General features: G+C 39.3%; 2 protein-coding genes across 3 annotated transcripts; one reads left to right on the top strand and one right to left on the bottom strand.

The window, feature by feature from the left end:
* The first annotated feature begins 11,687 nt into the window (after positions 1–11,687).
* On the top strand, positions 11,688–21,758 carry misp3 (MISP family member 3). Of its 2 annotated transcripts, none has more exons than XM_080881004.1 (4): positions 11,688–11,820; positions 15,333–17,784; positions 19,612–19,685; positions 21,158–21,758. In XM_080881004.1, exons 2-4 carry the CDS (start codon positions 15,399–15,401, stop codon positions 21,254–21,256), a joined length of 2,559 nt encoding a protein of 852 aa, XP_080737130.1. In that variant the 5' UTR covers positions 11,688–11,820; positions 15,333–15,398; the 3' UTR covers positions 21,257–21,758. The 2 variants fall into 2 exon arrangements, with proteins under 2 accessions (XP_080737130.1, XP_080737131.1); XM_080881005.1 differs by having other exon boundaries at positions 11,691–11,807.
* Positions 21,759–29,581: 7,823 nt separating this feature from the next.
* LOC308395780 (uncharacterized protein) lies at positions 29,582–36,332 on the bottom strand. Its single transcript, XM_080880766.1, has 11 exons — positions 36,203–36,332; positions 35,625–35,773; positions 35,354–35,516; positions 34,363–34,710; positions 33,822–34,103; positions 33,711–33,737; positions 33,095–33,196; positions 32,929–32,959; positions 32,745–32,794; positions 32,519–32,553; positions 29,582–29,987 (listed from the first exon to the last, which is right to left on the bottom strand). The coding sequence occupies exons 1-11, from the start codon at positions 36,270–36,272 to the stop codon at positions 29,904–29,906; spliced, it is 1,341 nt and encodes a 446-aa protein (XP_080736892.1). The 5' UTR covers positions 36,273–36,332; the 3' UTR covers positions 29,582–29,903.
* Between the last annotated feature and the right edge of the window lie 14,791 nt (positions 36,333–51,123).

Below are 51,123 nucleotides of genomic sequence, written 5' to 3'. Positions count from 1 at the left end.
ACGAATCCTTAAATCACCCTTCAGACTGCAAACACATGACTGACTGGATAACGTTAGGTAGAGGGTTTTATGGTTTCATTGGTTGCCATTGAAAACAGCGTAAAACATCCTAAGATTAGAAAGACAAAGTGTAAGAAAATGAATTGCATCACTCTGTGCTCTTGAATAATAAAAAAAATGTTAATGTCTCGATATTTTTCAATTACTTCCTCAAAAGAAAACGTAACCAACCATCAAACAACTGAAATGATGTGCAGTGGGAATCGTCCATTTAAAAGCACATGTTTGAACTTGATTTGCTCATTCTGTAAAAATAATGAACCACTTAAATAAAATTTAAAAAACAACTCTGTGAAATCTGGCCTAATATTTGCATTTGCTAAATGATTTTTAAGTGTCTTTTATTTGGCTTTTTTTTTTTTGTCTCATTATGATGTGCCTGGCTCTATTTCTCTTCCACCATTATTTATTTGAATGGCACAGAGACGCAGCTATGGAGAAAACTCGGATTTCTTTAATCCCTGAATGTCTGCCAATAGTTTCCAAATCCACATCCCCTCACAGTTCAAGTTTACTTAGGGAAGAGTAACGAAATACAGCTGTCAAAACTGTATTTTTAAAGCATATTACCAATAAATACCAACTTTTTTATTTACACAAGTATATAAAGGAAACTTTGAATAACTGTTATTTTTCAAACCACACATTTTGTACCCTTTTGGCTATATATATATATATACATGTACATAATTTTATACTGTGAGAAACCTTTGGCAATATTCGTTATTTCAGGACAACCAACAGATTTTTTTAATCAAGGCACAGTAATGACAAAACAACAGAGGGGTTTTTGTGTTATCCGCGTCTTTATCTTTATTGTATGAGTCCATGAGTGGGCTGATTTTATTTTATTTTTAAAAAAAAGGAAATTTCATAAAATAAAAGAGGACTCTGCTCTCTTACATTTCCAGTATTATGTCACTTGCGGTTAATTATAAACTAAGACAGGCTTTTTTACTGTTGGTCGCATACAAGATTGAAACTCAAGTCTGTGACCACTAAAGGTGTCTACAAAGATAACCATGCTTGCTGCATGTGCCGTTGTTCTCCTGTGGTTGATGCCTGTGAGCTATTCGACTCTTCTCACCTGCGAAGAATTGGTCAGGCCTTTAAATGACCTGGATCCTCGTCATCTGGAGGGCAGATGGGCTCTACTTGCAGGCAGTTTCAGCGACCCAGCACACCTGAAGTTCTTCAAACTCAGAGACAGCAGCAGCATTCACTTCTCAAATACTAATGTCACCTCGAACGTTTCCTATACACCCAGCGTTTATTACGGTGGAGAGTGTCATCATAAGACTTATAGCGTCTCACTGGACGGCAGCACGTTGAACTTTGATGAAAGAGAGCAGGTGAACCTCACCCTGACCTTCCTCTTCACATCCTGTTCAGACTGTCTGGTGATGCGATTTGACAATGAGTCAAAGAAAATAGAGCGCTTGCTTCTGTTCAGCAAGAGAAGGGCGGCCGAGCCAGAAGAGCTGGAGGAATACAGAGTTCAGGCGAGGTGCCTGAATCTGCTTCCAACTGCTGTGATGGACCCTACCAAGCAGCTTTGTCAAGGCCAGAGCGCTCAGACTGAACGTGAACAACAAGCTTGAGACGACATCAATTTGTGGATAAATAATTACTGAAAATATGCATAAATCTCCAATGCAGTTTTTGATATCTTTAATTAGTTATCCTATTTTCGTTCTCAAATTTGAGATTGTCAAGATAAAATTGATGGTGCACTGTATGAATATGTTTTTAAATTTCTCTTTATCTGTGTTTCTGTATAGCATTAAATTTAAACTCTTTAAAGGTTCAAGGTTCAAGGTTCTTTATTTGTCACATAACACACAGTGAAATGTAGCCTGACACGCTCCTCGACATGTGCAAAAATTGGGGGGGGGGGGGGGTGTAGAGGAAGAACATTATATATATATATATATATATATATATATATATATATATATATATATATATATATATATATATATATATATATATATATATATATATTCACCCAGTGTATATATAGTATATACACTGGGTGAATGTGCAGTAGTAGCAGCAAGCAGGTGAATTCTGTACATTAATATGAATAGACATCTGACTATTTTACAGGATAGACAATATAAACATATTTAAAATTAAAGGAATTGAAATGTACATTGTGCCTTGGTTTAGTGTCTGGAAGAGAGTCCTGTCTCAGTCAATTATAGATGATGTGAGAGGGCGGGTGTGTGTGTTTAGGGCACGGATGGCTTGGGGATAGAAGCTCCTCTTGAGTCTCTCTGTCCTTGCCCGGAAGATGCGGAACCTTGCAAACAGGTTCGAGTTTTACAGTAAAAATCAGCATTTTCAATGATTTAATTTCTATGGTGATGTTTTTATTTCTTATTGTTTTTAAATTTCGATTGGAAGACAAAATCATTTGTAGATTTAATTTAATTAAACACAAAATATAACCTGCAGCAACAGTGTTGTACTGATAATCAGACAAATTAAATCTGAATAAAACACACAGACATTATGTTTTTTCTCCTATTTCCCCCTTTTAATAGGCCTTTATAAATGATGTAGGGCTAATTGTTGGATTTTAAAATAATTATAAAGTCTACTTTCTGAGAGCCAAAAAGATACAAAAACAATGCATAACAGATGCATTTTACTCAAATACAATAATAAATTAGGTAAAATGTCAATTTTAATCTCTTACCCAGTTTTAGAGTTTTCCTGTTTTCTAAAAGTTTAAGTTTTATTTAACTGTCTTGTACTCTGTACAAAAGTGTTTGGCCATATTAACAGTGGGGTTGGTCTGTGCCTCTTGGTTTCTGTCCATAAAAGCATGGTTGGATGTGTTTGGTGTGGAAGAATGTGTGTGGTGCACAAATAACTCTCAAATCAAACCCCTAACCAACAACACTGTCTAGATTTTCTGCTCTTCTAGATGAACTGGCAAAAAATATCCAAACTCCAAAATCTTATAGAAGGCCATCTTGGTAAAGAGGAAGTAGCTTAGCTGCATTTAGCTGCATTTAGCTGTAATGTGCAGGTGGCCCAGTATTTTTGCATATATAGTGTATATCAACAGCATGACGGTGCCGTGCCGCAGAACCTTTTAAGGACTTTTGTTCTCCTCTTGCTTGATGGGCTTGCTCGGGTGCTCCGATTTCTTCTCACAATGCAAAAACATCCATGTGAGGTGAATATGTGATTTTAAATTAGCCTTAGGCACAGATATGAATTAGGTGAAGCTTTTAGTAAGACTACAAAAAGTGCTTAATTAATGCCAGTCCATTTCCAGTAGCACGAAAAAATAATCTTAATAATATAAAATATAAAGTAAATTAATGGGTACCCACTGTCCTTCTTGAAAGAATATTATGTTATATGAAGGTACAAAAAGTTTCCAGAGGTTCAAAGATTGGTGTCCACAGTTTATAATAATTATACATCATCAAGGATATAAGATTAATAAGAGGAGACAGCTCCACTGGCAAGGTGTTACTTTATTACGTTACTTTATTTTCTGAAAGTCTATGTTAATTTATCCATTTGTAACCCCAACCCTTCTGAGAAAACCCACAGTTGCTGCACTTCCACCCGAGATTCCAAGAACACATGAAAATTATTGACTTTGTCAATCTGTAGCTGTACTTACTTAAATCCAGGATAAACAAGGCAGTGTGACGGGACATGGCAGTGCAAATATTGATCAAACTGAAAAAAACCCCAGTGGCATTATTAGTAAAGCTAAAAATTAAAGGCAACAATAAAGCAGTTCAATGAGAAATTGTCACCTAAAAGTATGATTTCTGCACACACAGACATGTTACCTCTGTTTTCCATCACTCTGTTTGATGTCTGTGAGCATCTCAGCTCCTCTGTCCTCGGAAGTCTTGGAATAGTCTTTGGATCAGCTGGATTCTCATCATCTGCCAGGAAGATGGGCTTTAACCGCAGCTAGCATGGCTCTCCCACATGACCTGCAAGACCTGAAACACAGAAGCAGCACGATTGTGTACTTCTCCAACTCTAGTGAAACTTCACTCTATACCTACACCCATGTCAGTCATTTAGATGACAAGTGCTATTATCTGTCTTACAGCTTCACAGCAGAAAGTAGCACTTCTGTCTCTGATTTAGACTGGTACTTCAGTTTGACCTGGTCCTTCCACTACACAGCCTGTCAAGACTTGATTTGCTCTTTCCTGGAGAGGGAAAAACTTGACTTAATGCTATTTTGTCAAATGTAGTATTTTTGCATTTGCAAGATAAAAAATCCTCTTTTGCTCCTCATAATTCTGCTGCTATAACAGAAACCCCACTCCTAAATCATTCTTTGGACTGTTTATTTAGTTTGTTTGACTACTCTTTTGTACTTTCTTCTAATAATGCTGACGTATCCCAAATAAAAGAAGAAATGAGTTTAAAAAGTCAGTTTTAAGGTCTTTATAAAAACATGTCAGGACTTGCAGCCTTAACTGGTGCCTTCTTGCATGCAAGGTGGACTATAACAATATTTCAAGAGTATTTATTTGTTTTTTACCCTCTGACCCTAAGGATAAGAAGCTATAACTAGTGATACTTGACTCTCTTGACAAGAATTAAAAAGAGAAGAAAACAAGGGAACAAGGTTTACCTTGCTTGTCTCTTCAGAAAGTTTAAACTTTTATCAGTTGTTTTTTTTTTTTTTTCAATTTGAATGCCCATCATTTTCCAGAGTCTTTTAAGCTGCTCACAGAGATTCACACATATTATACAAAACACTCTAAGGACCTTCAACTTCCATCTTGTTGGACTTCACTTAATCATACACATTGACAGACAGACATCAATCTCACTACAATCAACATTTCACAATTTCTTCTTTTCAATAACTTCACAGGTTATTACTGGTAAAACAACATATGTGACCTTGATAGCGAACACATCTTGGGTCAAGACATATGGACAGATGATGGATGCTCACCATAGTATAACCTCATTAATTGCTTGCTCTATGTAATTTTTTCCTGTATCTTTTTTTTTTTTTTTTTTACTAATTTAAATACAGGCTTTATGCAACAGTTGTTATTTAGATTGGCGGTATTGAGAGCTTCATAGTACGGTGACCCTGAGAGGCCAAATAGACTGCAACTTAAGAAAACACCAGCAATAAGAAAAACGCTGCAAAAGCACACAAAACACAAGGGAAATAGGAAGAAAAAAAAACGGAAATAGGAAAAACTGATTTCCAAAAGCACAAAGGAAGTGTTTCTGGGGAGACAATAACCTGACAGACCAGTTGCAGGAACCCAAAACATGGTAGGTGTGTTTGATCATGATTCATACAATACTGATGACAGATTTTTAGGCTAATAGTTAGGCTAGCACACTTGCTTCTCATCTTTTCTTTCCCCACAAATCCTCCACTTCTTTTAAGTGTCTCCCAGCGCAATTCTTAGCATATTTTGGTTCCTGCAACTGATCCCCTAAAACATTTCCGTTGTGCTTTGTGTGCTTTTGCAGCGTTTTTCTTATTGCTGGTGTTTTCTTAAGTTGCAGTCCATTTGGCCTGCAGGGCCACCGTACTAACCTCCACGGCACAATATAATCTCCATTGCCTTTCAAAAAAACTAAAACTAAAACTAAACTAAACTATATAAATATGAAACAGTAGTATAGCTCAGCATGAAAAAAACAGAAGAAACCCACTAGCTAGCATAGCTCTGTTTAGTAGCTTAATAAGGAACTGTGCAAACCAGAATAATAAATAACTTAGTTTGTTAATCGAATCTGTACCAAAAAAAATGACATGTTTTAAAAAATACGTGTTTAAATTGGGATTATGTGGCTGGGGTTTTGTTTCTACCCAACTGACAAAGACTCCATATATTAATACCTGCTAATAAGTAATCAGATCATTCCAACTTCATTCAAACTGTTGCTGTTTTTAAAGTTGCATTGCAGATTCAACCAAGTAGAAATATAATAAGCACTAGAAGAGCTGTTATGTGGATTTGTAACCTTTGGACAGAGTTAAGCTAACTGGCCCTGCCTCTTAAGCTAAGCTAAGCTAACAGGCTACAAGTTGAAGTAAGCATGTCAAACTATTACAAACTAGTTTAATAATCATAGTTATTTTCATGTCAGATGTATTTACTTAGGCTCTATAAGTATAGTGTTGAGGTATTTCTACTTTACCTAACTTTCGTCAAACGGTATTTTATGCTTGTACTTAAAAAATATACTTGTACATTTTGGGGCTATTGAATTAACATTGTATTTGTATACTTATCTGACTTTTGGAAATTTCTTCTTCTTCTTAAGTTTTAACGTCAAAAACATTTTAACATCATGAAGATCTGAGAATCCCTCACATGCTGCATGGTTAAGACTGAACCAGTGACAAAAACGTGACGTATTACATGAGCATATTAGAGTCTCTAATGGCCTCTGCTGAAAAGAAAAGTTAAATCTACTCCAAGTGTTTGAATAATCTTTGAAGGAGCTTTTTAACTTTGATTTAGAAAAGGCAAAGAAAATAAGACAGGAAAGCTGGGAGAAAGAGCAGGGGAAGGCATGCAGTAAATAGCCTCAGGCAGATTTAAAACCAGGTCTCTGCAATAGCCTTATGGCTATCGATCGTCTGCCCAATCTGTTCAGCTACACTGAAACCATCTGATTTTTAACCAAACTTTTTGTGTGGCAATATGTAATATTTCTAAAAATAGAAAAAAAATTGATTTGATCACATGCAAGTCACAGACATGAGCAGAGGATATAATATTTAACTTTGTTGGTAACAATTTGTGCCTCTTGCACTACTGTCAAATTAATGAAGTGATCACCAACGTCAGTACTTCCTACAGTACATCCTGTTAATAAACATCTTCTCCATCTGGTGCATTTGTTCATTCATTAGCATGGTGCAATAATTAAAACACTGTTCATCACAATAATCTAGTTAATAATAAATGTAAAACAACAACCACCAAGAAGAAGTGGAACATTCAGATTTTGGTAGACAAGATTTACTGTGATAACAACAAAAATATATGCAATATTTAAAGTGTCATTTGAATATGTGCTGCTCACACATGTGTTTCTAAAATCTTCTGCAATGGTGAAGACAGAAAGGACGATTTTACTAAAAAAAAACTTTCAGTTCAGTGCCAACAGTTGTGCCCTTTTTATCTTAAGTTCCAACCAATGATTGCATGCATTGCTGCTGTTAATGTGTATTTATAGAATTTTAAAATTGGTGAAAGAGTGCGTCAGCACCGACAGTCTGGCGTATATTGCTTTTAATGTTTAGCCTCAGCTCAATATCTACAGCAAACAAAGACAAAGTTCAAGTCTGGACATGATGTTCCAAGATAAATAGCCACTCAAAATTCAATTTAATGTGGATAAGAATCACAAAACTTTCCACTATTTCAAAATGTCTTTGATGTCACAATAATGGAATCCACATTTAGATAACAGATAATGAACCTATCCTGTGTTGAAAAGGTGGATTTTTTTGATGCAGGTTTTTGTTATAAAAAGACAAGCCTGCTAATTGAATTCCAGTCTTGGTGAGAAAATAAAATAAATGAAAGGTTGGAGAATAAAAGGCAAACATTTAACCACAGAATGGGAAAACCTTCAAGAAACAGCTTGGTTGCTGTGTGTGCAGTCACTCTCATTTATTTGATGTGTGGGAGTCAGGCAGCTCCTCTAGTCTGTGAAAGATTGGTTCACCCACTGGATCAGCTGGTTCCTCATCATTTCGAGGGCAGCTGGGCTCTAGTCGCAGGCAGTCTCAATCACTCACCATCTATGGAGGCTCTGAGACGTCGAGACAGCATCACGATGTACTTCTCCAACTCCAGTGAAGCTTCAACATTGTCTTATACCCAGATCAACCGCTTTGGTGATCAATGCCAATACCTGCGGTACAACATCTCAGCTGAAGGCAGCACTTTTACCTTTGATGTGCAGAGTCGTTTCAGCCTCAGCATGTATTTCCTCCACACGTCCTGCCCAGACTGTGTGGTAATGAGGTGGCTTGTGAAGTCAAGCAGGAGGATTTCTACGGACTTGTACCTGCTGAGTAGAAGGAGGGAGGTGGAGCAGAAAGAGCTGGAAGAGTTCAGAGCTCAGCTGAAGTGTTATCAATTGCCTGAGCCTGTTGTGATGGATCCTACCAAGGAGCTTTGTCCAGAGCAGCCTGAGAACCAACCAACAGCAGCAGCAGCTCCTCAGGCTGAGGAGACAGTGGCTCAAAAGGCATAAAGGACACTGGCACATTGTAATCAGTTACTCAGAGAATTACTCTTACAGTGTTAGTAAGTTCTTCTTACAGACTGGATGTTTTTAATTTAATCAAAAGTTATACTTTAAACAACAGTTGTATTTTTCATTGGAGGGAGATGTTGCGAGTAGATTAAATATTTGTTTTATTATGGACACCTTGGTATTTGCATTTATTGCCTATTAACTCTCAATTGAAGCTTTTGTAAAAATATATCTTGCTCCTTTTAGATTTCTAAAGGTAAAGTGATTTAGAGCATCTAGAGGGTATACTAGTGTTGTCAAGATTGCAAAGTGCTAAAACAAGCTTGTTACTTCATGTTCTTTCATGAAAAGTTAAACTGATGCACAATTAAATTCCCTATTGCTGAATCCAGTAACCTCAGAGTTTTGGACGTACAGTACAATATGACCTTATTTGGTCTGGAAAAAAATCTTTTAATACATCACCACCTAGTGTTTTTTTTTTTCTGGCCAGTTTGTGTGGAAACCTGTGCTAAACTGACCTATGACTAGGGACAGGAATTGATGCACTTTTACTGATACAGTACCAATTAGGGCTGAACGATTATGGAAAATAATCTAATTGCGATTTTTTGCCCCAATATTGCGATTGCGATGCGATATGCGATTATTTTTTAAGGTCTTTGTCTTCTGTATTATTAAACAAAGACAAGCAATACATCATATAGTATGGCCAATACTATATTACATTAATTTTAAACTGTTCTTTCCTGGAAGACAGACCTCTGTTATGATGACATGAGGTGATGCATGAATTGATGACTGACATTTTTATTTAACTTCTTCAATCACAACAGTATATTTGAACATACACAATAGTTTATTTTTAGCTTACAAACATCTGAGCATAAAGTGCTGACAAGGAACCCTGGTGTAAACATTAAAATGAAAGTCAGTACAATGTGCAGATTGCAGAAATATACATAAAAAAAAATCAGTGGCTTTACCACACTCAGTTTTTCGACATCTGTGAACTACTAGACAGTCATTCAATTAAAAAATAATATTAAATAAATAAAACTAATAAATAAAAAATACACACATCTTACTGATCTCTGCAGTCAGTAACATTACACATAAAGTGCAAACATAATAGCAATTGTATAAACACACACACAAACACGCCTTTAAAGTTTAAAGGCGTGAAATTGGACGGTCTAGTTCTGATTAGCGTCACCGCTGTCTCGGTGGAGTTTAATAAACTCGGACGTCTGCTTCTTGCTATCTAAAATATAACCAGACACTGGTGTAAATTCTCGACTGTCTCATACTTCTGTTTAATAAGTTTTCTGTTTGACGTTTAGTCAGCTGTGTGAAAACCAAGGAGGAACCCACCCGGGGGATTAATAAAGTTTTATTTTATCTAATCTAATAACTTTAATCTCAGCCAAACCGATTTACTCACGAACAAACAAAACACTGAAAAAAGCCCAACAATAACATTTTTAGGTTGTCTAAGTGACTTATATATTACGTTTAACCCGAGCAGCGAAACTCCGCGGTGATCTGAAAATGATGTGCCGGGAGTTGTGCCGTTCTCGGCCGCATCAGTAACCCTCGAGCTCCCGGCTAGCTGTCGAGCTGGTGGGTAGCAGACGCCTCTGAAAACGTCGAAGCACTTTTGCAAATATGGGATATCTTGATAAACCGAGCAGATATTTGATGTTTACACAACTACTTTCTCGCCTGAAAATATGTTAAAAGTTTATTTTGTGACCCAGAAAGATTAGTATGAGTAATTTTAAAACTTAGTAGCGGCCGCCATTGCTGGAAACTGGAGTTTGGCTGGGCCGCGCTATGAATTCTGGGATATGGTAGTAATTTGGACAGCCTTCGGCGCGTCGCTGTGACGTAATCGGTCTACAAATGCGGCCTCAGGAGGATGCAGCCCATGAATTGTATAATATAATCGCAGTATAATCGCAGCCTTTGCGGTTAGAAAATTGCACTTGATCATGTCGCGATATTATCGCAAATGCGATATATCGTTCAGCCCTAGTACCAATGTTATTGTTTCTGCCACTGATTAGAATCAATACTGCATATTGATCTGGTTCTTTATTGATTGCCTTACCAATTCTGACCCCGTTTTGCTTCAGGAGAGAAGTACACCTACATAGGTTTTTAGCATCTATAGCATTGCTTTATCACCTAAAATTCCCAAACAGAATAATGCCCAGTGCTAACTGTAGCATTAATTTCTCCATCAGCATCTAAAATAGGGAAACTGAAAGAATGATTGCATGACATTTGTTTGCATTTACGCAAACCGATAAAGAAACGGTTCCCAGTGTTAGTCTGCTTGCCTATTGGTCCTGCTTATCGGTGCACTTGTGCTACAATTAGCTGATTTCAGTTCATGTCCCAGAGGAGTCCATAGCATGGATATGGGCATTACTTTTATTTTTATTGCACAGATCAGAGTGCGATGATAAAGTGAAAACCAGAATACAAACATGTGCATTATCCTCCTAACACAACTTCAGCTCTTTGCAAGCATCTGCACAGATAGCATGCTAACGCTAAGCCAGCCAAGAATCCAGAGCGATAATAAAGCTCAGTGAATGCTGACCCCAGCCCAGCAGCCACACCCTGAACTTCAGCAGCTGACAAACGCAGCGATGAGCAGTCAGGCTGGAGCCTCTGTTTATACTTGTTCATGTTTCTAAAGATAGTTTTCATCTTTGCTGTGTGTTCATACCTAAATACTGAGAGAAAGATTGTATGTGTGTCCTCATTAGGACAGGGACTTGGTTTTATTGGTTTGTGGGACTGTAAACTATGGGTTTATATTGTTTTGAGTAATGAAGCCAACACAGCACAACAAAGAAAGGAAATACCTTCAATATGCACAGAAATTTGGCCACGCAGCATGTAATCACTATGAAAGTCTTTAAGTCATTCCTGCAGTTTAACAAATTGGTGTGTGCCATCTGGCTTCATGGAAAGATAAAGATTAGTTTTAGTAGGATCTTTACCTTGAGGCCACTCTTGTTGTGATTTGGCACTATATAAACTGAATGAAATGTCTGTCTCTGCAAAGCACAGTCTATTTATTCATAAGGCTAACCAAGCCTACTCTTGTTAGCTAGTAGCTTAACACTATTGTCTTAAATGCGATGCAACTCCAATCCAGTCCAATAGGATTATTACTACATATCATATTTTCAAATCCATGACAGCAGAGTAAGCCTGGAGCACATGTGTTTAAGCAGACTCTCATGCATATTTGTCCACGTATTAGTGATTGTGGGTGAATGAAATGCAAATGTGGGCGTGCACAATTGTTGGACTGATGGTGTTGGTGTGCACAAATGAGGAGAGCCGGGCTCTGAGGCATTGTGAGAGCCGAGAGCAGACAGAGTCCTGTTCTGCTGATTACACATCAGTGAATTGAAGCAAGACAAGTGTGTATTACACAGGAATCTATCATTTGGAGGGCATCTTCAAGACAGGTATGTGCAACAGGTATGTGTAGCTGTATATTCAGTTCCTGTAGTATGTTCTTGTTGAGTAGGAAACTGCTCTAAATACATACATGAAATATTTTCTAGGGTAAGTAATTACCACTGGGAAAAATCAAACAAGCGTAGTACAGAAATTTGGAGCAGCTGAGCCTATTGGGATAAATTTCTCAAATATGACACTTATGCCTGGAAAATGTTAAAAGAACATAGTCAGCAACTATTAGACAGCAACAACACTAGGGATGAATTTGGCTGAATTTATTCAAATTCATTTCAATTTTTTTGTCTAAAGTCGTTAGATCTTTAACAGTTTTAGGACATTGCTGACCACGAAAAGGAGGTTTATTTGTTTGAGCTGACACAGATGTTTTTTCCCCAATGATGATAATGATTATTCTGTTCTTTTGATAATGTAAGAGCCTTTGTGGATATAATGAACAAAACATAAGTCTGTTATGTAATTAAGTTTAATCCGCAACCTTACCTTTGGTAAAATTCTGCCAGATTCCTCTGAAAATAAAAAAGAATCCAATAATCAATTGTCAGAGTTTATGCTTAGAGTGGTTAAATTACATCAACATGCCCCAGAATGAATGAGCAGCTTGTTTTACTACCGTAGCGTTGGAGGCTACAAAGTTTAAACCATTATAACAAATTTCTTTCTCACTGTGGCAAAATGTTCCTTTTCATGCTCAATTTCACAATGAAGCTTAGTGTTGGGAACTCTCCGTTAGTAAGCGACTTATTATTCTGACTTTATGAATTTCAGGGGTTTCTGTCAGTTATTCTGTAACATAGGTGGTAGAGTCATGTGTGCAGGTAACAGCTGAGCCTGTGTTTCTGTGTCTGATCAGTTAAAAAGCAGCATGCATAAACTGAGTTAATGACTGAGGTTATTGTTCATTTAGGCACAGTAATAACTCCGTGGGAATGCCAGTTACCCAAATCTCACTGCCCCCTCATTACAAAACACCCGGCCTGACGTTAGCCAGGGTACATTTCATAATGGGCACTGAATAGAGCATTCAGTGAACACACTAATAAGCTGCTTATTAAACTGGTATATGAAACAAAACAAATAATGTTCTGGCTTGAAATCTTTTTACATTTCGGAAACAAGAAAGAAACCTTGAGTTAGTATGTGTGTCTTAACTGGAAGCTGATAATAATGTTAGCCCAGATACATCAAACGCAGCTGGAGATTGGCTTCCCAAACCAGTTTCTGTCATATCTCTCATATCTCACTGTTTCCTCTCCCTGATCTCATACTAATTTACCCGCACTAGGCTACATTGTTCTGCTGTTGCATCCACATGTTCACCCAGTATGCCACAGCGATCCCCATTCTTCCCACCGTGTCCTCATGCTGTCACTCCTTATAATCTGTACACGAAGGGGGTGTACCTCATTTGTCCGTCCGTCCCAGTTCATCAAAGACCCTTGATCCCCAGTGCTGTGGTCTACATTCCCCTAATGATCAGTCACAGTTGGAGTCCAGCCTAGTCAGAATGGCTTGGAAGTGATAATAGTGATGGGAAAGGGAGTTTTTCAGAACGCAAGCTGAACAAGAGATGACAGTGTGTGTGTGTGTGTGTGTGTGTGTGTGTGTGTGTGTGTGTGTGTGTGTGTGTGTGTGTGTGTGTGTGTGTGTGTGTGTGTGTGAGAGAGAGAGAGAGAGAGAGAGGGAGAGGGAGAGAGAGAGAGAGAGAGAGAGAGAGAGAAAGAAAGAAAGAAAGAAAGAAAGAAAGAAAGAAAGAAAGAAAGAAAGAAAGAAAGAAAGAAAGAAAGAAAAAGCAATAATACAGATTCAGGGCAAGCTTGAAATACAGGAGTGTGTATTAAAGAAAAAGAGATATTGGATGAGTTGGACTCCACTTTAGTCAGTATATCCCGCAGACAATCCTATTGTCTGTGTGTGTGTGTGTGTGTGTGTGTGTGTGTGTGTGTGTGTGTGTGTGTGTGTGTGTGTGTGTGTGTGTGTGTGTGAGAGAGAGAGAGAGAGGGAGAGAGAGAGAGAGAGAGAGAGAGAGAGAGAAAGAAAGAAAGAAAGAAAGAAAGAAAGAAAGAAAGAAAGAAAGAAAGAAAGAAAGAAAGAAAGAAAGAAAGAAAGAAAAAGCAATAATACAGATTCAGGGCAAGCTTGAAATACAGGAGTGTGTATTAAAGAAAAAGAGATATTGGATGAGTTGGACTCCACTTTAGTCAGTATATCCCGCAGACAATCCTATTGTCTGTGTGTGTGTGTGTGTGTGTGTGTGTGTGTGTGTGTGTGTGTGTGTGTGTGTGTGTGTGTGTGTGTGTGTGTGTGTGTGTGTGTGTTACTGAGCCATTTCCCAGCCTGTAAGCTGATTAAAGAAAAGGTGTGCTCAGCAGAAAACTTTAGTTAGGCTCTGCACAGAGTAGTTGCCACCTTACAGCCAAAGTCAGGCACAGCTTTATAAACACCCTGCGTGTCATATAATAACATAAGCGCACTAAAGCTGCCGTTAAAGAGAGAGAAAAGGAATGCAGTACACTTTAACTGGATTTGCAGTGCTCTAATCCAACACAGTTATTTAAGCATATACAGAAGACAGTAACAAATTAAAAGAGATACTAGTCCGCCATGCGCCCCAGAACAGTTTTAGTGATCTTTGCTCAGATGTCTGGATTCATACAATAAAAAAAAAGCACCCCTCCACAGCAAAACCCATCTGTTCTTTGATTGGATAGGTAAATTTGTGATTGACATGACATTGGCCAATCAGATGAAAGGAAGAAAAATAGAGTCAAAATTCGTACTTGTAACTTGAAACTTGAGTGCAGACTTTCTCACATAGTTTTTTGGCTAAGTCCACACACAAATTCTTTTTACACATTCAAATCCTGATTTACAAGTACAAAACTGATTTACAAGTACAAAACTGATTTACAAGTACAAAATATTTATGACCACAATTTGAGCCCATACAGATGAGTGCAATGAGTTCTGAGGACTGCAGCGTCGTCTGATTCATCCTTATTTTCATACTCGTATGGCCTGTTTTTAGATGTCATCACTTCAAGTATATTCCATTTTTTCTTTCATTTGTTTCTCACTTGCATAATAATGAACATATATTTATTTTTAAAAAAAAACCTTTATACCATTATTTTTTAAAACCTCTGATAGCTGAAAGGGAAACAGAAGCTGACATTATCTTTTAAAAACAACAAATCCTGCTATGCAAATGCCAAGTGTCCTAACATGTTTTTTTCCCTCTTAACAATTATTTAAAAATGTTCTTTCTTGTCTGTTCGCTGTAGTATTTCAACAGAGATGAGAAAGAGTTATGAAAATACAAATGAAAACATGTCAGTATAGCCCTCAGCGTTTCGCACAGTGAAAACAGACAATGATTCATTGCAGCAGTAATATGAATGAGTTGTTTGAAATGCTCTAAAATATTAGTGTATAAAATAAACAATGCTAAACAATGTCAATCACTCTGCCATTCCCCTCTCCTCCATCTGTGCTCTTTTGCTTTCATTCAGACTGACTGGCTGGAGGCCAAACAACCTGACTGCTCCAAACACTTCTACATCAGCAGACCTGTCACCATGGCAACAAGACCCACGGCCTGGCAGGAGCAGTGCCCTGTCAACTTACTTGACGAGTCGGTCAATGAGTCTTGGGCGAGGGGTGACAACTTCCCTCTGAAAGGCTTAAAGGCACCCAAGGCAGAACCCGAGGAGGATATAGACACCCTGGAGCCTGATGCTCAGGTCAATACTCAGCGGGAGAAAGAGACTATCTCAAAAATCAAAACAGCTGATGCGACTAAAATGGAAAATGAAGGAGCTGCGAGAATAAGGGAGACAGAGGAAGCAGTGATGGGATCAGAGCAAGTTCCTAAAAACCTATCAGGAGGACTAAAGACTCAAGAGGAACCTGAAGTTGAGTTATGCGAGGAAGTTTTCCCGCCTACACTTTCCTTGGGTGCCTTATCAGCAGGAGTACACCGTGACAAAGAGGGCTTTTCCAGCCCTGAGGGTGAGGTGGCAGAGTGTATCAGTGATGTTGATGTCATTTCAGACCCAACAGAAGACATTACTTCTTTAGATAGCCAGAATAGTCGAGAATGGTTAAAGGCATCTCAGATGACTGAACCAGCTGATCAGAAGACATATAAACCATCTGTAACAGATGTAATAAGTACCGGTATAGTGGAAAATAATGTGTTACGACCTGCTCACCCTTCTTGCTCTGACATTAACATTACAGATGACGCGCATACTGTGAGTTCCCCTCCTTTTGCAGATGAAAGTGAGGAAGAAGAGGAAGTGGGCATTGCTATTATGGAACTGAACACATTAAATATCAACAGCAAGTCTTTCCAACCTTTATATTTAGCTTCCACTAATCAAGAGACAGACTCAGCTTTGCATGCAAAACCCTCAGATAAACACCAGGAGGGGCTGTTGTTAAAGAACCAACGTGAACCTGCCCTCAGAGGTGTAAACCAGGAAGCAGGACAACAGGTGCCTGGCCAGGGATCTCCACCTTTGTCGACCGTTGCCATGGAGCCGTCCAATCCAGGTGGGGCTGCTTCTGCTACAGGCTTTGCTTGCGTTGTTGCTGTGAGAGAAAGGCACAGCAGGGCGGGGGAAAGAACAGAGGGAGAAAATGAGCAAACAGGTGGGGAGGAAGGGCAGAAAGAGAGCGGACTTAAAAGGAACAAGCCAGCTGGGCAGCAACACAGCGGGGGACTGTTGAGATATTCACAAACAGTCCAAATACAAGAGCCGGAGATAGAAAAATATAGCTGTGGTGTGTCTCTGAAGCACAGCAACCACACCAGGATGGAGAATGACTCATGTGACGATAGCCAGAGTGACAGTGGCGTATCAGCTGATTTCTCCCCGTCCAACACTTTGGAGAGCTTTCCATCAACTGTATCCAGAGAGACTCCCATTGAGAGGGAGATCCGAAGGGCTATAGAGCGAGAACATAGCCTGAGAAGATCCAGAGGGCTTCCAAATCTACGCATCACTCCAGAGTATGTAGAGGTTCCCTTAAGAAAAACTGTTCTTTCCAATTCAGTAGCTGCGAAGACTGAGTGGTGTCAGGACAAAGATAGAGAGTTTGCTGGCAAAAAGATGCTGTATGAGATTCAAACGGAGACCCAGAGGGAGCAGGATCTGGTCAAGCTTGGGAAAATTCCAGGTTTTTATGATAAAGGCACAGTTCGACAAATAAGGGAGAAGAAACAGATCTATGAGACCTTTCAGACACCCAGTGACTCAACTTTTACAGCCTCAACCAGTCGCAGGGCCCCATCGGTTTCTTCTGTCAGCAATGGTTCAACTCCCAAGAAGCAGGAAGACATCTCATCACAGGTGTCCACCACAGAAGACACACGTGTCGAGAAGAGACACAGTTTGGATCTTCTTAGCCCGACACAGACCCCAAACTCTCCCATAGGACGGAGTGTAACCAAAAACACTCTTCAAGGACCGGGTATCTCACAGGGGACAAGTCGACAAGTCATAATCTTAGAGAACAACCTGAAGAACACAACACCGAAGAAACACCAAGACAAATCAGAGGGTATTACTGTTGTCGACTCTGGAAGTCCTTACATCTTATTGTCACAGAAAGGAGGGAATGAAAAAGTAACAGAAAAAAGACAAGAAAAGGAGGAGGTGGAGGATTTAGTACCCAAGGAGAACCCCTTTTTCAAGCTGCGCTCTTCAAATAATTTAGTGAAAGTGAAGGAGGATATCCAGGAGGCCCAGAAGAGGGAGAAGGAGCTTCGCAAGCAGAGGATTAGTCTGTATGGGGGCAGTGGTGGTGTTGGTGGTACACAAGGACAAGGAGGGGGAGAAAGAGAGGGAGGAAGGCCAGTCAGCATGGAGTTAAAGAGTCCTGTGCTGTCATTAAACGGACTGTCCGTTGCTGACGCACCTGGGTCATCATCCAAAGGAGAAACTGGACCCTCAGCAGGTTAGTGTAGGCCTGTGTTGGTCTCTGGGTGAGCATGTGTGTAAGGGTGTAATTGATTCTGTTTGTGCTCGCCTGCTCACATAGGCTGGTGTGTGTGTATGACTGGTTGAGCGTGGGTGTGTGTGTCATTTTTATATCCGTGGCTAGATGATGAAAACCCCCTGAAACAGCTCAGTGAGCACATTATTTCATTTTCCTTATGGTCAGTGGAAAACCTCAAAACAGCTTTCGAATCTACTGTTAGCTATTATGAGCAATAACTTTGCACCGGAGCCCATAAGCTGGCCGGCCAGAAAATAAAATTCTGTAACTCAACAAAAAATGTAGCACCTAACCTGTCATATTAATTGTGAAAAGCTGAGGCAGGGAAAAACCTGGCTCATATTTCAACGCTATTGTGTCAGGGAAGAAAGGAGCTGGCTGAAAGAGTCCAATCTGGGAATTAAGTCCGAAATCAGCATTCAAAAAGTGGATATAATCTGATACAGAGTTTGTGCATGTGTGTGCGTGTGTGTAGACTATTGCTGCCTATAGTGTATCTCTGGGAAATTTTGTTTGCCTGTATTATACAGTAGTGATTTCCAGGTGGGGTACTTGCTATTGTGTCAGCAATCCAGGGATCTTTATATGCTTGGTTTAAATAGTCAAGTAAGAAAATGGGCTAAATAGTTTAAATAATAAGTTAGTGACCTTAAATAAAGGGAGAAAAACAACTGCTAAATAGCCAATTTAGCCAAAGATAAATAGCTGAAATCAATACAGTTACAATAAAGATGAAACATATATTTATATATTTATAGATATTTATATATTATTTTTAAAGATATGGGTTTCGGTAGAGAGTTTAGTTTTGAGCTATATATATGTCTGTAACGTACATCTATACTATTAGATGGGTGGATATTCATATTAAACATAGTTTGAGTTAGTAACGTTAGCTTATAGCTTTAGCTAAGATGAAAGCTAAGGTTAGCTTAAAGCTTTTCCACCTGAGCCAAAATTTCAGGCTCCTCTGAACGCTTGATTTCAAACTTCTGTTTTTCCTTCTCCAGCTCTGCATGATGTTAAAAACAGGATACTGTTATATGGTCATTTCAAAACCAGCCCTGGCAGTGAGCATCGCCCTGCTAACAGAAGGCTCAAACCTTCTGTTGGGGCAAAGATTAAGATAGAGAATAAGGATTATTTTGAACTGTGAATGACGCAAAGCTACTCCAGTAGAGTCCAAGAATAAAAATATGAATAACACAAGTAGAGATTTATAAAAACAGTGCTTAATAATTCAAATTACAAACATTTGATACATGATTTTGAAGGGCATTTTGAAAGAGTGCTTGGCTGTGATACATCAGAAAAAAAAGACTGGGAGGCGTTGCTCTACAGTATGTTTCAGTGTGTTTTTTTTGTCTGTGTTGTGTTGCCATGAAGGCTGATTTGTGATTACGTCAGAATGAATGACTTAAAACATTGTTGGTTTAACAATGAGTGACATAAACTGACCAGGGTGTGTCCACAAAGCACGCCGGACGGTAACTGAAGGTCGTGCAAAGTGCAGCTGCATATTGCTTTACACATCAGGCTTTATTGCCCTTCTGTTTCTTAATTACCGCTGCCTGCTTTTAGTTTCTGTTTCTCCACGTTCATGAACAGATTTCTTTCCGTCTGTTCCCTCTGCAATCCTCTGTCTCTTCTCATTTCTCTCTGCTGCCTCACGATGTTCAATCTTAATTTGATTCAGTGTTCACACTGTGGTGCTCAAACAACATCACAGGGGCACTTCTCCCTCACTGCTGTTCTTTCTTCATCTGCTTTTCTCTTCTCTTCCAGCACGCCTGTCAGTCAGCAAGTCATTTGTGTGGCCCCCGGTCCAGGCTGAAGACGAGAAGATTAACCGGCCAGAGGTGTGTCAGTGTTACAGCTCATCCGTCACACTATTGATTTTTAGAGTTTGTATAAATTTTACCATCTGGTACTTAATAAAACTTCGCAGTGAGTTTTATTAAGTACTTTCGACTCTGAATTTTAACGTGCCAACCTCACCCGTCTAGTACACTTGGCATAGGACATGAAAATGTAGGCAAATCGCCATCCTGAGTCTCCCTGGAATGCAGACAAGAAGATATCAGGTTCCAAAATAATGATGCTTTGTTAGCTCTACATTTGACTTGCAATGTCGCATTAAGATGAGCTTTCAGGCAGGTGAATTAAAGGAAGATCCAACATAGAGTGTTCTTGTACGATGCTGGTCAACCAAGTGCCACGAGACCAGAGTCAATGGGTTTTGGAATTTATTGCACAAGAATTAAAGTCATAAAATGTTCTAAAGGTCTCAGCTACACCACGTCCAATCAGGAAATAAATTAAGATATCTTAAAACAACTTTTTATTGATTAGCTGTGATCATTTCCATCAGAGAGGCTAAGTGGAGTCAAATAAATCCAGCAAAATTCCTCCCACAGTTTAACAGCTTCCCCTTTTCCCCATTTTCCTTTAATTTGTCACGCATCTGTCTGTTTAAAACTGCTCTGGACTGTAATGTGTCAAATGGAGAAAGTCTTGTGGGAGGATGTCAGCATCTCTTTTGCACCAAATATGGGACGCAAATATCTGATAACATGCTGAACACACAGTGAGGCTCTTATCTTTATAGATAAGGGATGAAGGCAAACAGCCCTGAGACTGAGAGAGAGCAAGAGAGAGAGGGAAGGAACGTGTCTGTAGAGTGTGTGTATGTGCGCACACTTGAGCAGTCAATAGCAGGCAAAGAGGAAAGTCAATTGACAATCCCACTGATTTGTGTTACCTTCCTTGTGGGTCTTGCATCTCTTTGATACTCTGGTATCTCTGATTAAAGCGGAGTGCTGCTTCGTGGCTTGAGCTGTTTAATTCAGTTTGGCATTGATGTGCTGGGGTTTAGCTGCATGGTTCAGTCTGACATTAGCAGCATTTTGCCCTCTTTCCTCTCACTTCCTCATAGACCCTCCCTCTCTTTCTCTCTCTGCTGGTTGATTATCTGTGCACAGACCTAGTTCCTGATTAAAGTTCAGAGATACATGAAGGATTGCAGGGCAAATTGGCCTCACTTGTTGACTTAGTCATACAGAACATGGCCTTGGATCACAGTCGCATTAACCTTCCTTTGACTTACAGAGCTAATGATGCTCATCCAAAGATATGTCCTCAAGAGGAAGCAAATTCATCCCTTTCTTTTCGCTCCCTCCGTGTTGGCTTTTTGGTTTGGTCTCCCACTCCAACATACTTTTGAATTCTCTTTCTTTTTCTGCTCCTACTCTTCCAACTTACTGCCTGCCTCTTCTTTTACCATGCAATCACCACTTACTCCTGTTCACTTTTTGTTCTCCTTTTCATTCAGCTCCCCCAGAGTCCTCGTACCCCTAGACAGAAGTCTCCTCTAGTGCTGCGCTGGGAATCAGGTCTGATCAATGGACACAACAACAAGGATTTGGACTGAGAAAGGTCTTTTTACAGAGACCTGCAGATGGGAATAAGGAACAACGATGAAGAGGAAGAAGGAGGGAACGTGGAGTGAGAAAGAGGTCAGGGATTGAGGCTAGAAAAGGGGTCGGGAGTATTGGGAGCAAGGAACATGATTTGTGGTGGACTAAAAAAAACCCTGAAGAGTCCTTCAGCAAAGAAGCGATGTGAATGGAGAACGTGGGGCACCTATAAGTAGATAAGCTCATGGCCTGCTTCAGGTGCTGAAAACCCTTAAGACTAATGAATGTAAAAAGACAATAAAAATAAAAATAATATGTAGGAGAAAAGAAGAATTTAGGAGATTTTCAAACAATCAGGAACTCCTTCATCTGTGGATTTCTTATGTTTTGAAAAAACAATGTGTCATCAAGAGTCTTATGTGCTTAACAATATCTACATAGAGGAAATAATTTGGTTTATTACACATGTAAACACCTTATGCAATCTGATACAACAGCCATGTAATAAACCCTATCTTTGCCTAGCTCTGTCTCCTGACTTTTTATTGACTCTGTCAGAATGCTGTTGGTTTTTTTTATTGAACTCTTTGGCCATTTTGAAGATTGCAGTTAGAGACCAGTGATATTTGATTGCATTATAAAATAATTACTTCAGCAATATATTTGCAATGACCAATCTTGAGCTAATCTACATGGCCACTCTACTGGGAACTCAGGATTTACTGGGATTTTTTTGCTGAGAACAGAATTTTCCAGTTCTACCATGGTTATCCAATACCCTTCAGAACACTGGAGCTTAATCATTCTCTCGACCCTTGACGAGTTCAAAGTACTGATAAAATATTATGTAACCGAAGAGTGCAAACTGCTATTCTGAATTTAGATTTCATATTTTGTACAAGTTGTACCTCCTTGGTTTTAATGTGCTCAAGTTTTCTGTTTTTATGTGATTGATTTTAATTTCCTTTTCATCTTTTTTAATTGAATCCTTGATTGAAAATATGCAAGCGATATAAATTAGCACCTCTCAGTGATAATTTGCTACAGGTTTATAGGCAAGGCAAGGCAAGGCAAGTTTATTTGTATAGCACAATTCAACAACAAGGTGATTCAAAGTGCTTTACAGAGACATTAGAAACAAGAACAAATAAAAAGCATGATTTAAAATTGATTAAAACAAGCAAATAAACTAACTAACTAATTAACAAACAAACAAACAAACAAACAAAACAGTATATAAAATCAAAACAGATAAAATCAGAACAGTAGATAAAATCAGTAGTTAAATGTAAGTTTTGAAATTTAAGCTTAAAAGTATTTGATTACATACCCAAGGGGTTCCTAGTAAATTGCTAACTAAAAAATGTAGTGTGCATAGACCAGTGATCTGAGTCAGAGGTGGACTGAAACAATAAGTCTACCCAGACAACAGTGCTTGCAAACCAACAGACTTCTAATTTCAACACTATGTTGTGTTTTGAATGGGCTGTTGTAATATCAGAGTGTCATTTTGTGATTATTGTGTCCAGGTTTGACTTTAATGATATTATTGTAATTGTCCTTTATCATCTTATGGCACTGAAGATACAAGTGAAGGGAGGTGTAGCCTGGGTCTGAATCCCAGCTGTCAAATCTCACAGTTATTGTCAATACAGGTACACAGCGCCAACCTTGGTGCTATTTGTTCACTATTTACATAGGATAAAAGTCATTCAGTTTACAAAAGCAAATATTTGGCACTAACAAACCTCAACACTGAGTTATTAAGGTATGCTGAGCTTAATGAGCCTTTAAACACTCAGGAATACATCAAACAGAGCACGTACTACACAGATGTAAGTCCAGACATCAGAAATTTTAAGGCCAAAATGTCCCTTAGGCCACAGGTAAAAATATCTACGACATTCCTCCAGCAATCTATTTTATTGCACCAAATATCTCACTCACATATAATTTTTCTTGTTACTATTCATGAATAAGTACTGGAAGCTGAATTTAAGGGCAAAAAAAAGCATGTTTATAAAAAGTAGAAAGTTGTGAGTTTGTGAGCTGAATTATGACATAAAAGTCATTCACTGATGAGAGGACAGTGGAAAGAAAAATACTCAAATACATGTTCAAATACAGGTGTTCATTGTTCTACATGCGCATGCAAATTAGTCTGTAGTTCATACAAAACTTGTTCAAATTAAAGGGATTAACTGGTAAAGTGTCACGGTTAGCTGCTGTTTTAAGAATTTACCTGTCTTATAGGAATGCTTGGCATTTTCCGTTCATTTAAAAGGCCATTTTCTTTCCCACATTACCCTCATTATTCTTTGCATGTTTAAATCTGTGAAATACAATTTTAAAAATCTGTGAACGTTACCCTCTGTACTGCTCATCTATTCTACTGCGTTCATCTTCTTAACCCGACATGCCTCATAAATGCCAAAGAACTTCTGGGTTTGGAAGATCTTTTCTTGAATTAAGCAGCACGACTGCCCTGGTGGACCTTCCTGTGGGTGTAGATGAGTGTAGATGAGCTGAGATCATGCTTTAGTGACCTTCCAGTCTCCTTTAAATAATTTATCACCTCATTCTGACTGGACGCAGCCCAGTGACATTGCGGGCACATTATTATGGTGGAGCCACGGGAACTAAAGTGCTCAAAATTATTAATAAGTTCAACTTCTCACTGTGCTGCACAACGCTGGAAGAAACTACCTGATGTTATTTTAAATGTCTCAATCATCTGTACATTATTAAATCATAACATTAAAAAAATATTTTTCAATCTGGATGGTGATATATAGCCATTAATATTACTTATTATTTTAATCTATGTGTTGTTTTCGTTCTTTAAAGTGCTTTTCTTGTTTTAAATTTAGTGATCAAACTTTCTTTATTATAAATCTTTCTTTCACTCTTCTATATGTTATTTTTTTAAGTATAATTATTTCACCTTTATACTTTATTCTAGTTTTTCTTATCATTATAAATCTTATTTATTTTTAATTTTGGCCTCTTTACCATTTCTTGTCCTTACAGGTTTTAGGCTTTATAAACATATATTTGAATTAATGTGTGTTAATTAATTCTTTTTTTGCAGTATGCTCATTCTGCCTTGGTGTACGGAAGGCACTCCACAAATAAAACCTTGCATTGCTTTGGCAACTTTCCTTGTTTTGCCATGTTGCCAAGCTGTTCTGGCGTATCACCAAAGGCTATGGTATTGAACTGAGGAGAAAACCTCCTACAAGATCAAAGATCAACACTATAATTAGATTTGTAAAACACAGTTTGCTTTGCTACCTCAGAATAAAAAGTAAACCATCAAAGATGTTTCTCTCTATGTTATGTGAAAGCGTCAAAGCCGGCCAGGCAAGTTTCATTTTACATTTTATCAGTCATTCTGATATGTAATCTGACTTTTTCGAAGTTGTGCTGCATACCCATGTATCACAAGCTCATTATCAAGTCATTTCCATGATATTTCGTTATCTCTGGCTTCCAAAGTCCTCTTGGCACAAAGTCATCGTGGCAGCATTGTGTGAGACTGTCCATGTTTAGAGGATTAGTCACTGCTCTTGTAATAACTCTTTGTCAAGAGGACAAAAGTATAAGAAGACATGAAGGGCATTATGAGCTATTTACCTTGTAAGAATTTGCTGCTTTATGCCCTTTAAACAAAAGTTTTTACATTTTGCCATTCATAGTTTTAGACTATGTCAAGTTTTCACACAAAATGCGATTACCTTATAGAACTGTTAGAAATAAACCCAGCCAATACTACATGGAGTGAACTTAGTCTAGACTAGCAACAACAATATTCCAGCTGTTTTAAAGCAAATCTATGTATTTAGTTCTTTATTAGCTCATCCAGCCAAATGACCCATACGCTCATGCCACAGCAAGGCCTTTAATAGAAGCCGTGGATTTAATCAAACATGCACACAAGGATCACCAAATGGGTTTTCAATCAAACTGCCCTTAAGATCAAAGTAAAATTTGTAATTGTACTGACAATAACAATAATAGATTCCACCTTTGCCTCGTCTTTTCTTAACAGCCCCTGTGGCTGTAGTCATGGAAAACATGAATTTACCTGGGTAGGATTATCCAGTGGGCATGGGTCCATGCACAGTTTGGGCCCACTCAATAAGCAAATTCTCTTAAACTTGAGATCTTGAAATCATATATTATTATTTTTTAAAAACATAGATATATTTCTTTATCATAAGAAAATTATATCATGGGTACAGTTGTTTGTATTTCATCTGCCTCTTTCTCCCCTGCACTCCCGAGCTGAATAGTTTCTCCCAAACTCAGCCGTGACTGGTAGAGTGTAACCAAAATGAATGAAACAAACAAAAATCAGATTTCCAAACTAGAAAAAATGAAAGCTTTTGTGGAAATTGCCATTTTTAAAAAAAATCAGGATGCAAATTTCCAGTTTACTTTAAAGGTGCTGAACACTTTAGCAGCAGCTCACAGTCACTGTGAACATCACCTGAGACTTTGGTTTGAGCAAGAGCTGCTAAGTAATGACTCTGGTTGGAGTGAAATGAAGAGGCCAGCCTGCCCTCATCAGTAGAAGTCCTTCTGCCCTTCACAACTGTAGGAATAAATATCCGGGGAGTATTTCTCTCTTTGTTTATTCCATTTCTAAGTGGATCCCAAAATGCTGCTTTTTAAGAGAAAAGCTCTCTGAGGTCTACTTGCACGTGAATAATTGTTTAAACACTTGAGGCTGTGAACATGAGCAGATTGAGGGAAAGAAGAGCTACTTTTCCTGTTAGGCAATGTGTAAACCACTACACTTTGGAAAAGCTCAGGCTACTTCATTATCCAATCATTGACCACTTTAAAGCATACTTAATAAACACTTTAAAGAGTTCAACAAAGGCGTAACTGTTACTTTTTTGAGAAAAATACATTTATGACTATTCTGTATTGGCGTGGGCCCACCACACATTTTTGGCCAGGTTTGTGTAACTCGATGACCCGGGTGTGGACCTCACATGTGTACCAATTAGTCAGTTTAATACAATTCCCAATTCAAACACAATAGCGGGCGTTTGATGACAGATACTGGAGTCACCAGGCACAGTCTCTATGTGTCATACGTTTGTGTACCATGAATAGATAACGCAGAGGTTTCAGAAATTATTCTCCAAGGTTTGGAGGCCTATCTCCACCCACCACCACTTCCCCTGCCGGTGGCGGACTCCCTCAGGTGTCGGTGTGTTGGTGGTTCTTTGTGTCTGGGGGTGGGCGTCCGGGTACACACCGGCTCACTCCTTGGCGGCCGCTTGTCGGGGCCTGGGGCCTGGGGCTCGCTCGGGCCCCTTTGGAGGTGGGGTGCCCCCGGCCTCTCGGCCTGGGGCTCGGTCACTCAGGCACAGCTGGGGGCCGGCGGAGCTCAACTCCCCCTGACTTCTGCTCCGCGGCTGCTGGGCAAGCCCTCATCTGGGACTCTCCTCAGCTCTTACTGGAACAGTGGCGCGGCTGCCCCTCTGTTGGTCTTCCATGGTCTCTTGTGTTCTGGGGGCCTCTGGATGTCTGGAGTTTTGATCTCCTCCATACCCGCTTCACACCCTGGAGGACGGGGCTGTGGCCCCCCCACACTCCCTAGCAGATCATTACATGGAGAAACCTTTGGAATGCAAGCATGCTGATCCACACAGGTATGCACACATGGGTATTCACAGACGCGGACTAAAGCTTTCTTGGCTGCTGCCTCAAAGCACACTGTGCGCTGTCTATCTTGCGTGCTGCACAATATCGTTTATTATTTAGTAAATATTGATATCTATGACTAGCTAGTTTATTGTGATGGTGCTTTGTTTTCTCTATTATTATGTTACTCTTTGTTGTTTGCTGTCTCCTCTGTTTGTTTTTTTTGTTTGTTTGTTTTTTTTCTCCATACAGGTGACCCAGGAGTTCTTTTTTTTTTTTCTCTCTCTTCCCCCCCCTTCTCACCGTCTCTTCTCCCCTTTGGTTTTCTTTCTTTCTCTCCCCCTCTTTCTCTCATTCATTCCCCCTGTCCTATTTATTTAAAAAAAAAAAAAAAAAAAAAAAATGACAAAGGATGAACTGAAGCTCTGCCATCACGTAATGTCGCATACTGCTGTTTCTGATGTCATTTAAAAAAGAAAAAAAAAAAAAAAAAAAAAAAAAAGAAATTATTCTTTTGATTTCATTACATGCGGGCCTTTGGGTGGGTGTGTTCCATTGTATTGATGTTTGGGAGAGGAGGGGATAAATGGCATAGCTGAGTCACAGAGAATAAACATTTATTTTACACCTTGATATTACATAAACCCACTTGATTTCGTTCCGTCTGTTTACCGAGAGGAGGAGTGGACCTATTTAATGTGTGTTCACTGCAAACACATCTCAGTCTTGAAATAAGATAGTCTTCTAATGAATGAGCAAGTAGGCTCATTACTCACGGGTTACTGATTAATATCTATTAATAAAGTTCACTGTGCTGTCAGTTAAAAATACTTTTAAAGGTTGTGGAATATAGTTAGGCTTAGCGACTCACATTTGCCTTTGGACTTGTAGCATACTGTAAAACATTAAATAAGTTGTGTTTTTGAGTGTTCCCATGAGTCACTGAAAGATACGGGTGAACTGGCAATCACTGGCCTTGAGCTAAATTAGTCAGAAAATGTCAGAAGCAGCAGCATATTGTTTTGGAATAATCTGTTGAAGGTAATCATGCACCGCTTACCTTACTTTACACCTCAAATACATATCAAGTGCATTGCATCACATTAAATGAAAATATGAACCTAAAGCTCCCTCATATTTGGTCCAGCATCTCCGAAAGGACAAATATCATCAGTATCAAGATTCAGGATGTCATTTCATATCAGCCTGACTCATAATTCACAGTGTTACATATGGTAACAAGGTGAGGCATGTGGGCAATTTAAGGTGCCACTTAAGTTCATGACCATGTTGAACTGGCATCACTGAGGCAATGAATTGTTATTCTGCCTCTCATTTGAACAGATTTGCTCAATGCTGTTGTCTGGATCTGAATATCTAAGCTGTACATGCACGCGCTTGCTTGTGACCACACGGGAGTAAGGTATGACTCAGATATTAATATGAGCCGGACAAACAGACAGCGTTTTCAGCCTTTGAGTCCATCCTCGCTTCTCATGTGTGTTTCCCAGGGTGCATGAAGGGGAAGTGAAATGATACATTCTCTGCTCTGTGCACGCTGTGGTAAAAATGTAATAAAACTAAGGTCTAAGACCGAGTTGGCTTCTCACCGCTTTCTGAGATACGGTGACAGCTTGTCTGTGCCAAATTATTGTCCACCATAAAACCTGCATAAACAGGTGAGAGGTGTAGCTCCCTCCTGAGGCCTTTTACTTTCTTGCTTTTACTTACTCTCAGCACGCTCACTCTCAAACATATATATGAGGGCTCATAATGATCATAGCCCTCGTCCTATCGTCACATGCCATAAAAGTAAGACTTGTAGTTCTCGAGTTACATGAGCGCTTGGCTTCATGCATGTCAGGCTCATAACCGGTCACATAACAGGTCCCGTGTTCGGGGACCTGTTATGTCACCATAAAGGAGATCGGCTTGACAAATTTCAGTTGTTCTGTTGTCCTGCAAGATGATTTAAACATTGAAAAGTTACAGAAACAGTGCCCTCTACAGAACATCTAACAAAACTACAGCAGATCAGTTAACTTTTTGGTTGCCTTTTCCTTCACACTCATTATGCAATGTATCATAAATACATGCAACACACCATTAGTCCGTGTCCTGACCTGTACCCGGTTATAAATGCAGATATATAACAAACCAAGGTTGCAAGATTAGGCAACCTGCTTGAATTTTTTACAGAGAAAAGTTTTGAGGATTTGGTAAGCTCTACACAAATAAACACCTTTTTTGAGAAAGTAAATATTGTGCTGGCATATACTGTAAGCCTGTCAAATGCACTATGAAATGCTGTAAATTATAATAAACGTGAAGCCTGTGCAGTCGGACACGGAAGATTATTATAAGATGACACAGATACACATGAGACATGGCATCTGTCAAAACAATCTCATATGACGAGCTTGAGTTTTAGACTAAACTCCATCTGATGGTGAAGATCCTGTATAATAATTCTAATCTCCAGAGCACTTTCCAAACAGACCTTGACGTGAGAGTTTTCTGTCAGCGGCTTTTTTCCAAGATCAAGGCTAAACTTTCAACGTAAAAACATCGCAGCTTGTGAAACAGTCGTGAGACGATATTTGTCAGTTTCTTTTATCATTATTATCATTATGATAATAAAAGACACATTTAAATCTTTTCAGTTTTGCTCTTATTTTATTACAATTATTTACAACCAAACATTAAAAAAAAAAAATCAAAAATGCTTCCAGAAGAAAACAAGCCTCATAACAGCAATAATAAAATCGCTATTTAGACTGGCTCAGTTATTAGAAACATTAAACAAGCATCAAATCCTGTCTAATTGTACAATTACTGCTGCATTTGAAATAGGAACTGAGGAAATATCCTTTCCTGTCTTGCTGTGTAACCTTCAACTGATGCTACATCGATAAACTATGATAATAAACACACACACACGCAGGCACACTCACACACGCGCTCACGGAGAAAGAGGGGGAGGGGTGGCGGCAAACATTTCTAATGGATCTGTGTTGTGAATGTTGAAAGAGGGTTCCAGAGAGGGGCTCTGGATGTCGCTTCGGTGTCCCTGCTGACCCAGTCCTGCGCACAAACAAACACCAACAGACAACCTATTAAAGATCTAAGCTTGATGTAATTTCCTGTGGCATAGTTCATATCCTATCTACTGCTTTCACTGCTAAAAATATTTTCATGTTTGCTCATAGCTACCAGCAACTTAGCATGTCAGGATGGCTAAAACAGCACAACAAACACCTTAGGTGGTTTCACAATGGAATATATTATATTAGTCATTCCTCCAGATATAGTCCTCTTAAAAACCATATGTGGTCTGGCACTTTGTTGAATCCTGTGTAATTTGTGTTGTTTTCTTACAATCATTGATCTTTTCTCCTAAATTTGATCTTAAAATTTAAGAAAAATAAGGACAGATTTACATGAATATTTTACCAAAGTGACTGACTTATCAGACTTCCAGATTGTGAATTTTGTGCCATATATTTCACAAGCACATATCACGCTGTTATATTAGAGATTTCATAATTTTTAGTCAGTTATACTCCTAAATCCCAGGACTAAACTCATGGTGTGGAAGGAAATGTTCAGCCTTGGTGGAGTTACGTTCCTTGCTTGTTCCTCATTTGTCCCTTGTTCTATCCCATGACATTAAAGTTCCCTTTTTCACAGTTTGGAACGTAGCCATATTTCAGATAAGCTGCTTGTGTTTTTGCAGTTCTGTGTTTCATTTCTGTCTTTCAGGCCTCCCCTCCTCCAGACTCAAAGCTCCTTAGCTAATGAAACAGTTTCACATCAGAGGATTCTGACCAACATGAAATGATCATCTCTGTCTCGTTGTGCAGCAACAGAGTGTAATAATATGAGTCATAATCAAAATATAATACAAAAAAAAAATCATTTCTGAATCCTGATTAAACTACTGCTGCTTAAGAAGCAGATGAGATGGAGACACATCTCCTTTTTGGTAATGGTTGGTTACTTTTTGCATCATCTGGTGACAGCCGCATTCTGTCCTCTTAGATGGCTTCGGCGCATATCAGCGAGAGCCTGGAGAGAGACTTTAGCCTGATGAGAGCCCTTCATTAAGCTAATTAATGAAAGTGATTGCAGCTAATGAAACACATGCTCAAACACAGTGTAACAGCGCTAATGAGGAATACTGTAGGTGTGGGTTTGAGGTGACAGCATGCTTGGGAGGGGGTGTTGTTGATTAGCTATAGTGTGTGTGTGTGTGTGTGTGTGTGTGTGTGTGTGTGTGTGTGTGTGTGTGTGTGTGTGTGTGTGTGTGTGTGTGTGTGTCCGTGTGTTTAAAGCGACCAGATTCTTGAAGTTTACCATAGTTTGTCAGAGTAAATCTAGAGCAGAAACAAAAAAGTATTGGAAATACCAGAAATTCCAAAAGAAAGAGGCAGAACTGCATTAGAGAGAGCTGAGTCTAAACTGACCTATTTCTACGTCCCTGTGAAGGTTAGCATGAAGTTTTGCTATTGCAAAGTCTACCATGATTAAAGGATTGGTTTACTGTGCAGTACATGGTATAGTGTATTTTATTTTTGTTAATAAATCCAATTTAAAGTATCAGATAATTCACATTTATAACAAACTTCATAGGTGTGAAAACTTGTCTCTATAAAAGCAGAAGTTTTGACTTTGTGTGGAGCATTCTAGTATGTTAACACAATGTTCCCAGCAGTGGAAGTCCCAGCAAAGTCACCCCAAGGTCAGACCACCAAAAGCTTTTCTACAGATCTCAATTGGCACATATGACTTGTTTGGAAGGGTTCATGGCATGGCTGCACAGCTTAGATTTGTTATGTTGCATCTGAAAAAACAAATGAGACCAAAGTGGAGATGTCTGACCATGGACAGCACCATTTTTGGCGAAAACCAAACCAAGAATATCAGAACGCACACCTAATACCGACTGTTAACCACAATGATGGAGGGTATATTTGCATATATTTGTATTTGCAGCCATGGGACCTGGACACCTTGGAGTCATTGAGTCAACTATGAATCTTTCTGTATACTGAAGTGTTGTAGAGTTAAATGCGAGGCCATCTGTCTGACAGCCAAAATATGGCTGAAAATGGTTCATGTAACAAGGCAATGATCCCAACAACAAGTAGTGGAAAAAGAAAAGACTCGAGGTTTTGAAGTAGCCCAGTCAAAGTGAAACATTTTGCCAGGCCCTTAAAAGAGCTGTGCATAAATAACTGCACAAAAACCTAACCATACTGAAAGAGCATTGTTAAAAAGAGTGAAACAAAATTCCCCCAGAGGAATGTGTGAGACTGATGAAGTAATATAGAAACTAGTTACTTCAAGTTATTTCTTCCTGGTTCTACGAGTTACTGAGTGAGTTCAGTTGGTTTTTCACAGGAGTGCAGAGTCATGTAAAAACTTTCTTTTTGACATGACAGAGGCTAACTGTTGGTTTGACTAGCGGTTTAACACAAAGCCAGACAACCTTATCGTTTAGCTCACAATCCTCTGACAGAAAGGAAAGAACAAGGGCAAATATTTTTTCCATTTGATGACTCTCCTGAGAATTTATATTAGCAGCTGGAGGTTTAGGTGATGTTAATACTTACCTCAGAAGGGAAGGTTGTACGTGTGAGTGTAATGTCTGAGGAAAAAGAATAATAAACAAGCTCACATTAGTCACATTATCAATCAGTCATTAGTACTCGTCTCATTAAGCTGATTACTCCTGCAATGCTTTGTGCCTGTGAGAATTTGGATGAATGAGACGTGAATAAAAACAGAATAAGCTTGAAATCCTGAAGGGGAAATTTGGTTCTGAAGGGAAATTCTCACCAACTATATGATCCTTCGCATGAACCTGAGACCAGAACTGTGTATCCTCCCTAAAATGTATTACACAAAAATGTATTACAACAATATCCAAGGCATTGTATGTTGCCGTCTTCAAAGAAGTAGCTTTTTTCTTTTGTATTTCTCATTATAACTTCATTTTTAGACCGATTAAGAAAACCAGTACCTTTTCTGTCTTTCTTCTGCTCTTGCTTTCACTTTAAAAGTGGGTGAAATGAATAGGAAAAGAGAAATTAATGCCTTTCACAAACGAAGGCAATTAAATCAGCATGAAAACATAGCTTGAAGCATCAGAGTATTTATAACAAAGCAGAAGCTTTTGTGTGAAATACCTTTCCTGTGCACCACTATGATCACGACTGCCAAAGAACAGAGGATCAACACCGCGGCTGACAAAGAGCCCACAACGAGAGGCCAGTCCAGATTTAATGAATCTGCAAACATCAAACTAGTATTAATATTAAATACTTAAAAAACCCAGTTGTGAAGAATGTAAAGTATTACAACAGATTTGATTTAAAGTGCTAGTATCATTTTCCAATGCAATGGAGAGCTCCATTCCAATGTGAAGAAGAAAAAAAATGTAGTTTTTAGTTTATTGAAAAAGATGCATTTTGTATTTTGATAAATTCTAAAAAAAATAAATAAATTATAAATGTAATAAATTAAGTTTAACAGATTCAGATTAAATTACATCCTTTCGCAAAAGAACCTGTCGCATCTGCAACAAGCTTTGCAGACATTTTCCTGGTTACCACAGTCATGTGGCCTTTATGGTAATACCATCATGTTTATGGGCTCTTATGGACTGCTCTGCATACTGAAAAGTGACTCTAAGGTGGACTAATGTGTTATTATGTGAGGATCCGGTAGGGAGACCAGTTGAAGTCTTGCAGAACTTTTAGGTATGAGAACAACAACAACAAAAAAGGCATGCTAATAGCCTACCTGTTGATGTTGGTGATGGGGAATTCCCTTAAATATAAAAAAAGGGAGAATCAGCTGCAGTTTCTCTAAAGGTCAGTCCACTCACATACCATTAGAAGTGTAAGTCCGTACCTTTGGTTACAGTTAAAGGGTTGCTGTGCTCAGACTTGCTCCATGTCTCTCCCAGTAGGACACTGTACTGGCACTGGTATAGAGCCACTGGAGAGTCCTGGACAGGCAGTGGGAAGGTGGCTTGATGCGCGAAAATGTTTGCCTGAAATGTTGCAACAGGAAATTCACCATCCACCAGGTAGAGAGAGAACACAGCGCCGGGGTATGCAGCAGACCCTATGCACAGTAAATGCCACACATCTGTCTGCTGTTCAAGGTGAAGATTGGGCGCCGGCAGGATGTCTGGGAGCACGTGAAATAAGAGCAAATAGTATTCAGATAATTAAATGACTGGATTACTAATTAGGCAGAAAACAAATGACAAAAATTGAATAGATGCAACAATATTTACAAGTCTTAGTCCTCTTGTGTTAATGTTCTACCTAAAGGAATGAATCCATTACCTGAAATACAATTTTTTGGTCTAAAATATTTACAAGTACCACATTAACATGTAAAAAACATCACAGAAGAAAGGCTTCAAAAAGTCATACGTCTTCACCTGTAATGGTGATTGGAACTATGTTGCTCACAGTGGAATTAACCAGTCCGCTTTCTTTGGTCATTTGATAGAGGCAGGTGTACTCTCCCTCCTCTCCTCCCCTGACTGGCCCCACAGTGAAGACTCCCGGCTGCAGCTGGAAGTTTGATACCTGGCTAGCCCGGGGCTGCTGGATAACAGATGCCGTCCCTGTTTGTTTAGCGGTCCTCAGCAAAAGGAAGCTTGTCGGTTTGTTTGACTGCGACTGTGGATGGGCCGGGACTGTGCAGCTGAAGGACAGCAGGTCCCCGCGTTTGACCTCACCTGAGGAAGGCTCTACAGACAAGACTGGAGGTGGGAGGGAGGTGTCTACATGACAGAAAAGGAATGGAGACAGTAGGGGGAAGCCATTATCTCTCCATGTTTTGTTACTAGATTAATTCTAGACTCTCAATAAAAGTAAAAGCTGCAACAAAAAAAAAAGAAAAAGAAGATAGGCCAGCGTCTGGTTTGTCAGACTTCCTTTTGTAACTGTCAACAGTTTAAGCCGGTAGATATTGTGTTTCATGGGTTTCCGTGTGTGGGGGTGTGTGGTTTCTCTATGAAGAGCAGGATGTAACTACCACTATACACACCCACAGAGAGGAGGACAATAAGAGACCGCAGAGAGCACCTGCATTCAGCAGTGTGTTTGCTGTGCTGGAGTGGAAGCGGATGGGAGTGTTTATTGTTTTAAACCACATGTGGAATCACTACCGATTAACCCAGCCGATTAACACAGAAAACGTATTTGTTCCGTTTTGAATACAATGAAAAACGACAGCCTCGACCACATCCGACTCATTGACCCATGTCATCTTAATTCTCCCTTTTTTAAATTAAAAATAAATTCATATAATATGAAGTGTGCGAAGGATGTGTTTTTCTTTTTAAATCAGAACCAAGTCTCTGTTAAAGCAAAAGAAGGTCAAAATCAGAGCTGTAAATAAGAGTTTCCATCAAACACACAAACCATTTTGGTCCTCCAGTTGCAAATATGGACTGAATGCGCTGTAGTGACCCTCCTGGCTCCTGTACAGACAGCAGAAAAGTTTACTCTGGCCTGGGACCCATTCTTGTATCCTAATAGTAAACTGAACTTCTCCAACATGAGAGGGCAGATCCCGAGAATCCACCTCAATAGAATAAAACAAAAAGAAAGCAATAAAATCGCTGCAGCTCAGGAGGAACTCAACACGCTCCAAAAATATGCATTCATTTGAAAAAAGAACATATTAAACTACCTTTTTTCTCCTCTCGTAAAGCATGAACAAAACCCCAGTGTAACCCTCGGGGGCTCGGCAGACCAGGACCACGGAGTCCTTTGACTTCGAATAGATCTCCAGGGTAGGAGCCTGAAGAGTGACCGAGGTCGTGGAAGCAGAAAGTCGTCCTATAAAGTAACAGTAAGGTTATAACATTTAGCAGGAATCAGCTAAATCTCAAAAATGTGTCTTCGAATGGAGCAACAGGTTTCTTAACACACATGGGAAAACACAGCGGTCATTACAAGATGTGTCGACATTCACTTTTTACCAAGCTTGTGATTACAGCTAAACCAAAATCAGTTGTGAAACTCTAGATAGGAAACTCTAGATAGATAGGATGCCTAAATATTAGGTACAATTATAGGCTCGAAAAGACATTTTTGTGTGTGTCAAAACTTAAAAATTTAATGGAAATCAAACATCGATTACTTTTTACTCCTAGCAGACATTTAACAGATCTTCTACCAGGCACATATCATAGTGATTGTTAATCTTAACAAATCAAAATTTGACAAAAACACTATACTAAGAAACATCTACTGCGTGAAACTTACCCCAAAGTTGGAGAGAGACCAGTAACAGAGTACATGCCCAGGATGATCGTCCACCACTAACTGAGTGCATCCTTAACGCATCAGCAAGACCGACTGAAGTGAAGAAAACACCTACATAGGCTATGTATCTCTCTCGCTCCTTCTTTTTCTCTCTCACTTGGCCGCTCTGTGTTTTCTTAATGCATATGACATCCTCTTGAGAAGCAATGGGGGAAGTAAACACACTTCCTTTTTTAGACTTCACAGATCACATGTGTGTTGTGATGGGAAGAAACAGCTGGCCAGCAGTGCAGTAAACCACAAACTTAAGAAGAAAATATCTCTAGGTACATAAACTGAATCCTCAGAAATCGAATGTGACGAGGATGTCAAGGGAACAAAGCACACAGCTGCTACTACCTGTACTAAATGAAGGTTGTGGTTTCGGTGAAGGTGCTCCTGTGTCACAGAGTTTCTATTTCTGATATTACAGAAACAGGTGTTTTGCTAATCTGATGCTGAAAGTCCTAAAACTGCTGCCAGTGAGAGAAGTATAACAGAAGGGACTTTGGGACCAGAGTTTTCCATCTGTCCACCAGATGGCCCTGGACTTTTATCCCTGTTTAGTCACCTGACTGCCTTCTCAAGAAGCAGCAACTACTGATCTCCTGATCTTATCTACCCACTAACACAGCTGTTCCCAGTTTTCCCTGTTATCCCTGTTTGTGCTGCTGTCTGTCATAAAACTCTATTCCTGCCACTTTGCTATGTGCTTTTACTGTACCTATTTGAACAGGATGAATCAAAGTAGCCAAAAAAAAAACCTAGCCTAAAAACAGTTTAAAAGTGTGGGGAGAGCTTTGAACAGCCACATCTGCAGATGATGGTAGAAAAGTGATGGAGGGGGGGATTAATCCAAGAACTGCAGGAAACATGATGTTTATAAACTGAATCAACATCTCCAAACTTGACTATGTTAGTCACGGAAGAGCCCTACTTCATTACTCATTCGTCAAAGGAAGATTAGGCCTGCTAACATTTCATACAAATAGATATGCAGGAGCAGTAAATGCATTCATTCAAAACGAAGAGTCCTGAACAGCAGTTTAAACTTTTATTGGTGTTCAGTCATTTTTTTGTCTAAATAAAACACAAACTTCTTTGTTTACTGGAAGGTGAAAAAACTGTCTCTTCCTTGTAGTATAAGTGCAAACTTGCACTCCAGTTTGTCTGGCGTAGCAATTTATAAGTGAGTGTAGCCATATTGTGTTACTTGGGGTATGTTGTAACTTGACAATAAATTTATAGACAAGAAGAAGAATAAGCTACACCCTTATTCACAATGGGTAATCCTGTCACTCCTGATGCAGAACCATAGGGATGTGTCTCCTTCCAGAATCAAACCAGGGACCTATTGCTTGTTAGATACACTATGGAGCCACTGGCAGATGACTTGTATAATAAATTTAAACTTCATGAATAAAGTTGTGCTCTTCCCCTCACCCCGTTCCTTTAGTAGAACTGATTCACGAGGGAGAGAAATTCCACCAAACTGTCCACCACCAGCATCGCTCGTCCTCTGCGTGCAGCAGGCATCGACATCCACAAGGTTTGCGTCACACGTGGACATGCACTGCTGCAGTTTTTCAAACGATGTCGTGTGTCTGCTGTGGATCAAATGAAACGACAGGAAAGAACAAAGACAAAAACGGACAAAGAAGTCAGCCTGCTGATATTTGTGAAGCAGCTCAAAGAGGTGTTTGAAGTCTGTGACGAGGACTCTGACATGTTTTATGTGCCCTGAACGCCTAGTTCAGCTGGCTACTGAGTGTGGGTAAGAGGAACAGGCAAAAACAAGTGATGTGGAAATTACAGGAAGTGTATATTTTGCATTTATTCTTTTCATTTGTTGTGGGAGACAACCACCATAATAGTCTGAGCTGTATATCATATTTTCTGTCTCAAAATTTTGGACTTATGTTCAATGGAAATAATAGAATAACTAAATGACCGAGAGAAAGTACAGAACGTTATGCTCCTTAGAAATTCATTTCAGAGTCTTACAAGCACATAAATTTAGGTTGGAGAATGAGGGTGCAAACTGATTCCCTTTTTAAGTCTCTTTAATTTAACTGGAAAAAAAGCAATAATGAAAGGACACGAGCTGACGCAAACCCGCTGAGCTATGTGCTGTGTGATTACTCTGAATTATCCCAGCAGGCAACTATAAGGCAATAAAGAACACTGCTTCATCTAATGATTAGTTTGTCGTATATTAATCTGCTTATAGTAATAGAGATATACTATATACTATAGATATAGATATACTGTATAGATACACTATAGATATAGTATAGATCAGTTTTACAAGTCTGTTAACATCTTATTATTTCCAGTGAACAAAAAACAGTGACCAAACCTATTAAAGTATTGCACGTGTATTGATATAAGTGTTTGGCATTTAAAAACAAGAAACTGCAGCAGTGAAAAAGCATAGGGAGGCCGTGTGTGACATCAACACCACAAAATCTGATAGTGTTTGTGAGGTGGTGAGGCAAAGAGAAGAGAGAACAATGTACGTAAAAACAGGAATGAAAAGCAAAGTGAAAGAGAACAACGAGGGGTGGCTGTGGCTCAGTAGGTAGAGCAGTCAGTGGTTTGATCCAGTGTGCTCCAGCCTACCTGCCTGAGTAACCTTGGGCAAGACAATGAAGCCAGAGTGGGAATGTTGGATAAAGAAAGCATGCTGGGTGAATGAGGTTTGTAGTTAGAGCTTTTTGAGTACTTAAGCAGTCGTATTATGTGTAACGTTTGGGAAAATTTCATCTTCTTTTTTACAAATTGTGTCCATACAAGAGCGATGACGCTTAATCTTTAATAAAGATGTTTATGGATACTACAATATTTTGAATAACTAAATTTATTTATTCTTGTGTGTTTGCGATCACTGTCTTTGGTTCCTGAGTGTTGGAACATTGTGGAGACAGTGATTAGCTCCTGCGGGAAGCCTTTCACTGACCTGGATAATGGAGTCGAAGGATGAAGTGATGCAATTTATAACTCAATGTGGGTATAGACATGTGGGTACATTCTGTACAAATACACTGCACCCTGCAGTCCATAATATTTCACAACTGTGATATGTTTTCAGTCACTATTTCATAAAATTGCTCTGGGTTTTTTTTTTATATATATATATCAAGATTTGACCTCGAAACCTTTGTAAAGAAAGAGAATTTGACACAACACAAAACTGCATCTTTTTATGATCATGTTATCAAAAACAGATATGCCACAGATGCGAAGACATGAATCACACATATTCTTTTAAAGGGGGTTCACAGTGCCAGGAAGTTCTCAGTTTCACTGCATGTGTTATTTTCTAATGTCACTGGCCTATATGAATAAATCCCAGCGGATGCTTTGCCACAATCTGACCTACTATTGTGCACTCTTGGTGACTCTCTCCCTGTTGCACTGTCCCCAGAAAACATGCGCTTACATAATCGTCCAGTTTTCTGACCTCTTGTCTTTCCCCTTCTCTGTCTTTTAACGCTGAGACCAAATGGAATAAAATAATAAAGGACCTAAATGGTTATTGAAAATGACTTTAAAGAAGTGAAAATTGAGTTTGATCAGAGCAGACCTTGCTCTTGCCATTCATATCATTTTTTGCATTTGTTTATTTCAACGTAATGTTTGTTCCATGCATTTGTTTAGGTTTAAAATGACTAAACTTTATTTTTATTCTAGTCTGCAGACAAACTGACTCTAAAGCACTTCTTAGAGGTAGACCACTGCTTCATTTGTTCTTTCGCATGACCCCTGTTATTATTACCCCTGCTACCCCTAATGTACCAAAAATAGAATATCACAGTTATATTATTACTGATATGTTGTTGGGTCAAGGAGTTTTAACAAGTGTTTGTCTCATTCTTGTGATATAAAAGCAGTAAACCGTCATATAGATATCTTTGTTTGTGACAGTAAACGTGCAGTTTTAATATTTTAACATCACGTATCATTTTGTGGGGTTTTTTTTCTTTTTTTGATTGACAAAACAATCATGTAATCATGCACTGCACACAGTAGTTAGCTCCACATTTGAAAATTAACAAGACAATATTTTATGCATGACTAACGAAACCAGCTCGCACTGGAACGGTTCGCAGCCGAGTGTGAAGCAGCGGGAATGAGGATCAGCACCTCCAAATCTGAGGCCATGGTTCTCAGCCGGAAAAGGGTGGAGTGCCCACTCCGGGTCGGGGATGAGTTCCTGCCCCAAGTGGAGGAGTTCAAGTATCTCGGGGTCTTGTTTGCGAGTGATGGGAGAAGGGAGCCGGAGATCGACAGACGGATTGGGGCTGCAGCTGCAGTAATGCGACCCGGCCTCGGATAAAGCGGATGAAGATGGATGGATGGATGGATGACTAACGAAACCAATGGAATATTGCTTTTGCCCGTTACTCTATAGTTCATATTGCTGTTGATACAGAGAACCTTTACAGTAGTTTGCTTCCCTATGAAGAGCCCTGGTGCCATATTGAAAGTGAGGATGAGTCATTTACAGATAACAGTATTTATCAGCCACCTCTCTATCTGGGAGACCAAATGGTGAAACATTTGGCAGTGGGAGGCAAGGACTTGCATTTAACACACAGAAACACACTGGTGCAAACACACACATGCAAATGCATCCAGAAATTACTGAGGTTGTTTTGAATAGCACTTGATATCATAGGTGAAATTCTTTGCATTTATATATGCAATCTGTTATCCGACCGCGGCTGTAAATAACCACTGGGTAACGGATGAGGAGGACCGAAAACCTTAGAGTTTTTTTAATCAACGTTGCATAACATTGTAACAGAGCTAATTATTCTAATCACATCTGTGCTTTTCTTTTCTATACAACAACATTTTTGCATTTTTTTGTACTTTTTGCATCCACTTTCCTTCTGCACTTTTTCCCCACAAATTATATGCAACTTCATTTTCCAGAAAGCAGGTTTGTTGCCCCTGAGATGAGGGGAAACTGTTTTTGGTTCAAGAAAGAGAGCTAAGGCAAGTTGGGCATAACATGTTTTCAAACTTTAAGTCTGATGTCATGCACCTACAGCTGTCTGGGTTTCATTTCCTCACTCACACAGTCAGTGTCAAACCACATATCGGAGCACACAACTTTCCCAGTCTTTACGAACATGAAATCCCAGTTAGAGATTTATTTTTTGCTATGAGCACTTGTCGAATCAATCAGTGAGGTAGGGCCATACAGGAGATGGTGATCACTGGACATCGCAGAACCATTTTTAATATATAGGCTATGTTTATCTTCTCTGGACAGTAAGGCAGTGGTAAGATTGTCAGAAATTTCCTCTGCGCTGAACAATTTACTGTATCAGACAGTATTTAAATGCAGTTAATCCAAATGAAGCTTAAACACTAAACACTATTAAGTGGGCTATCATTTGTTATTTTGTGACTGGTCACAGTGATGGAAAAATGCTTGTCACAGTTAATAATAATAATAATAATAATAATAATAATAATAATAATAATAATAAGGGATTGCATTTATATAGCGCTTTTCAAGATTGGGATATTGTTGGAAAATACTGGGAATATTTGTGTGAAGATGAGCCTGAAACAACTTTAAGAGTTTAAATTTAAAATGAGTGTTCGAACACAGGGGCAGTACAGTGGTTAGCACTGTTGCTGCACAGCAAGAAGGTCCTGAGTTCAATTCCACCCATGCAAACTCTTTCTGTGCGGAGTTTGCATGGGTTCCCTCTGGGTACTCTTGCTTCCTCCCACTGTCCAAAGACATGCACTTAGTTGGGATAGGTTAATTGATTAATCTAAATTGCTCATAGGTGTGAATGTGAGTGTGAATGGTTGTCTGTCTCTGTGTGTTAGCCCTGCGACAGACTGGTGACCTGTCCAGGGTGTACCCCTATGACAGCTGGGATAGACTCCAGCTCCCCCCCGACCCTGAAAAGGATAAGTGGAAATGAATGGATGGATGTTTGAACACAGTGTCATGGTACGTGCTCTGTGGTATGTAGGACCCAAATGCAGGACACTCAGATGGAGGAATAACCTCAAAATGCAGCTTTATTTTCTGGAGACACTTTTCAAGAACTTCACAAACCCAAAACCTCAAGAAACTAAAAAATAAGGAACATGAGCTAGAAACCACAACCAGGGGCCCGTTCTTCGTACGTCGCTTACTACATCCAAGATCAAATGACACATCCAAGATCAAATCATCGCGCTAACCGTGAGCTCGCTAATCCGGTTCCCCGAACACACCTGCTGTTGACGATTAGTACAGCTGGACGCAGTAATGTGACATCACTGGGTGTCATAAAAGGGGCTACGCATCGATAGTAGAAACATTGATCGGCAACCCTCTGATTGGTCGGCGAAAATGTCGAAGGAGCGCGCTCGGCTCGGTATTTTTCGGCAGCAGAGCAAGAACTCTTGAGTGAGGGATTTCAGGAGTTTCAGAGTTTAATCAGAACGCAAGGGAACACTGCAAAGGCTGCAAAAGCAAGGAGAGAGGGCTGGCAGAAAGTTGCTGACAAATTAAACTCGTAAGTAATTTAATAATAATAATAATAATATATTGGATTTATATAGCGCTTTTCAAGGCACCCAAAGCGCTTTACAATGCCACTATTCATTCACTCTCACATTCACACACTGGTGGAGGCAGCTACGGTTGTAGCCACAGCTGCCCTGGGGCAGACTGACAGAAGCGAGGCTGCCATATCGCGCCATCGGCCCCTCTGGCCAACACCAGTAGGCGGTAGGGTAGATTTATTATATTACACTATATTATCCAATATTATATTACATTATATTGTTATATTATATCCTCTTTCACATTAGAGCCACAACAGGACCCACTAGAACATGGGAACAAGTAAAAGTGAAATATAAGAATATTCTACAGAATGGTAATATTTATCACTTATATTGCTTGTCGTCTCTTGGAAAGAGAGCCTGAAATAATCTGTTTGTTTATAACAGCAACCAAGAAAAGGGCAGAGCAAAAAAAGACAGGTGGTGGTCCTGCACCCCCTCGTCAACAAGTTGGTTAGGTAAATAATATCCTCACGGGAAAATCGATATCTCTCAATGAGCACACTGTCGCGCTGAGCTAAAGGATCCTGTCTGTCCCGCAATATACGCTGAATTCTGAGGACTCTCCTTATCAATCTTGCACCTTCCGCAATGGGTTGCTCGCGTAAACGGACAGGACATGGCTGCGACAGGCTTCCCAAATCCACCTTGGCTTTTATAGCCGTGGTCTCTCATCTTGATTACACGAAGTAATTTACTATTACTACTCTGAAATATGAATTACATCTGTAATAATCACATACATGTAATAGAATGTTAATAGTACATTTCCCTTTTTTAGGAAATGACCTGTATGTATCTGTGTGACATCAATAAAAGGATCAAGTGCTGCATTATCTTCAGTTACATTGATGTTATTTATTTATCGCTGTTGCTTTCGTATAAATGAAGCGGACATACCTGCGTGGCCGCGATCTAATCCTGTTTACATAAAGTAAACCTGCTCCCGAGCAGGTTTACGCTTACGGCTCTGTTGCTATGACAGCAAGTCCCGGATGAGCTTCGGGGAACCGACTGATCCAGGATCACGCGAAATCGTCAACAATCTAATCCGGCTAACCTACTTAGCGAGGTACGAAGAACGGGCCCCAGGACCGCAGCAAGAGAACACACGTGTGCGTGCGTGCGTATGTATGTGCGATGGTTAACGACAAAACACAGCACAAGGAAAACAGGGCTTAAATACAAACCGGAGTAATCAGAGAATGAGCCACAGAAGGAGAGCACAGCTGGGAGTAGTCAGACATAACGGGACCAAGGGGAACTAGATACACCGCACGCAGAACTGGGACTATCAAAATAAAGCAGGAAACATGAGACAATTCAAAAAGATCTGGACTTGACACTGAGAGACAGACTGAAGCATGTGACACTAAAAAAACGAAACTAGAAGCAAGAACAACAAATATAACATGAACAGAAAATTAAACACAAAACATTGGGTCACAGACCAGTGCATTTTACTCCAAAATATCTTCACAGATTGAAACCAGGTTCAATTCTGAAGGAAGGTTTATAAGAGTGAGCGGTGAGCCCTGTTACGATGTATGGTTCAGAGCTGGTGGCTGAGCTGAAGATGCTCAAAGTTTGGGAGAGAGCAGGATGGACAGTATTAGGAATGAGTTCATCAGAGAAACAGCTCAGGTTAAGCAGTTTGAAGACAAAGTTAGAGGCCGAGATGGTTTGAACATGTGCAGAGGAACAAGTATAGTGCATTTATTGGACAACGGATGATGAAGATGGAGCTGTGAGGCAGGAGGGAAATATGCAAAGGGTTGGCGTGACAGAAGAGGCCGTGAGAAAGTCATGTCTAGATTCAGATATTTATCGTTTTCTTTAGCTGTATTTTCTCCCTGTCCCTATCCCCGGTGGATTCCAGCTTCTCTCATTAATAAAAAAAAAACCTGAATGATAATATTTTTCGAGTGAACTATCATTAAAAATATTTTTTCCCATCATGCTTTTTAAGATATACAAATGGTCCACATTGGCATGCATAATCCGCTCTGAGTTTAGGGTTAGACTCAGAGTTTGTTGAGCATATTTCTTTCTCAGTATAAACACTTTGTGCTCATTAGTCTCCATCCAGCACTGAGTGAGCTCTGCATTCTTTGGCTGGACTTTTACACTTAGTGACCACTTGATACAAGCCATGTTTAAGCATATATTCATACACTCAGTGCTGTGTTCTGTATACATTTAGTGTGATGACATGCCACACATGGTAAGCTCCACACCTCATCACCCGTTGATTCACTTTAGTTTAATTTACAGTCACTACTTTAAAATATTCTATTTATTGTTCAATATCGTTTCTTTATTAAATGTATTCATTTTTCCATCACACCTTCCAATGTTTATATGGCGTGCACACATATTAACCTTGCAAGGTCAAAGTTCTGTTTTATGTTATATTAATACATCTTTCTTTGTTTGAGTTACCTGGGGGTTGGTGTCTCCTCCTGTCTGGCAAAAGGTGTGGCAAAGGGCTGGGAGACCTGAAGTACTGCTGACAGCCTAATTGGATTGCACCACATGCTTCATTGCCTGGGGGGTGTTTCATGTTTGTTTAAATGTTTTGTATTAGTTGGTTATATGGCAGCCATCTTGTTTTCCCCCGTGTGTGTCATTTGGTTTAGCTAAACCAGTATTTAAGTCCCCCTGTGTGTCATTTCAGCAGGTCAGTTTACCATATGTTTGTTTGAGGTTTTGTTAATTATTATCTTGAGTTTAGTCTGTTGAGTTGACCTCTTTTATTGGTCTGCCTGTTTAAGTTTTGGCTTTGTTAAATATATTTTCATATTTTTGGGTCAATAAAACCCGTTTTTTGAATTAAAACCACCGGTGTCCTTTATGCTTTACTGCTTGGTCCCTGACATTTAGATACAGAACAAAGCCAAGTGTCACATCTTAATATAAAAAGTAATACAATTATACAATAGTTCTTTTTATTCTCTTGAGCACATACAGATTTTGGCATCATGGGTAAAACTGGTTAACCTCTAATTTGACTGTTCACTCAGATAACATTTGTAAAGTGTTTTTTAACAAGTCGTCTTTCCCGTATGTTTCTTCAGGTTAAGGTGTTAGGAAATTCCTGCTCCCTTTATCTCATGGAAAGCTCAACTTCGAAGACTTCTGTTATGAAAGGTAAGAATGACCATAAATATGACACCTGCTGGACTACATTAACGTGTGTGTGTGTGTGTGTGTGTGCGCAGACAATAAATAGACACACACACACTGCTACCTCTGTAAATATAACATAAATATCATTTTACATTTAAAATAAGAAGAAAACATTCAGATTTGCAACTATTCTGCAGTGGATTTAATGTTGCTGTTGCTTGTACTGCACAGTTCTGTCCACATGGTGGCAGCCTTCAGTTGCACGTGCTTATGGTAGACACATGTGGAAGACAAACTTTCTGTCAGCATCACTGGGCTCTAAGATTAGCTTAAATCCTTTCACCTGTTTATTGGTGTTTCTAAGTTAACTATTTGAACAAAATTAAACAAGATAAAAGATAAATGGGTTTAGAGGGCAGCACGGTGGCATGATGGTTAGCACTGTTGCCTCACAGCAACAAGGTCCTCAGTTAGACTCCACCTGTCTGCAACTTTTCTGTGTGGATTTTGCATGCAGACATGCAGTTAGTGGGGTTAGATTATCTGGTGATTCTAAATTGCCCCATAGGTGAGAATGTGAGTGTGAATGGTTGTCTATCGCTCTGTGTTAGCCATGTGTCAGAGTGACAACCTGACCAGGTTGTACCCCGCTTCTCGCTCTATGGGATTCCCCCCCACAACCGTGATAAGCAGAAGAGATTGGATGAATAAAACTGATATGCCATTGCATTTTTATTTTATTTATTTTACTTCCTCCTGTGAGAGGTGCAGTCTAATTGCACTCAATTACGTTTAGATTTTTCATTTGCTCCTTGTCACTTTCATTATTGTTCACTGTCATTTCTTTTGTTTGACTAAGTCTGAAGCAGAGGCCTGGAAACAATGCCATATCCGGTGTATTTGTTTACTGACTGGAAACTGAAGGGAAACCTGTTGCACTTTACTCATATTTCACAAATTCCTGTTTGTACTACCAGTCTCTGAAGCTCTAACAACACGGGTGCTTTCAGTTCCAATGTGTTGTATGTTGTTTCTTCATTTCAATTGACGATTTTTGTCAAAGCTGACTCTTTTGTGTACGTCATGTAACTTGATTCCACAAGTTTAGGGAAGTCCTGTCATTGCTATCAGTAAAGTATTTCAATAGAGAAGTGCTCTTGAAATATTCACACTGTGAAATGCAATACTGTGGCTGCGCTCGGTTTCTTTGATGGGCAGCAGAAAAGAACTTCCTTTTTTGTTGTAAATGCTGTCTCATTGCACACTTCTCTGTAAAGCTTCTCTTATAAAGGATTTCCTGCCATACAGTTTGTGACTCCAGGAAGACGTTTTATTTGATCCACGATCGCTTTGCTTGTCTTTTGGTCCACTCAGTGACAGGTAGGTGTGATTTGCTGTTTGCAGGTATGGTTTGACCATCATCATACCAAATTATCATTCTCAGGTACGCAAGTATTTGTTGTTGTAGCTTTGCATTGTAAAGGCAAACAATAATTTTTTTAATCTTTTTTCTTAACGTTTATTCTTGCATTATATTATTCACATGTACACTTTGAGGTGGACCAACTTTAAAAATATTTATTTTTTATTTGCATTGATGTAGCACAGAAATATACACTATCACGGCCATGAAAGTCATGCCACACACCCACACAGTCATCACTGCATCAATTAAAACTGTCACAGATATTATTATACATCTGTCAGAGGAACAGGCTTTGCACAGTATTAGGTGCACTGTACTGGAAACCACTTTTCTCCAATTTACTGTTAACTCATATTTATTTTAGTCTTTTGTATACTTTTATATGCCTTCTCTTTACCCTTTACCACATTTCGGTGCTGTTTGAGGGTCTGTTTACAGTTGCTGAAAGGAGAACAACTTGACAGGCCTGTATACATAATTGATCTGATGTAAGGTAGAATCGATCCCTCTGAGCAGCACAGAAGCTCGCTTACAGGCATCTCAAGATGAGTCTTTGCTGTTACTACTGAAATATTATGTTTTACACAAAGAATCTCATCTTTTTACGCTATTTTAATGTTTTTTTTTTTTTATGTTTCCAATGAAATAAATCCCTTTAAATTTTGAATTGCTGCATGAAGTAGCAGCCAGGGCCTTTAGACTCAGTGAAAGCCATAGCAAGTTGATGCTATAGTATTACCTTTCAGTTGTAGTACATATCTGTTTAATCAGCAGGTGAAGTCTCTACTCTATCTATCAGTACTGGTCTGCAATGAGTTTATCTAATTTTCCGATTGAAAGCTTTTTTGTTTCTCGATATAAACAGAGCCATCTAATGTTGTCACTGATACCTATCATCTTACCTTGTTATCAATTTAAAGAGGGACCGTTTTCCTCTTTTGTTCGATAAAAATATATTGAATGTTTGTGAAATTTTATTTATGATCCACAAAAGTTTAGATATCTTATGGCCTTATGGGCAAAAATGTTCACGAGTAAAGTTTTGTTCCCATAACATGGAGAAAGACCAGAATGCCAGAGCTCACCAGCCTGTGTGTGTGTGTGTGTGTGTGTGTGTGTGTGTGTGTGTGTGTCTCAGGAGAGGAGAAGGATGGAGGAAAGGTGAGAATTGTGTCATTATTGCCAGAGACGTTGTAGGAAAGGATTTATTAGCCTGTTCTGTCCAGCTCCTCTGGCTCCTTGGCTTCACATACTTGGACGTACACAAATGTGCGCACCGACACACACGCACACACATACACATACATGCACACAGTAAGTAAGTGTCCAACCAGGTGCTTAGTGTTCCACTTTAATCTGTCTATGCCATGTTGCCAAATTCCATTTCAGCACCTGCTTTGGCCATGCTGAGTCTTTGCCCTGCAATCAAATTGTGTGTGTGTGTGTGTGTGTGTGTGTGTGTGTGTGTGTGTGTGTGTGTGTGTGTGTGTGTGTGTGTTTTGACTAAGCCTATATGCTCAGCTTGTGAGCGAACGAGACAGAGATCAGGATCAATAGAGCAAAAGCTGGGTGAAGCCTATAAATAACACATTTAATGGAACGGAGCAAAAGACAGAAATCAAATCACTTATTTAAACATGTTGTCTCACTGCAGTATGCACGAACAAAAGAGAGTGAAAGCATGATTATAAATATAAATGTCCAAATAATAATAGTGTTAGTGTTTTGCAGTAAGCTATAAACTTATTCCTGGCATGTTACAGTGGTCACGGTTACTGCTTTAGGAAGGAATACCTTTCAGCAGCATCTCTGAAGAAGTGCTTAAACTAGTTCAATTAATCAACTTGTGTTGTGAAATTGAAATTTCATTTGTATTTAACTGAAACCTGATTTCTATAGAAATATTCTGCCTGTGAATATAACACACCAGATTATTGGTACAGGAAACGTTTTGGTTTTGATTGCATGCAGTACTTTGACTTCGAGAGCAAATTTTCTTATCTTAAAAGAATCCTGAAAGCACTGGTTACAACTTCTTGTTATCTTTTTCAAACATATTCATGCTCTTAAAAAATGATGCACTAAATAACTGCTGGGTATAAGTCCAAAAATAATGCCAGCCGAAGAGGCTAAGTTGATGGTTTTTCAGACTGGTTGCAAACCTACCCTGCCATCATCCTCTTACAGTTGCATTCAGGCATGTACGGTAAGCCTCAAGTACAGTACAAAACCATGTTGTTAGCAGATACAAACAACAGCTCTTTTAACCAGCAGGAAACCTCAGAAACTCATCTTGAAAATGTGAGAAAACTCTGTTCTGGCCCATTTTTGCCAAACGACTGCAGAAAAATAATCAATTATTTACCCCTCCTGTGTCGCCACATGGAGCGATGTTAATTTTTTTCTGCTCAGGGTTCTTAGCAGGTTGGGGGAATCATCTGTGCCCTATGCCTCTAATCCACTTTCCTGTCAAAGCTCATCTGCTCTCTCTCTGCGTGTGATCGATATCTCCTGCCTATTTTGTTTGATCAGTGTGCTGTTGGTGATCGTGCATCCTGCCTGTGTTATCGTCTGAGAAAATTATCTTTGAGTGTGTGTGTGACTGTCTAGGCTCCAGAAGTGTGGTTTGCAGGTCAGATATAAGCATGAAATTTGTTGCGTCCTGTCACCTTCTCTCTAATTTATTTTTTACCCTTAATTTTTATCGCCTGCTCTTTGCTTGATGCATGAATTATCCATCACTCTGCTGCACTTCCTGCTGTTTTTTTTCATAATTTGCTCTTCGCTTGTCTCTTTCTCTCATTCTCTGTTATTAATTGCCTCGCTTCCTTTTTTTCTCTGAACCACTCATTTCCCCTCGGTTTTCCCATTGCCTCTCCCCGTGCTACATCATTTGATTTCTCCATCTCTTCCCTCATCCATCATCTTCTGCCTTTCCTTCCCTTCTCCCTCCCTCCTCATTAGCACTTCAGATGAACACTGAGAAGTAGATAGCCTTGCCAGTATGTGCAGTCATTTCATGGTCTGATTAAAGAACTGAGAGAAGGGAGGGAAGAAAGGGAAGTCGGGCAGGGATGCAATATTAGAGAGAATCATTGAGAGAGCAAAAGTATCAACTGCTAAAGTTGAAATACAAAAAAGGGGGGGGGTCTAAAATGGGAATCAGGAAGAAACAGAGAGAAAGTGAAAGAAGATATTTGTTTTTGAACATTGCCCGTGCATGATGGGAAACCTATACAGAAGCAACGTCTCTATCACTGTCTGCAATATGCACACTTCCTTCTAACAAAGCGTCACCTTCCTCTGAGCTGTTTTGGGTCTTTGTTTGTAAGCAGAAGTTTGATTAAAGGTCAGCACCACCTTCTTCACATTGTGTTCATGGTTTTGTTAATGTACCTTTTTTTTATATCCTCCTTCGAAATCAGCAGATCAGTGAAGCAAAAAGCTTGTCATTCATGAGCTTATCACAGTGCAAGAGAATAGACCATGAGCATTTTAAGTGCTGAATTTGACTACTACGCTAATGCACTGTTTAAAGGAGCACTAGACAAATGAGAACTTTGCTGACTGAGATTGCTCTTGAAAAAACCTAATAGTTGTTTTTACAAATGTATGACTTGTAAAGGGTTTTGCTTGACAAGAAATTTTTGCGGCCATCGAAATTACAGCTTCCCGTAAAAAGCTAAAGTAAAAGTATAATGTTGTTTTAACACCTCAAAGCCTGTCAGGGAGGAGCTCA

This window comes from Rhamphochromis sp. 'chilingali' (genome assembly GCF_963969265.1).
Source record: "Rhamphochromis sp. 'chilingali' genome assembly, chromosome: 4".
Classification (NCBI taxonomy): Eukaryota; Metazoa; Chordata; class Actinopteri; order Cichliformes; family Cichlidae; genus Rhamphochromis; species Rhamphochromis sp. 'chilingali'.
The sequence above is the reverse complement of the archived record's forward strand: the minus strand, read 5'-3'. Positions and strand labels throughout refer to the sequence as shown.

Bases quoted from the DNA above. Each gene is read 5' to 3' on its own strand.
- misp3 (XM_080881004.1), top strand. From the start codon at position 15,399: ATGGCAACAAGACCCACGGCCTGGCAGGAGCAGTGCCCTGTCAACTTA. The intron at 17,785-19,611 runs GTTAGTGTAGGC...CTTCTCTTCCAG, and splicing joins AGAAACTGGACCCTCAGCAG to CACGCCTGTCAGTCAGCAAG. The intron at 19,686-21,157 runs GTGTGTCAGTGT...CTTTTCATTCAG, and splicing joins AGAAGATTAACCGGCCAGAG to CTCCCCCAGAGTCCTCGTAC.
- LOC308395780 (XM_080880766.1), bottom strand. From the start codon at position 36,272: ATGCACTCAGTTAGTGGTGGACGATCATCCTGGGCATGTACTCTGTTA. The intron at 35,517-35,624 runs GTAGTTTAATAT...TATTCTATTGAG, and splicing joins TTTACGAGAGGAGAAAAAAG to GTGGATTCTCGGGATCTGCC. The intron at 32,554-32,744 runs GTGAGAATTTCC...CTTTTTCCTCAG, and splicing joins TGCGAAGGATCATATAGTTG to ACATTACACTCACACGTACA.